The sequence below is a fragment of the Periophthalmus magnuspinnatus genome, chromosome 18, assembly GCF_009829125.3.
Source record: "Periophthalmus magnuspinnatus isolate fPerMag1 chromosome 18, fPerMag1.2.pri, whole genome shotgun sequence".
In the NCBI taxonomy this organism is placed as follows: domain Eukaryota; kingdom Metazoa; phylum Chordata; class Actinopteri; order Gobiiformes; family Gobiidae; genus Periophthalmus; species Periophthalmus magnuspinnatus.
Genome location: NC_047143.1, coordinates 12,781,694 through 12,853,782, shown reverse-complemented (window position 1 = coordinate 12,853,782; position 72,089 = coordinate 12,781,694). Strand labels below are relative to the sequence as shown.

The following is a 72,089-nucleotide window of genomic DNA, read 5'->3' as shown; positions in this document are numbered from 1 at the left end:
CGGCTTGGATGAGCAGCGAAACATCTGTACTCTTACAACGATTTGTCCAGTTGACAGATTTTTTAACCTCATCTTTTGCTATGGATTAGACCTAGACAACTGAGGGTTTACACAGATACTGACACAGAAAGTCTACAATATCTTCTGGTGGACCAAGAAGCTAAGAATTTACCACACGGCTTAAACAATAGATGTAGCTTGACAATTCCAGAGCTACAAATTATCAAAATGATTCTAATGAAAGGGTATAGAGTTTAAAACCCAGAGCACTTCCAGTATTACCACATGACATCACAAGATGATTCTGTTTGAGAGAAGAACTTAACCTAAACATGCAGGGTTTGTGCGTTAAACATGTGTGAATGAAACAAAAGACAACTCCGGATATGTTTTTTCGATGAGGAAACAACATTATGACATATATCAAAAAATAGCACAGTATGGGGCCTTTAAGTTGCAAAGGTGAAATACCATGGTTAAGGCATCCACACAGAATGCTCCATGGATGCTGTCTCACACACAGAAAGTCCACAGGAAGTCAAGAGTCAGGTGATGGGAAATGGTCCTGGTGCCGCCTCACTCCACACTGAGAAAGAGTGCTGGGTCTGGAAGATGGAAACTCGACCCAGGGTACACACCACTGCAGATAAAGGATTACACAAGCTACAACTACTACATTCAATCTACTACACCTACTGCTGCTATTGTATATAACCTACACATGCTACTGCTACTACATATAACCTACTACAAATTATACTACTACTCAGTATAACTTACTACACCTTTTACAACTACTGCATACAACCTACTACTGCTTCTATCCAACTACATCTATTACTACTATTACATCTAACCACCCCTCCCCAAACCTCCACCTTAACGTGGTGGAGGGGTTTGAGCACCCGAATGATCCTGGGAGCTATGTTGTCAGGGGCCTTCGAGTCGGGGACAGATCTCTCACTGTTGTGTCGGCCTATGGGCTGAACAGCAGTGTAGAGTACCCAGCCATCTTAGAGTTGGTGGTCGGTGCACACCAGGGACTCCGTTGTTCTCCTGGGGGATGTGAACAATATACAAATTGCTTAAAAATATTCTGTTTCCCATATAACAGTGTCACCAAAACCCTGTTTTATTTAAAAGTAAAATTGTACTTTGTTTGTACATTTCATTGTACATTTCATCATATGCTGTGATACAGTAGGACACACAAGGACAACATCAAGTCCTGGAGGCACAACAAATTCCACATGGATCTGCTCAAGTAGCTGTACTGACAGCTTTGCTGAGAGCCCTACAACTATCTGAAAATCACTCAGTTAACATCTACATGGATTTGGCCTATGCATTTAAAACAGTAACTATTTCTATTCGATTTCTGGCTGGATTAGAAATGGTTTTAAATTGGTCAATGGAACTCCAATCAAATATAAGACTCTGATAAAACAAATCATTGAGACAATGCGACTACCAAGAAAAGTGGCAATAATGAAATGTAAAGCTCATATTAAAGGAAGTGATCTAATTTCTCAAGGAAATCATGCTGCAGACTACAATGGAAGAACAATGGCTGCCTGAAGATCCTCAACAACAAATGGAGAAACTGACAGATACACCATACAAACTACCGTACACAAAAGATAATAAAAACATGGAAATCAAAATAAATGACCGACTTACAATTGGCCCCCAACTATTATAGCCGAAGCCTTTAATTCTTACTTTATTGAATCTGTAGTCAACATAACTAAATGTTTTATGACTGCAAATCCAAAGACACACACAGTGGACTCCAACGCACCAGTTCTCTGTTTAAAACCCATCACAGAAAAACTGGTCTATCAATACACTCAGACCATCCAGATGTAAAGCTGTTTTTGGCATGAATGCAGTTATGCTCAAGGACATATCCTCATCCATCACACGACCTGTCACCAAACTGATCAATCTATCCATCTCCCAGTGTAGCTTTCCTAGTTTGTGGAAATCCTCAGTTGTAATTCCCATATTCAAAAGTGGAGATCGCAGTCCATAGCCAACTACAGGCCCATCAGTATTCTGCCAACAGTTTCAAAAATTGCGGAAAAACTAGTAGCAAATCAAATCACCACACATCTGAACACCACACAATATACTCTCCATCCCATGCAGTTTGGTTTCAGAACCAATCACTCGACCACAACAGCATCTTGCTATTTTACTGAAAACATCAGAGCACTGCTAGATTGGGGTGGGGTAGTGGGGGCTGTATTTTTAGATCTTAAAAAGGCCTTTGACACTGTAAACCACGAGATATTGATGTCTAAACTCTGTACATTTAACTTCTCTCCAGATACACTGAAATGGATCTAATCTTACCTGGCCAACCGCTCTCAACATTCAGTCTCAACTTCAGCATTGACTTTGTCCACCAATCTTCCCCAACGGTCCACATTAGTGCCACTGTTATTTTCACTATACATTAATGATCTTCCCTCCGTTTGCAACGATGTCCACATACTAATGTACACTGATGCACAAATGGCAATAACATCTCCCAGGTCGCGGACAAACTCACTCACTCCATGGCTCAAATCTCATCTTGGCTAAATCATTCCTGTCTTAAATTGAATACATCCAAAACAGTAGCAATGATTTTCAGTAAATCCAACAACACCAATAACACTTCCCATACAGTTCCAGACATCCTTGTCTCTGGAGAACGCCTGCAGATTGTCCCGCAATACAAATATCTCGGAATTCTAATAGACTCAAAATTATCATTCAAATCCCACATTAATAAAATAAGTAATCATATAAAATTCAGTATTCACAACTTCAAACACATTCGGCATCAAATGTCCACCCAAGCAGCTAAAATGTTCATGCACTCAATGATTCTCTCGCACATTACATACTGTTCACCCGTCTGGTCCCTGGCAAATACCACAACACCTCTGCAATCACTGTACAAGCGAACTGTTAAAATTCTGGATAAAAAAACCAAACCATTTACACCACTGTCCAATACTCCAAAAACACCATTTACTCAGCCTGGATAACATGATCAAATGCTCTAATCTCTGCTTAATCTATAAAATCATTCACGGCCTATCATCTCCACCATTCAGTCAGTTTATCTCCATCAGAACCACCAGCTACAGTAGAACTAGAGGAGCAGTATGAGGAGACTGCATCATCCCCCTCAGGAAAAGTTCCTTTGGGCAAACAGCTTTTTCTGTTCGTGCTGCCTCAGACTGGAACCTCACACCCACAACCATCAGATCTGCTAACACTTACCACACCTTTTAAAATACAGTTAAAACAATGGCTAACTGCAAACCAGATGTGTGAGCATTGACTTTATCCACTGTCGCTGTCTCCTGCTGGCCTCTAGCCCCGTGTCTGTGCGTGATTGTCATGTGTGCATGTATGTGCTTTCTTTATGAGTGATGGTGTGTAGTTGAATGATTGTTGTGAGTCTGCCATCTTATGTTAGAGTGTATATATTTCTCGACTGTTTTCTATGTATTTATTGTATTGTAATTTTTCCTCTTGTTTTTTGGTGGACAGTATCTGCTGTCAAGGGACGACGGATGAAAAATAGCCTTTGGCTAATTCTGGCATATTTACAGAAATGTTGATTAATATGCAGTGTCCCTGAAATAAATAAAATAAATAAAAACATGCCTGAAACCGCATCACCACCACAAGGAATCATCAAAAAAACATATGTAAGAGAAATCCAACAAGCGGCTGGAGCATATGAACATTCTGTCTGGACACAGAGAGGAGCTAAAAAAGATGAAGATGGACTATGGGGAAACCATGAAGGAATGGTTGTTGCAACTGTCGTGGAATAAGAATGATAAACACAAAAATTAAAATAATGCAAAGATATTAACGCAAAAGATAAAAATGAGCTAAAATGTATATACAATTAACGCAATTTTCTGATAAAACAACTTATCAAAGACATTATTTCCGAATGGATTTAAAATGCATCATCATTGTTGTTTCACAGTGTTGCAAGGTCAATCCATAATATAACACACGTGACTAGTTCAATACAAATAATTCATCATCTGAATCAGAGTCCGTTTGATAGGTTTTTTGATTTTCGGTTTCATCTGGGACTTGGGAAGACGTTTCCCATGCAACATTGTGTTCAGTGTCCTCTTGCAGGAAAGTTGGAGGTTGTCATGTTCTTGACCACGCCATTAACCATGCACTTCAGTATACATGGCGTTAGAGTGCATACAAGGAAAAATATCATTAGAATGGGCATGATCGTTGTTAAAATCCAAGACAGCCAGTCTTGGCTCCAGGACTGAAGCCACGAGAGACATGAGTTGTCTGTCAGTCTGGGGGGCTGAATGGAGTCTTGCATGTGTTTAATAATGTCTGTGATATTGTTGAATTCATCTGGGATGTGGAAGCAGCAGGAAGCATTTATCAGTTTACACAAACCACCTTTTTCAGCCAGCAGAATATCCAGTGCGAGCCTGTGCTGTATGACCGCTGTTCTAATGGCAGCCATTTCTGCATTTACTAGTGTGAGCCCTGATTAAGTTTCAATGGCCAGTTGCAATACCGACCAGGCTAGTCCATTGATTTTGTTCAGGGCTGCAGCGGTGCCTCCTCTTAGGAACACAGACCATCCTATGTTTGCTCCTGGAGTCGTCCATGGGTCTGACAGGACGAAACCTTTGTACGAGTGGGGCACTCCCGAAAGATCACGTTCAATTCGAACATGTTTGTCTTATAGTACTGTAATAGTACTGTTATCCCTGTGGTAACAACAGATGGGTGGCAGCATCCAGACCATTGGAGTTCAGGTGGCAAACTGTAATAAGCTTCTGTGCCACATGACCACATAATTCCAGGTTTAGAAGACAGCATTTGGAACGGACAAGGGAAATGCATTGTAGTGCCGTTAGTCCAGTTAAAAGAACAACTTTGGGTTGAGTCTTTGTTCATGTATATTTTGGTTTGGCATTGAGAGTGTCCTAGGTATGGGCCTTGTGTCGATGTTGAGCATAGACAAGTTTCTGCATTCTGAAGAGGAACATTAATCACTATGTTGCTTGTCGCAGGATGATTCTCTAAACAAGTGATCTTAGGATGTGGGACTACTGGCATGTTGTTTCGAATTTGGTTGCCAGAAATCAGTAACAGCATCATTCCATGAGGAATAGGGCAAGATGACTGGGACTGCTGTATTGTTTGAGTCTGTAGCACTGACTTTGCTGTCAATGGTTCTGCTTGCCATCTGTTTGACAGTGCATGACAAATCCAACAGTTACCATCACTCTGTAAGTCCTGTTTGTTCAATAGTGCCAGAGCGCAAGCAGTGTTGTGATTGCATTTAGTAAGAGCTTGTTTGGCATGATAGTTTCCCAGAAAACTCTCATCCATTTCTGTTGCACTCTCACGGTTGGCAGGTGTTTGTAGGCTTGACAGTGTCCGTGTATCCAAGGGCAAAGGTAAAATGACCAATATGATCCACACTGTGTTGGACAGCTGTGTGCCGGTTGAGACGTGAAGATGGGTAGAAAGATCTGCCATTGTAGTAGATGTAGTTGTTAGATGGCTGTGCCTTGGGGAGCTGGTTCTGCGGCTGGTGCTTGGAGGTTCTCTGTAGATGTTGGGTCGTCTCTGGGATGTGGGACCTTCCTGCAGTGGCTGTTGTGTATCCACGTTGCTCTTTCAGCAGTCTTGACGGCTGTGTGTGTTGTCAGGAGAACCTGGAAAGGACCTTGCCAGCGTCTGGAACACCAATGCTTCTTCCGCAGGTCCTTTACCATCACCTAGTCGCCAGGCTGGAAGTTGTGGAGGTGTTTGGATGCAGGTGTTGGAAGGGCTGTTTTCACCTGTTGAGAGATTAGAGAGAGAGTGGAAGATAAGTTTTTGCAATATTGTAACATATCATCTTCGCATAATCCAGTGGAGGGGAGTGGCCTAACGTTAGGACCTAGTCCTAGAGATGGTGGTCTGCCAAATAGGATTTCAAAAGGGCTCATGTTTACTCTAGACCTTTTTCGCATTCTTATGTGAGTTAAAACAATAGGTAAGGCTTGTATCCATGTCAGTCCTGTTTCCTCACAACATTTGGCTAATTTCCCTTTTAGAGTGTCATTTTCTCTTTCGATAGCCCCTCCACTGGCTGGATGATAGGCACAATGTGTTCTTAAATCAATGCCAAGGAATTTGCTTATTTGTGTAATTGCTGTGTTAACAAAATGTTTTCCATTATCACTACTGATTTTGGTTGGTATTCCCCATCGTGGAACAACTTCAGTTAGTAACGCTTTTGCTACTGTTTGACTGCTTGGATGTTTAGCTGGGAATGCTTCAATCCACTTTGACCACATGTCTACCATTACTAAACAATATTTCTTACCTTGTGCCGGTGTCAATTCAATAAAGTCCATCATTAGATGTTCAAATGGATGTTCTGGTGGAGGGTGAGCGGCTTGCATCATTGGAATTGTTTTACCTACATTATGCGCAGCACAGATAATGCACCTTTGGCAGTATTTCTGCGCATATGTTGAGAAACCTTTAGTGAACCAATGTTCCACCGCTATTACATCTAACATCCCTCCTTTTGACACATTTATATATATGTATATATATACATGTGTCAGTTTTGGCATAGTTATCTTCTGCTGCAAGAGAACACTTAAATTGCTGTTCTGAAAGGAACATTTTGTGAAGCCAAAAACTGTTATTGGTTAGTTGTTAGTGTTGTTAGTGTGTGATTATGTCATATGAACACAAAAAAGACACAAAAAAAAAGAAATTATGCAGCATCCACATCTCCTGTAACAAATAAAACACATTACATCGTTTCACTGTGATGATAGGCATGTGTAAAAGCACAGTGTTGTAACGTAGCCATCGAGCGGTTGAGAGATGAGATGTTTTCTGTACAAATAAAATCATTGATACAGCGTGAGGAAGAAGAAGAGTTAAATCAGAATAACCAACAATGTCCCTAGATGCCATTATGGCTTTTTCAGCAGAAGCTACTGCTCTAAGGCATCTTGGCATGCCAGCAGCAGCAGGATCCAGTTTGGCTGAAAAGTAAGCAACAGGTCGCATTTTTCCCCCGTGATCCTGTAACAAAGCAGATGTCATGCAAGCATTACGTTCATCAACCATTTGTGTGAATGGTCGGTTTGGGTCTGGTAACCCAAGAGTGGTTTGGAGAGCTATTTTCAATGTGGTAAATTAATGATCAGCATCAGGTGTCCATGTGAGTCATGCGATTGCAAATTTTTACCGTGAATTAGGGAGCTGAGCGGGGCTTCTAAGATTGCATAATTTGGAATGAATTGTCTACAATAAGAGCACATTCCCAGGAAAGACATCATTTGTTTTTTTGTAATTGGTTTTGGAAGATTTTGAATGGCTTCAACACGTTTTGGAGACAGACTTTTACCTTTTGATGTAATGATGTGACCCAGGAATGTGACTTTTCTTGAACAAATTGTAATTTTGAAAGACTAGCTTTATGGCCCTCTGCAGCAAGGTGTTGCAGGAGTTTGACTGTGTCTCTTTCACATTGGTGTTTAGTTGGACTGCAAATCATTATGTCATCTACATACTGAAGTAGGGCTGTCCCAGGAGAAAGGATTAGGAGTTCAAGACTTTTTCTGAGTGCATCAATGGTCGGACTTTCACAATACCCTTGACACAAGCGAGTAAATGTGTAAGCTCGACCATTGAAGTTAAATGCAAACCAATATTGACTGTCAGGGTGGACTGGTACACTAAAGAAGGCATTTGACAGGTCTACAACTGAAAAGTAATTTGAATCAGGACAAACTTGGGACAGAATAGTGTACGGGTTAGGAACGTTTGGAGCTCGAGGCTGAATTGCAGCGTTTACTGCTTGTAAATCTTGAATAAAACGCCATTCGGTAGGCTGTTCTTTTTCTCTAATCTTTTTAATTGAGAATAGAGGTGTTCGCACAAGGGAGTCATCGCACGGAACAATTACTCCTAATGCTTTTAGAGATTCAAAAATAGGTGTTATTTCCTCAATTGCTTCGCGCTTGAGGGGATATTGTGACTTACATGGTCTGAAGTCAGATTTTGGGGTGATCACAACAGGTTCACAATTTTTGATGAGGCCAACATCATATTTGCTGACAGCCCACAGAGTTTTAGGAACTTCTTGTAGGGCTGGAACAACTGCAGCTTGTTCTTCCATTAGGAAACAGCTTGATTCATAAGCGCTTTCAGGTGCCAGCTGGACTGTTCTCAATGCATGCAAAATACCTTGTAATTTTGTACAAAAACATTGCAGCGATGGAGAAAAAAAAAAAAAAAAAAAAATCATGGATCAGACGTTTGTGTCCAATCAGTTGCTTGCTGACAACTTTTAACAATAAGGCCCAAATCATACCAATTATCAGAGGTGCGTTTAGACATAGGAATATGTGGTACAGGGCTAGTAATAGAAAAGAAAGTGAGTTGGGTTGGTGTGAGAGATACAGACACAGCACATTTGTTTTGGTTCCAGTAGACATGATCAAGTGAAAGTGGTGTCAGTTGTTTCTCTCCACCAACCTTTCTCATATGGCTCATTAGATACATGGGAGATACATTGCAGGTTCTCCGGTGTTTGAAATTCTGTTACCACTGGGCAAATTATGTTTTGAATATCCTTAAGAAGTATGGAAAAAAACTGTAAATTTTGCATTTGCCAATAGTAAATATAGTTGAAGTTTTCAGTGGCACATTGTACAAAAGTGTTGGAGAATTTAGAAGCCAAATCAGACATTTTACATACTTTAATGCCTTCATGTGTAGAGATAAAGCACAGATTTAATTTACACATGAGGTCTCTTCCCATGAGGTTGATGGGACATAGTTGTGAGAGTAAGAATGAGTGAATGATGAATGATTTTGAATTTGGCCCATCCTCACATTGTAGCGGAATGGTGATGTTTTCTTTGATTGTTTGACCTGATCACCCAATTGAATACACATGTTTTCCACTTAATGGAGGTTTAAGTGGAATTGAATTGAATACACATGTTTGCCACTTAATGGAGGTTTAGGATTAAATTATATGGCTTTTAGGACAGAATGTGTTGCTCCTGAATCTACTAAAAACGATACAATTTGATCTGTGATTGTTAAACAGTATTGTGGGAATTTTTTAAAGTTTGGAGATGTATATTGAACATACATTTGACCATATGTTGTAAGGGTACTATTTTGTACTGTGGGGGTATGTGGTGCAGTACCTTTCTCTGAAGTTGTAGGTTGATCAGGCTCATCAGCTGGGATCCGTCTCTTTCCGGCCCCATCCGACTCTAGTCAATCTTTTGTGTAGGTTATAGCCAGTAGTCTCATATTTGAAGGAGCTTCTGAAGAAAGTGGGCAGTTCCGCCCCCAATGTCCCATTTGTCCACAATGGTAGCATATATCATTAGGAAGGGCTGATCTTCTCTTGGGTTCTCACCTTGTGTGTCGCCCCCGACAAAAATGTGCGTTGCGATGGGGGTTTGCATAGTCATGTCTTGTGTTTGCCTTGTAAGCAATTTCTGGCTTTAGTCCATTTAAAAAAATAGGTATGTGATCCAAGGGCGAAAAACCAGTGTTGGGCCTTCTGGTCCTGAGACCTCAACCATGGGCATGTTAAATGTTGTTTCTTCCTGTCGTTGGCGTAATCTGTGAGCAATGGGAGGTGAGTCCTGTAGCGCTACCGCTAGGGGAGCATTGGGTGAGATTGTCCGTTATGAGTTTGTCTCACTCTGCTGTGGAAGATCACTTCTGTTCGGCTGGGGTTGTAATTGTCCATTTGGCTGTGGTGTTGTGTATGGTGGAGGATCGGTGTGACAAGTCGGATGGGTTCCGTCCAGATCAGGATCCAGCTTCAGTGCCGTCAACTGTGGAGACAAAGAAATCTTTTGCGAGTGGGGTGCAGTCACATCACACATTTGATTGTTGTCTTTTGAGAAAGGTAGTTGATTTTGCATAGTTTTTCTGTTTCTATTCTCAGCTTCAGTTTTCCACATTTCTAAACATTCTTTGTAACTTTCAATTTTTTCAAATTCTTTTCACAGACATTTTTCTCTTTTTTCTCATTTCAGACTCAGTGTCACGTATTTTGCTTTCAAATGCTTGCAGATTCTTTAACTTCAAAGTACCCCCTATGGGAAAACAATATTCTGCAGCCCATACATGCAAATATTTAACACTTTTATCCCCATACTTTGCTTTCATGATATCTACAATTGGACTTTCTGGAGGTGCACTCTCCTTTGACTTTGTGCTTCCCATTTTATAGATGTATTTCACAGGACGTCTGTGGCTGCCTTAATTCATTCAGCTCCTGTTTTCTTGGCTCAGGACTTTCACCTGGATACTGCTAGCCCTTTTTTTTTTTTTTTTAATGCTAGACAGTAGTATTGCTGGTCGCCGGCTTATATGGGACTCAAACCCACAACGTTCCTTTCTTTATTTTTTGTCTTTTTTACTCTATTATGAGAAACAAAAAGCCATGCAAGCCCAAATGCTAGATATTTACAATTTAAATTTTTTTTCAATTTTTTTTTCAATTTTTTTCAATTTTATCAATTTTTTCAATTTTTCAATTTTCTTTTTTTTTTTTTTTTTTTTTACCCCAAAAGATAATTATGTCAATGTTTCAAACTCACCAGACCTTTGTCCAATTACAATTTGAGTTCGTTATTCCAGCAACGATGATCTGGGACTTTGGGTGCAGTCCTCCCGTCTCGAAATGTGAGGTTAGAGGATAGGAAAACAGGAAAAAATCATCCTAGGATGGCCAGTCCCTGTACCACTTTGTCCCAGACGATCGATTGAGGAAAGACCCTTCTGACACCAAGAAATTGTCGTGGAAATAAGACTCCTTTTGCAGGCTCTGGTGAATGTTGAAGCAAAGACAGTCAGACAAGAGTTTATTTCTTGCAAGAAATAGGTCCGACAGCATCTCCCCCTTATGTCAGACCCCGAATGCTGGAAAGCACCCAGTTTATATAGTTTGAGATGACCAGAGGACATACATTTCAAAGTAAGCATGTGACACTCCCATTGAGGGGTGGTCAGTCCAGCTCCTGGAGACATTCAGGAGCTGGGTCTCCTCAGGAGGTAACATTTGGAGTAGAGACAATACAAGGTGTGAACACTTCAGGAGAGGGAGTGTGGTAGTTCTGCTGAGGTGTGGTCAGACCAGCTCCTGAAGACATTCATGAGCTGGGTTCCCTCAGGGGGTCAATAGGGAGGGATTGAAAGCCGAATGTATGGTCTGGTTGCATCTACTTTCACTTGCATTACAACACATCTTAACAAGTCTAGCCACCAAAAGGGAACAAAAGGGTTGACATGAGAAAGGTTTTTCTAACACTGTCTTTGACCAAACCAAATGAGTTTTAGTTACGAGACCATGTGATTTCTAAAAGGTAAAATAATGACACAATATTTTAATTTCCATTACACAACAGTACCACTCTTATAGATGCTATTTGATGAATATCATAGACCAACACATAGAAGCTATGAAGCACTCCAGAAACACATTGACCTTAGTGATCCAAGATGGCGCCACGTACGGTCGCCCTGGTGATTTGGTGCGCTGTGTGTTTTTTGTTTTTGTGCGTTTGTCCTGTGTTCGCGTGCTCTTACACCCGTGAAGAGCTCTTATCCATCAGAACTACCACTCTGCAGCGCATTGTGCGCTCTGCTGAGAAGGTGATTGGCTGCAGCCTTCCATCTATACAGGACCTGTACGTCTCCAGGACTCGGGGGCGAGCAGGCCGTATAGCAGCTGACACCTCTCACCCTGGACATGGACTATTTGAGCCACTTCCCTCTGGCAGGAGGCTACGGTCCATTGGGACCAGAACCTCTCGCCATAAGAACAGTTTCTTCCCCTCTGCTGTTTGTCTCATGAACACTCTATAATACCTGCACTAAACTGGACACTTTATAACACCGGTCACTTTAATAAGCCACTTTGCACTGTTGTTCTGATGCTGCTATTGTACATATTTTTTCCCTTTAAGTATTTCATTTGATTTTTTTAAGCATATCTTTTTAACTTTGTGCATGCTCTTATTTGTATTTGTATTTGTATTTATTCAGTGTGTTTATGTTGCACTTTTTCACCGTATCAAGTTCCTAGTTTGTGAACTGTGTTCACAGACTATGGCAATAAAAGTCTTCTGATTCTGATTCTTTGGTGGCACCCACACATGAAATCAGCTTTGTGATATTGGATTGATACTTGCCACACCTGCCAAACCATGAACCCCAAGAAGACCTGTAAACCTCCACCTGGCACTTTTACGCTTCCAAATAAACCTTTTGGGAAGCCTGTGATGGATTTTACGGATATGAGCCCTGACATATGTATTTGCAGTTTTTCCTTATCTTTTAGTGATTGTGTGCGAGTACACTAAATGGGCAGAAGCATTTCTGTGCAAAACAGAGTCAGCTAACGAAATTGTTAAGGCAAGGCAAGGCAAGTTTATTTGTATAGCACAATTCGTACACAAGGTAATTCAAAGTGCTTTACAGAATAAGAAAGACATTAAAATCACACAAATCAAAACATAAATAATCACAAATAATCAACATAAAATTAGCATTAAAAGAGAAGAGTGCAGAATAAAAACCTTTCAGTCATATGCACAGCTAAACAGAACCGTTTTGAGCCTGGATTTAAACATTTAGTGCAGGAGGTAATCCCTAGATTTTGTGCCCCTTATCAGATCAGGTCAGATAATGGAACTCATTTCACAGCTAAGGCAATCCGCGACACATTAAAGGCCTTAAACATTTCTCAGTGTTTCAGTTGTGTCTACCATCCTTCAAGCTAGGGGCAAGTTGAAAGTATGAATGCTACGATTAAGAGAAAACTAGCTAAGGTTTGGCATACTTGCAAAATAGATTGGGTCATAGCTCTTCCTGTTGTCTTGATGGACATCAGGAACAGTGTAAACAGAACCACATGTTTTACACCTCACATGCTTTTGACTGGATGAGAAATGCACAAAACATTTGGACCTTTTAATGAGGACTCTCCTTTCCTTGACTGGGACAAACAACATCATGACTATGTTCAAATGCTGCAGACAATAGTCTCTGAAATGCACAAATGCAGATAAAGGACTCACACTGTCCAAACTGGACCCTACAAAATCACTCAATCAACTGGGAGATCTGTGCATGTCCAGCGCGGCAATTCTCGTACCATCTATCCCATTGCATCAAGTGTAGAATGGACCCCGCTCAACACACCGTTGCTGAGGTTCATGCTGACATCAACACAGCATCTCCAGCACCTGATGGGGAGGGACGAATGGGGAAGAAGAAGAGAGAGAAAAAAGGTGGAGTACAGACCATACCCTTGTTTTCCATGTACCTTACCTGAACCGCTTTATTTTTTCTTAATCATTTCTATTTTTCTTGTTTTAGTTAGGAAAGAGGACCTCGGACAGCCAACAAGATCAACCGCAAACTCGACAAATATAACAAGTGACATGCACCCTCCGGCTGGAGGGGATCGCAACAATATAGGTATGAAATGGAGGGTATTGAAAAGGGCACCAAGAGAAACAGGTTTAAAATCTACAGGAAAAATAAAATCACTATTAACTGTTTAGGACTGTATAGCACAATTTGATGTATGTGCCTTTCTGACCTTCACAATTGACCCTTGTGAACTCTCAAATAGAAAAATCTCTATTGTATCAGACATGAAATCCTACATTACCTAAACGTCTCAGTATAATAAGAAGCCCCAAGCCATATCCACACTGTAATGTAGTCATTTTAACACTGAAATCACCTGCTCCATCTGATAATAGTGCATTTATGCTATGCCTATTTAAGTCAGTCAGAGAACTTACAACAAATTTTTCATTATATGGTTAAAATGGGTTCAATATATTAATAAAAATATAACTAACGAGAATTGCTTTGCATGTGCCTTGGCTAAACCACAATTGACTACTGCACCTGCCCCTTATAACAATGATACAGACATGATATGTATGCTCAAATTGTTTATAGACAAAACGTTCGATAACACTGATAACTGTTATCATTTAGACAAAGTATTTCCAGTTGTCACCTCCTCAAGATGTGACACTGAACTTTTGGATAGACAAAATACACCTGTTTTGCGAGCAGGACACATACAAACCTTGACAAACAGTTTGGCAACTTTACTGACTTGCATTGTAACCAAATATTAATATCTGAATCTTTTACGGACTTATTCCATCGTTCCCTGGCAAGAGCAGATATCTGGTGGCTCTGTGCAGACCTACGCTTACATGCTATGCTAACTAAGACCTGAACTGGACAATGCACCCTGGTAATGCTTATTATTTATCCCTTTTACTTTTATACCTGCTGATGCATTTCCCACTATTGATGACTTTAAACTACCTGATAATCCATATGCTATTAAACTACACCAAATCCAGAAAAGATCTCTGTTATTCCCATCCAAAGACAAACCCTTAGGCTCATTCAATAAAGACATTTATCTTAATGCTGTAAACACACCCTGTTGTGTCCCAGATGAATATAAGGCCCAGGATGAGGTTTTGGCAGGTTTAGCCTCTATTTTGTTTTCATGGATCACATCTAATAAAAATGTAGCCTGGATAAATTACTTATATTATAATCAACAAAGATTTTTGGCCCTCGCCACTCACGAAGTGATGGCGAGGGGCATTGTTCTTCCTGGGTTTCTTCTTCTTCTTCTTATTTTTTTTCCGCCAAAAGGATCGCAGTTTTCACCCCCTGAACGTCGACGAAAAGTCTCACATATAGGTATAGGATTGACTGGCTCGGCAAAAAATTTCATAAAATTGGCATCGCGACAATGTCCGAAGCACGCCGGCTCGACAGCGCCACCTAGAAAATTCAAAATTTTGAAATGAATTGGGAGCCGACATGCATTTTTTGCCCTAGCTTGATGAAATTCACACCAGTGATAGAGCTCATGGAGACAAGCAAAAAAGCCAATCATAGTGCAGCCCTAGGACGGACAGGAAGTCGGCTATATTGAATCGAAAATTCGCCAAATTTTTTGTTGCGTATTTTCAAAACGCTACTAGTCTCAGGTTTTTAGTCCAAATGAGCTCAGATTTCACATGCCACATCCAAACACATGGGTTTTCAGAAGTTATCCACGTTTTCTCCAAATTCCACACGGTTCGCCCGTACGCCGGCGCCGAAAAACGCCTTTGTTTCCTGTTTTTTCGATGTCCTCTCACGACCACAGGCATTGCCCTACAGAGCTCACATTCACATCACATATGCGTGATTGGGGCATGAATGGAATGAAATATTAATTTTAATCAAAATGAACACTATAGCGCCCCCTACCATAGGGGTGAAATGCAAACATTATCAGATTCCTACAAAATTCGGGGAATAAATTGGGGGCATGATGTGGACCAAAAAATAATATTACGGGCATAGGTAATTTTTCACACTTGGCCACCAGGGGCGCAAAGACTCCAAATAAAATCATTGAAAAATGTCTGACACGCACATGCATTGGTCTACACAGCTCAAATTCACATCACACGTGTGATGTGAGGGCATTAATAAAATGGATTATTAATTGTAATAAAAATGAACACTATAGCGCCCCCTACCATAGGGGTGAAACGCCAACATTATCGGATTCCTTCGAAATTCGGGTAATAAATCAGTGGCATCAGACGAAACAAAAAATTACATTATGGCTATGAGTAATTTTCCACGGTTGGCCACCAGGGGCGCAAATACTAAAAAAAAAAATCATAAAAAAATTTCTGACACGCACATGCATTGGTCTACACAGCTCAAATTCACATCACACGTGTGATGTGAGGGTATTAATAGAATGCACTATTAATTGTTATCTAAATGAACACTATAGCGCCCCCTACAGTATTGGTAAAATACACAACTTTGTCCGATTGGCATGAAACCTGGGGAGATAATTGGGGGCATTAAAAGGGTCAAAAAAGTCCATTACACCATACCTGTATTATGTACGTGGTTGCCGGTGCAAAGCCACAGACCCCTCTCATATAGAGTCAGGGCCACACAGCCCAGGGCCACACAGCCCAGGGCCACACAGCCCAGGGCCACACAGCCCAGGGCCACACAGCCCAGGGCCACACAGCCCAGGGCCACACAGCCCAGGGCCACACTGCATATTAACATTGTTCTTCGTTTTTCCGCCAAAACAATCGCATTTTTCACCCCCTGAACATTCACGAAAAGTCTCACATGGGGGTATAGGATCGACGGGCTTGGAGAAAAATATCATAAAATTGGTGTCGGGACAATGTCCGAAGCACACCGGCTCGACAGCGCCACCTAGAATTTTGAATTGGGAGCCGACACGCATTTTTTGCCCTAGCTTGACGAAATTCACACCAGTGATAGAGCTCATGGAGACAAGCAAAAAAGCCAATCATAGTGTGGCCCTAGGACGGACAGGAAGTCGGCTATATTGAATCGAAAATTCGCCAAATTTTTCGTTGCGTATTTTCAAAACGCTACTAGTCTCAGGTTTTTGGTCCAAATGAGCTCAGATTTCACATGCCACATCCAGACACATGGGTTTTCAGAAGTTATCCACGTTTTCTCCAAATTTTACACGGTTTGCCCGTACGCCGGCGCCGAAATACGCCTTCGTTTCCTGTTTTTTCGATGTCCTCTCACGACCACAGGCATTGCCCTACAGAGCTCACATTCACATCACATATGCGTGATTGGGGCATAAATGGAATGCAATATTAATTTTAATCAAAATGAACACTATAGCGCCCCCTACCATAGGGTTGAATCGCCAACATTATTGGATTCCTTCGAAATTCGGGGAATAAATCAGTGGCATCAGAAGAAACAAAAAATTACATTATGGCCATGAGTCATTTTCCACGGTTGGCCACCAGGGGCGCAAATACTAAAACAAAAATCATTAAAAAATTTCTTACACGCACATACATGGTTCTAGACAGCTGAAATTCTCATCACACATGTGATATTAGTGTATTAATAGAATGCACTATTAATTGTTATCTAAATGAACACTATAGCGTCCCCTACAGTATTGGTAAAATACTCAACTTTGTCCGATTGGCATGAAACTTGGGGAGATAATTTTGGGCATTAAAAGGGGCAAAAAAAGTCCATTACACCATACCTGTATTGTGCACGAGAATGCCGGTTCAACGCCGTGGACCTCCATTATAATGTGTGGGTCACACCTATTTATATAGAAACTGTGTGAAGGGGGGCGGATTGCGGCCGTGGGGTGGCCATGCGGGGAAAATGGTGCGTGGGGGCGGTGGCCGGCCCCGGGCGGTCGCGTGGGGGGGCGGTCGCGTGGGGGGCGAGGGCCATCATCGCCGCTCGCGGCTTTAATTGAACTTTACTATTGAAGTTCTAGAAGGAATAATTGAACAACTGGGTCTCACATCTCTGATGGCTTGGCAGAACCGTATAGCTTTAGATATGTTATTAGCCAAAGAAGGTGGCATATGCTCTGTGTTTGGTACTGCTTGTTGCACTTACATTCCCAATAACAATGCTCCAGATGGAAGTGTTACTAAAGCCTTGCTTAAACTCAAATCATTCGCGTATGAATTATCTGAAAATTCAGGGATTCCCATCAATTCCTGGTCAACCTGGTTCGACAGAGTTTTTGGTCCCTGGACAGGAACCATTGTCTCTGTTTTCACCACTATTATGATCATCATTGCAGTACTTATTATAAATGGATGTTGTGTTGTCCCCTGCCTTCGTAATCTTATTGAATGACTTATCACTACTGCTATAGCTAAACAACAACCACACACTCAGTTTTTGCATTTGTCTCCCTCTGAATCCCTCTTGACGAATGACTCACCAGATGACTCTAACTTTAAAACGTATTCACTTTTTTCTTTCAGTAGCTGCTCTTTGTTTCATCTATGCTGTCCGAGTGTCACATACTGTAAACAGTATTTTATGGTTTGAAGCTCTGCTAATATTTTATGAAATGTTCCACTTGATATTGATCATTTTTATATATATTTATGTTTTAGCTAAGACTTATTTTTGTTGAAAGTTAGCGACTGCCGCCTTTCTTTTAGTGATCACATGTGTATGTGATCAAAAGGGGGAATTGTGAACAATATACAAATTGCTTAAAAGGGAGAAAGGGGCAGAGAGGGAGAGGTAAGAAAGGAAAAAGAGTAGAGTATGGAGCAAAGTTGGGCCTGAGAGGTGGGCAAAGAGAGGGAGAGAGAGGGTCAGTGGGGTAAAAGAGAGGGGAGAAAGTGGCAGAGAGAGAGAAACAAGGAGCAAGAGAGGGAAAGCGAGAGGGAGGGAGGAAGAGTGGAGCAAAGGAGGGAGAGAGAGGCAGGGCTGAATGAGAGATGGCGCAGTGGAGAGAGAGAGGGAGGGTGAGAGGAGCAAAGGGGAAAGAGAAGGAGACAAAGCGAGAGAGGGGAGGGATAGAGGTGTAGAGTAGGGAGAGAGGGAGGCTTGAAAAAGAGGAGGGGGCAAATGGGGGTGCAGAGGGGAGAGAAAGGGAAGGAGAGAAATGGGAGGAAGAGAGGGTAGGAAGAGAAGCAGAGGGAAGAGAGAGGGAGGGAGACAGGAGCGGGAGAGGGTAGGAAGACAGGAGCAGAGGAGGGTGTGAGAGAGAATTGACTGACTTTAAATATCAAACCATTCCTGAAAAGCAAGACATCTCCATGGAGACAAGCAGACCCTCCACCAGAAAAGTGACACTGTAGCTTGAAATACAAATGACATCACAAACATTGTCTCTGGGGTGTGTGGCAGACCATGCAGACAGAAGGGCTCATTTTACTGCCCCCTGCTGATAGAAAACAGACTGCTCTCTCCCACACCCCTTCCCTCTTCACCCACTCTCTCTCCTCCCTCCTCCACCTCTCCCTTTCTCCCACACCCCTCCTCCATTCTCACCCCTCTCTCTTTTCTCCCTCTCCCCTGTCTCTCTCCCTTGTCTCTCTCCTCTCCCTTCATCTGTCGTAAAGCTGGCTAATCGGACCAAGAGGCGCAAGACTCAGGGAAAGTTTACAGTGTTTATTTAGAGGTTGTGAATTAACAAACAATAAAGTGGGTTGATCTGGCATTGGGTTGACAGGGGGCAAGGTGCAGGCCAGGATCCAGGGACAGAGCGGACGGCGTGGCAGAGCGGACGGCATGGCAGAGCCGATGGTGCGGGCGGCACCGGAGTGGGGAGCAGGATGTGAGCTGGAGTCCGGGAACGTGGGGCACATGGACAGAGACCGGACGACCAGAGCCAGGGTGTCTGGTCCTGGCTCCTCTTATCCACGGCAGGTGGAGATGATTGCACTGATCCCAGCTCTGGCTCTGGCAGGTGGGGGAGGGAAGAAACCGGGCAGGAGACAACACATGGAGTTAAATAGTGCGGATCGTGACATCACCCTCCTCTCACCCCTCCTCTCCTGGCATTTCCTGAACAGTTTGAGTTTAATCTACTACTACTGGAATTTTGCATCTCCTGCATAGTCTTAGTAAGGATTCCTCCAGTTCATTGCTGACATTTTTTGTGATTAGCTATGGTGCCATCCAACTGTTAGAGAATTTGTCCTTCTTTAACATTATCAGTTTCCTTGGTCAGCTTGTCTCACCGAAGTGTTCTGCTTTGCACTTCTGATTTTATATCGGTCAGCTTGTCTCCAAGATTTCCTTCTTAGTTCCTATTTAAACCTTCTTATGTAGAAGCATAGTGAGGCTTTAATAGCAAATACTAACAAACTGTTTGAGTATTCGGACTGATAAACTTCTCCTGCCTCAGCATTTTGACAGCACTTATTTTCCCTAACACTACTGCTGCTACTACTGCAACTGCATATAACGTACTCAACAAGACACTTCACCCACATTGCCTAATTTGAATGTCGTGTGTGTGTGAGTGTTGGTGATCAGAGGGGCAAATTGCGTACTTCTGTCTGTCTGGCTACAAAAGAATCTTACCACCAGCAAGTGAAGGAATAATGCAATATAAAGTACTTTGGGTGGCTTTGAAGGGTTGTCAAAAGTATCAAAAATCAGATACAAATGGATACTAAAACTAGCATCAAAACTAGATACTGATTTAAAGATCCTGTACATCCTCTGTCATCTGACAGACGTGGCTACTAAGTGCACACCAGGCTTCCATCTACAATCTACCTCCAGTAGAAGAGCAGCTCCACAGCAACTCCTTGCCAGTTTGTGTGATCAACACACGCTAAACCAGTGGTGTGGGGGCATTACATTCAACAGCCTTGCTCCAGATTGGAATTCCAAATATGGAACTCAAATCCAAATTCACCCCTATAACGACTAGCCTTGGGGAGCTTCATTTGACTGGAGCCGAATGCTATGGATGACATCACACTCACTGAATCCACTTCTTTATACAGTCTATGGTCTCTACACATCTATACATACAAACAGATTACAGCATTGCATTGCTTGCCCGACAATTCCAGACTGATATTTTCCTGTATTTTAATACCAGAGATGGGTAGTACACAGTTACAAAATAATATTTTAAGGAAATTGTACTTTTCACAGTAATTTTTCTAGCAACATACTTTTACCACTCCTTGAGTAATATTTGAGGCAGGGCACTTGAGGCAGGGGAGAAGCTGAGTCAAGAGGCAAAGATCTCGATTTACTGGTCAATCTACGTTCCTACCCTCACCTATAGTCATGAGCTCTGGGTAATGACCGAAAGGACAAGATCGCGGATATAAGTGGCCGAAATGGTTTTCCTCTGTAGGGTGGCCGGCTGCACCCTTAGGGTTAGGGTGAGGAGCTCAGTGACACGGGAGGAGCTCGGAGTAGAGCTGCTGCTCCTACACGTCAAGAGGAGCCAGCTGAGGGGGCTCGGGCATCTGTTCAGGATGCCTCCTGGATGCCTCCCTAGGGAGGTGTTCCGAGCATGTCCCACTGGGAGGAGGCCCAGAGGAAGACCCAGGACACGCTAGAGGGACTATGTCTCTCGGCTGGCCTGGGAATGCCTTGGGGTCCCACCAGAGGAGCTGGAGGACATGTCCGGGGTGAGGGAAGTCTGGGAGTCCCTGCTTAGACCGCTGCCTCCGACCCGGCCCCGGATAAGTGGAAGAAAATGGATGGAATGAATGGATGAGTAATATTTTTCTTGAAGTTACAGTACTCTTACTTGAGTAAAAATTGTGGTTCCTCTTCCCACTGTGAATAAGTCTACAAGTGAAAAAAGCTTTATGTTAACAATATGAAATGATTTATTTCTTGCACCAGTGACCAATCAGTGATTAACAGACTTGAGTGCTTTGCTCATTCATTCTACAGATATCTGTGATCATTTTGTCCTTTCTTTTTTCCTCATAAACAGCCATATTTGTTTTGATACAGACAGATCATGTATGTATCTGATTGACTAATCCACCAGTCAATCATGCCAGAGTGTAGGCTTATGCTGATTATGGTTAAAAATAATCGAATTCAGGTTCATTTATCAAGTGTTGAGTAAAATACTGATGCAAAGTACTTTTACTTTTTGTAGGGCTTCTTGAGTAAAGTTTTAGACAGGCAACTAACTTTGCTTTACTAAAGTGCACACACAGTCTTTCTACTTTTGAGTAAACTCATACACAGAGAATGGTAGTATTTCGTTGAGTAACGTTTTCAAGAAATTGTACTTTTCTGAGTAATTTTTTTGGGGCACTGTACTTTTACTTCCACTTGTGTAATATGTTTATTAAAGTAACAATACTCTTACGTGAGTAAAATTGTGATTATTCTTCCCACTGTGAGTAAGTACAAGTGACAAAAGCTTTATGGTGACAATATGAAATGATTTGAACATTTGTGTTTTTAGCACCACTCCTTCAGATATGATTTTGTTTTGTCTTATTTTGGTCTATCCTTTGAAAATGATAGACTTTGTGCATGATTTAATGTTTTGTCCTTCAATGTACATTAACTTTTACTATAAATCAGATAGGTACTTTTTTAATTACTCTCACTTGAGTAGTAGGGTAATTTTCTCACATCCTTCTTTGTCTTTCTTGAGTAATTTCACGGGCCACTACTTTGTACTTGAGTATTTTGGAGTAACATTACCCTTACTTGTACTGTAAATGGAACATAAAAGGGACACTAGAGCGCTCAACCTAAATCTTCATCGTCTCATGTGGATATGAAGGGGCTCACGCAAAAAGGGCTCGTTCTGTTTACTTCAGTGAATGGAGAGTATGGGGCGGGCTTTATAGTAGCCTTGTCCAATAAAAATCCACAACGCTCTTGACTGACGTGTAGGCCCACCAATAACAGCTGTGTACAACTGGACAAACGCGACCACCACAAACGTGACCCTTTTGCAGGTTTTGTCACCGAACTGTCGCTTTTCTTCACGTTTTCGACGCGAGCGCACACGCCCCTGTCTTGGGCGTCGGTGCACTTTGTAAGCCGAAGCCGAACCTCGCTACAGGATTCTATGGTGTTTGAATACGGAAAAGACCACTTCCCGGACAGCTGCTTCGTCCCCATTTGCACTTTAAGTTCAGTGGTGAGTCCGCATTGTTGGAGCAAAAGAAACTCGCTTTGCCCCAAACGCTGGGAAATCTAACCTATATAAAATGTTGATAACTTACTTACAGAGACAACAGGTTACTCTCTCATTTTACGTTGAGTTAATGACTTGGGCATGTGCCTAGACAAACAGGTTAGTAAACAACATTAAGACACGTGATTATAAGGCTTATGGCATGTCAAAAAGACAACACTAAAGTCGCATCGTACTGTTGGCGGTCCACACTACGCGTTGTTGTACAGTGTGATTTTGTCCTAACGGATGATTAAGCGTGCTGAAACATGCGGATCTAGTGTCGGAAGAGCGTGGCCACGCAGGCGACTCCTCTCTCGGTCCTGGGTCAGTGCACCATTCCCCGTGCAGCACGAGAGTCTGCGTGTGTGCAGGGGGCAGGGGCTTCGAATGTTTGCTCAAGAGATGCATTTAAGAGCATCAGTCCTGCTCCGTTTTTAGATCACTGGAATGATGTAACGTCAATGTAACCTACTACCGTATGGCTACATGTCGGTAAAGACTTACAAGAGGCTCAATTTCCTTGTTTCTGTATCTTGTCGTACCAGAATAAATAAGTGTAGGCCATTTTACATAAATTATTCCGAAATGCAGTGCTGCTGAAGAAACCGGTGTATTGTGTGTACATTCCCAGTCTCAGAGCGGGCGTGAACGCGGCCCAGCCCACGTGACTCTCTAACGTTAGCACTCGGTGGCTAACGAGGCGAGCTAAAGAGAGCTACGTTGCATCGGCCACAGACGAGCATTTTCTGGGAACGAAGAGTGTGTATGTTCGAAGAGTACTTCCACACATCGTGAGCGCCGAGACGGTATCAAAGAGCACGTAGACACCATGCCAGGTACGTGCGTGTGTACGGCCGTGTGTCCGCGGCCTCAGAACGCGTTAGAGCGCCGCTAATCCCCGGGAGGGAGCTTGTTTTGCCAAACTGCTCTGGGGATGCTGCCATGCTGTAGCGGTAGCAGCGGCTAACTCTGTGTACACTTTGTTTGTCCGGAGCAGCTGTCATAAGTGCAGTTCGTTCACGGCCTGACGCCGTGCACTCTTTTCGAGAGCGCGACATAACACTAGAGTGTAATGTTTAAACATATTCCAAACGTACGTGTGCGCGGTTTAGACTGGCGCCATCAAATCCTGCTTTACGTCCTTGGTCTCACTGCCTTTGTTATTGTTGCTATGATCGCTCTACTTTAGGCCTGTCCAATAACGGACTATTTGCAAACGCCGTAAGCAAACTAGCCACTTAGCATTTCCTCGGCCAAAGCCGTTCAATCAGTTAGCATTGATGAGCAGGTGGGCCTACAGGCGCACCTGGCTTAGCCCGCTAGCTGCAGAGCAGTGCGGCTGGGAGCTACGGCGGAGCCCCGCTACATTACGTGCTGTCCTCTGGCATTACATAATGTGTTCCGATTACGAATGCGTTCATTTGCGCGTAGAGCCACGGTATCTGGTATTACACTTTGTAGGCGTAAAGGCCGATGCTTTGTCTTGAAACGCAAACTGTTTCTCGAATGAGCCAGTGCACTGACTCTTAACACAGGTGTGAACAACAGAACACAGGTGTGCACTATGTCCCGCAGTGTAAAGGAGCAGGCCATCCAACCTTCATCTGGCTTGACTAAAACAAACTTGTTGAAGCCGACAGGTGAGCCGACAGGTGATCAGTAATGCCATGTGTTTATCCCATTTCCTGAGCTGATCAGTGCCTCTACTGCTGTGTGAGAGCAGAGTCAGTGTTCCCCCCCACACATGCACCAGCACCTATCTCATGGAACTCTATGGCCTGTCTAGGCTTCTCTTAAAAGTTGCTACTCCATAGTGGAAAACGGACTATTACGATTATTTTAATTTACATAAATAATGGTTTGTAGTTTTGACAGCATATTTTTTATCAAAAGTGAAAATACAATTGGATTATTGTTATCCATTTGTGCAGTCCCAACTTTGCGCAGAAATCTGTGCTTTCATGCATTGATTTTCTGCACACAATTTAAAACTGCAAAATGTGAAGGGTCCATATAAAGATGTCATGAGTTAGAACTAAAAGCTTGAATAATTGACTAGGAGTGAGTGATATGCAAAAAAAAAAATCTCTTAAAAGCCAGGTTACTATTTAGATCACAGTGCATGTAGACTTGGTAGTCTCTTGAAACTAGTTCACTCTTCACTGTGATTGGTTAATTCTACATGTCACTCAGAGCCTGACAGAGAATGACTAACACGAGGAGTGTGTTTTGGAGCCATGAACAGCCTTAAACAGAGAACTGGTGAATAGCTGATATCACCAGAACAACACATAAAAAAATGCGCTCACTGGTCAGTGTTTATGGCTGCATGTTCCAGCTTTATATTGACATTTATTTGTGTTTGTTTGTTTGAGAGAAGTGTTTGTATGTTTGTTTGTTTGAGACAAGTGTGTACATTAGAAGGAACTTCACAAAATGGCCATTGTTTACTATGTTAACTTCAACACATGACATGCTACTCCTTTTTCTAAAGCCTGCCTTACACTACAGAGCGTCAGAGGCAGATGGAGTGACACACAGAGGAGCGAGCTACAAACTCAGGAAATGGCTAAAATAATTAGGTGACTTTATTATTCATCTCTTGTTAAACTGCAGCATTCTCATCCATATTAGCCATTAGAATTTGCCCTCTGCAATGACATACACTCTACAAAACAGCACTATTCAGTTTGAAGTGTTCCTTAAAAAGGTCAAAGTCAGTTGGATTGCATCAAAAGTAGTAATTTAGAGTCTCAAAGCGAGTTGTTTTACTGCAGACAGGATATAGCTGATGTGAGTCGCACTCAAAACCTTTAGCTTTTGATGCGTGGTCTCTCTACTGCCATATCCTGCTACAGTCTTGGCACTTGGACAACTGTATGAGTTCTAAATCTCATCCGATTTTCCTCATGTCTGTGGTCAGCAGTTTTTGTCTCACATTTAAAATTCGTTTAAGACTGAAAATTCCTGTGTGGCGGGCTTAAGCCAATGTTAACTTTATATTTGGCTAAATATTTCCCAGTTTGGTGTTTTTAAGGTGTATAATTTGACTTCCTGATTGGAAATCATGACATCACACTTGGGAATTCCATCACACTTGGGAATTCCATCACACTTGGGAATTCCATCACACTTGGAAATTCTCTGTTCCACTGTTACCTAGCAACCATGCTGTATATTGGGCCAAAGCACCTCTAAAGTACACAGAAATTATTTGAGAAATGGAGAAAAAATAAATAAAATATATATGTGTAGATAGATAAATGTACCTATTGTTTGGATGGAATTCTGAGTCTCTTGGGTGATGCATGAGCCTTACTATACTTCCTCTTATTTTCAGCTTTTCTTCAAAAAACTTAAACATTTGTGTAAAACACATATTTACAGTACATCAGGTATAATCTCACAAAATAGTTAAAAGTCAAAATGATAAAATCATAAAGGTACCATCAAGGCCTGTGATTAGATAGCTGCAAATGCGCCTCTCTGCTCCATGCAAATATGGAAATAATCCAGCACATTTTGTATTTTTGGTTTCTGTCAAACATACATACAAACCTACTGAACAAAATGATTAAAACAAGGGAAAAATATTAATACATAGATACTAATTGCACTAAAGTTAGTAAAAAAAATTGATACTCATTTGTGGCCAAACCTCCTTGTCAAAGCCTGCATCTGATCTCAGAAACTAAACAGGGTTAGGCCAGTGATGCAGATTGGCAGCCTCGCTTCTGTCAGTCTGCCTCACGGCAGCTGTGGCTTCCATGGTATGTTACCACCACCAAGAGCGGAGTGAACGACTAATACACGACATTGTAAAGCGACTTGGAGTCTTTGGAAAAGGGCTGATATAAGACTAATGCATTAATATTATTGGAAGTGTTGCTACAAAAGAAATAATATAAGGCAGTGGTCCCCAACCACCGAGCCAGGGACCGGTACCTGTCCGTTACGCATTTGCTACCGGGCTGCACAAAAACAGTAAATAGTTTATCAGCAACTGCATCTTCTCTGACGTAACTTTCGCCCGCCCCTCATGACGCACTAATAAGCTTGTCCGTAGATGTATAATGAAAATCCTGATAGGAAATTGCCACAGAAATCTATTTGATGTAGTGGCAAGTATATTATCTGCTCTTGTCCTCCATGATGACGTGTCACGTTTAACACATCAGACACGTCGCCCAGAAGTAGAGCCACAAGCTAGTGAAAATGAGCCAAAACAAAAGTCTTTGGAGAGCTTTTTAACGTAGGGGAAAAGGCCAATTTAGGAGACTACGACCTCCAAGAAAAATAAAGCTAAATTTAACAGACAATACCAGGAGTCCTACTTAAAATATGGGTTTTTCAGTACAGGTGACTCTCGCGTGCAGAGTCCGCTCTGCGTAATATGCGGGAAAAGCAAATGAGGCAATGAAACCTTCAAAACTACTTTGGCACATGGAGACTAAGCAGCTGGGATTAAAAGATAAGATTTACAGTTTTTTGAAAGAAACAAATGTGAGCAAGAAGGAAAGAAGAAACAAGTGCAGGGCTCCCACTGATTCAGCGGTATAGTGAGTTGTATTTTTTTATGCACTTAACTTATTTTTGCCATATTTATCTGCCACGTGTAGAAGGCCGGTCCGTGAAAATAAAACCTACATTATTCCGGTCCGTGGTGCAAAAAAAGGTTGGGGACCACTGACATAAGGGACAAAATGGTACCTTTCCTGAATAGTTTTTGAATGGAGTTTATGTCTATCAGAAAGTTTAAGAACACTTATCAAGAGTAAAGAGACAAATATTATTTTATGTACATTCTGTTAATATTATGCTATCAAACCATACAGTCTCAAGCCTTTTCCTCAGTATCCAAAATCAATATTTTAAAATTGGATGTCAGTATCGTTGTGACACTTCAGTTCTGTTCAGCACAAGAGTTTGCCAGCATACTTTTAAATGTAGTTTTATTGAAAGGCACCAGTTGCTCTTTTAAAACTGAGAAACATTTGAATATGCCCACCATTTTTTAAGCCTACAGGTCTATATTCTTTTTTTTATCTGATTATAAATTGCTCCAGTATTTAGCTTGTTTCTACTGTAATTTTTATATTTTAATTCAATGTAAAGTTATATAGCTTTTGTCTTTCAGTATATCCTCTGTAGTCCTAACTATGATCTCAGTCCTGCTCCACAGTGAGACTGGACTAAATTCTTTTCATATGAAAAAGTAAAAGCTTGCTCACGTAGAGTGACAGCATTGCCATGGATAATTCAACCTAGGGGAGAGAAGGAGCGTGGCTGTTGTGACTTAAGCAGAGAAAGTTCTGTACTCACAGGGGGCATGCTGACCTGGCTTCTGGTTGGCAGACCAATCACAGAGCAGCCTTGAGGTTTGGGCCTCTTTGAGCAGAAATACAATTTCACTCAAAAAAGTGAAAATGTGCATTTGTGGACAGGGAAATTGTCTTTGTTGTTCTCTCAACTGGATGTAACAAAGATCAGATTTTTCTGCTTCTTATGCTGTTGTGATGCTTCAAAAATATCAAATTTTTTTCATAATGTTGCATGTTTTCCTGACCTTTCAGCAACACTCGTTCCAGATTAAATGTGTAGAACTCAATCCAGAGTGCTTCACATATCAATCTGGCAAGAGCCAGGTTCCACTTTTCCAGCTGTCAGATAAAAGCTGAAAGCGGCTCCGGTGACCATATTGGCCCCTTGCTCTTTCTCTGCACAGAGGAAGAGCAAAGAAACAAATCTGTGAGTTTGACAGATTAAGCACACAACTCATGGGCCCACATGTGGGCACACATGGGGCGGTGGCCTCTGCTCTTCCACCAGGGGAAAAATGCAACATGTCCAGGGTACAGGTCTCTAGCCAATCCAGTGTCAGTAAAGCATGTGGAGTATAGGGTTCAGGAAAATTGTGGAGCACAGAGACTAATGCTTGTCTTTAAATTACACTGAAAGTCAGCTCTGTTTTATGGTATTGGTATTGAAAGCCATTTAGGTTATTTTTAGTAAGAAGAAAAATCACAATTGACCAAATTGTGAGGATTTTTTGCCATATCCCCCAGACCTAAGGGCAAGTATCGCACAAAGTCAATTTAAAAAAGTTTAAAAATCATTTTGTGTAAATGTTGCTGTCCCCTTAACATTTTAGTTTGTGCTTATTAGTTAAAGAACTTGGCCTGTGATACTGGGCTCATCAAATTACCTGTGTTGTGTTGTGATGCAGAACCAGCTGAGATGAGCGGTCCAGAGGTGGCCAAGACACCAGGAGGCGGTGCCCCGGGGAAGGAGGGTAAAGAGCCGGTGGCCAATGGGCATGCAGGAGATGGCAACGACGCCAATCCCTTTGCTGAGTACATGTGGATGGAGAACGAGGAGGAGTACAACAGACAGGTCTGTTACTGTGATGTCATCAGTGATGTCATCAAGCCTCTGCACCAGAGGCTAGCCAACAAAAATTGGTCTGAGCACTTGGCCACTGGGCCACAGTTTGTACATCCCTGACTTAAGTGGCAGTGTGAAAGCTTCTTAAGTCCTCGACGGCACTGTTGGTGTAATTTTAGACTAATGCTGCTGCCTGTGTGGAGATGCTAAACATCAGTCATTTGAGAGGTCTTACTCTCAATGTCTAATGCCACGCCTCCACTTGTTGTCTATTGTATACATGAGACGTATCTATGTACATGGGTCACGCATGACAAATTAAAGGCTACAATGAATAATAACAAATACCTTTGCTCACTGTTGCAGCTTATTTATCCAGCAGTTGTCTCCACAAAGCATCTGAAACCGTGTGTGTGTGAGCGTGTGCGTGCTTGGTCCTCAGGTGGAAGAGGAGCTGTTGGAGCAGGAGTTCTTGGAGCGTTGTTTCCAGGAGATGTTGGAGGAGGAAGACCAGGACTGGTTCATTCCCTCACGTGACCTCAACAACGCAGGTGTGGGCCAGCTGCAGCAGCAGCTCAATGGGCTGTCAGTAAGCGAGCAGCACAGCAGCCCGGAGGAGGTGGCAGTAAGTGCTTCCTAGTATTGGCTTTAACATTAGCGCCAAGCCTAAGAATGAAACCATGTCTGACACAGTCTCTCTGTCTCTGCAGAGGAAGAGTGTGTTGAATCCTGAAGCCAAGGAGTTTGTCCCGGGGAAGAAGTACTAGAAGTCCCCCTCACCCCCGTGGAGCCGCACACGCGCATTCACGCGCATACACGCACATACACGTACATACACGTGCACTCTCAGTGTCATATTCTCAGAGACTCTGTCGGCTATGCCGCACTCACTGACCACACAGGGGCGTGTGAGCCCAGGCGGGGGGTGGGGGGACTGCTCTTTCTGTTTTTTTTCCCTCTTTTTATTTTCTGTTATTTTCTTGTAAATTGAAGGGTGTTGGGGTCAGGGGTGGCGGGAGTATTACCAGCACCGCCCTGGTGAGGGCTCTAGCTCATCCTTTAGCAGACAGGGCACACAGAACTCGATGTCCCCTTTAAACTAAGGCAGCTACCAGTGGCATGATGGCAGGAAGTCCTCAGACACAAGCCCACGTCAGACTATGGTCTCCAGCACAGACGGTCAGAGAGTATTTTAGAGGAGCCTTTGGGTTCTGTGTATGCCCTGTTCTGCTCACAGCCGGCACACAGGCAGAGCTCCAAACCCAACCCAAGCACCCGGCTACAGCTCGAATCATGGAATACAGCTGCAGATGCATTATGGCCTCAGGTAGATGTCTGGCAGGTCGCGTGGCCAGTGGGTCTAGGGTTTGGCGGGTCGTGGGGCCATGGACTTAAGGACTTAACAGGGGTAGTGTTTGGGTTTGGTGCTCTGTAGTGTGCTTTGCAGAGACCACTTGGTGTTTCCAGTATCCAACCAAGAATCCATATCCGATCAGGTTTTCAGACTCTCCTGGCTTAGTTTCCTCATGTTTTGGAGGACGAGGTGTGCGTGTATCTGTTCGTACAGTAACCCGGAGTCCTTCAGCACTTTCCAGGACACACTCTGCTGAGCTTTTGAGCTTTGTTTGGGCTGGGACAGTTAGACCTGCCTCCTGTAAATCAGACACAGCTTGTCTGTAAGGTCATCTGTAGGTTGTAAAGTCATTTTTTTAGGGTAAAGTTAGTCTGTATTTTTAGTTCATGGTGCTGAGTAGTTAATTTTGCTCAAAGATGCACTCAGTGTTTGCAGTGGGGGTTGGAGTGAGTATATGGAGCAGAACCTCCTGAAGCTGCTGAGCGACCCCTGGTGAAGTCAGTAGGAATGTCCGCCAGGTGAATATGTACAACTTGGAATCATTTTGTGATTTACTTTTGTTAGTGACCCAAGAGTCTGAGGTCCAGAGACACAGAGTATGAATTTCATTACAATAAAACCATGAAAAAAAGATCAATAAAGTTGTTAAAGACAAAACAGTGTGAGAGATATTTGCTGTTCTGATCTATGTGACTATGTGTCTCTTTTGCTTTGGATCTATAAAACCAAAACATATTTCAAGTGCAGGTTTTTCTAATTGCTTAGTTTGGCTGGATAGCAGTCATTTTACTAGTCATGTGGCATTTCTGAAAAACCTTATTTAACATCCATATTCAAAATTACATCTAAAATCCCACCACAATGCAACAACACACTTATGTTTACAGTGTAGTTCTAATGGAATCACCGCTGCATGTCACATATGCTGTGGATGCCCAACCAGGAAATAAAATGATCAAATATTTGCTTGTTTGCAATATGAGTGTAATGTACATTTTATTTAATATTTTATTTAATGTTTAGGTATTGTCACAGCATGTTAATTTATTCATGCACAACAAACATTTTAGACAGTGGCCTTGTTCACATGCACACCAAAATGGGAGTAAATCTGATTTCTGGACCTTAGAAAAATTAAAGAAAACGAAATGTGAGTAATAAGAGGGACCTTGATCAGAAAAAAATCAGGTGATTTAGCTTAGTAGTACTACTAGTAATAATAATCCAAAATTGATAAATAACCAGTTTGGGAGCGCACATGTAACCTCAGCAGAGTTATAATGAATGCTGTGATTATCGCCCTTTGTTGGTTTGAAGATAATCTGCAACAGGTTCTGTTCCGAAGGCTCGCCAATCACAGAGCAGTCTGTGATCCACACTCGAGAGGGATTGGCCCAGACCCATGTGGATCCCGCCCCTCTTCCGCACCCCAAGCATAGGTCATGAACAGTGTTGGGCATCTTACTCAAGCATAGGTCATGAACAGTGTTGGGCATCTTACTTCAAAATGTAATTAGTTATAGTTACAAGTTACTGAGAATATATATATATATATATATATATATATATATATATATATAAATAAAAAAAATTAAGAAACTTGTATATATAGTCTATGATATGTAGCGATTGAAGGGGATATGTGCTCAGCAGGCAAGCAGATCTCGGCATAACCACGGGGCGGTGCAGGAGCGACCCAGGAGACACGTGGGGACGCAAGGAGACGCACGGAGACCGACACACACCCACACACAGCTCACAAACGCTTGAGCTCACGTGAGCGGGGGACCAAAACAGGAAGTGTAAGATGGCAGAGGTATTCGGAGGAGTAGAAGGGTAAGACTTTTCAATTATTCCAACATAAAAGCCGAGGTTTTGGCTAGTGTTGTCTACGCCTGGACCATGGCACGGATCGACCGTTGACTGGACTTTCAGCGCGGTTTATGGAAAAGTCAGAGTCCGCTCACTTCCCGGTCCGTGACCAGTCTCGGTAGTAAACTGTCCCTGCACACATCCTGCTGTTCGGAATCGTTACAGTTCTTTTAAGTATCGGTATCTACTCTGATAGTCTGTGCTACTGTATAAAATGATGCCTAGGAGAGACTGAACTAATTTTAGCCACTGTGCAAGTTGAGCCACCCATGAAATCTCGAAGCTACACTATTTTATTAGCTTATGACATAAATTGTAAGCAGTTGACAGATTTTACTTTTGGCTTTTAATATGACCTAATAACTAACTACCAGCACGATTCCATAGGCCTGTCCCGATAATTACTATAATAACTTGTATATGACAGCTGGAACAATATCTTTTTCGGGTTGATATTTAATATATTCATCATGTGTACAGTTTCATTTGTATGATAAGATTTAAGCCATCAAAGGTTGAATTAATAACTTCTGTGACTCATAACAAATGTAAACTAAGCACTAAAGTGTTTCATTCTGCAGTTTATTTATTGCAGCTCATGATTTTTAACAATATTTTATTGCACATTGAGCGTTGGAGCTGGGGATGGGACGATAAACTATCGGGATAAAAAGGGTGGACAATAATCATTTATGGCACTTTTTATATAATCGTGATGATTGCCAACAAAGATAATAGCCTTCCTGTCACCAGAATGTGCAGAAAAAAACTATGGTACTTCTCCCTGATTATCTCCTAAAGATCACCGTTGTTTTCACGTATAACAAAGTACAATACTTTAACAGTTACTTAAATTTGGAACCTATTCATAATATTAAAATTGTAATTATTCATATCCAGAACATTTTTAAACTGCCAGCAACAATAATTATCATGATATAATCATTAATCACAATTATTTTAGCTGCGATAATCATGACACCAAATTTCAGTATTGCCACATGCCTAGTGGGAGCATGGGTAATGCATGCTTATGGACTGAGCAGTGGACAGAATCTTACAGATAACCATAAGGAGGGTTCAAATAGGGCACAGGAAAGATCTCAAATACTCAAACATGCATGGATGACCTTTAAAACCTCTCCAGGCATGTTTGTGATGAGGGAACAATATTATTACATGGTAGAACCATCCAAATCAATTTTGTATAATAAACCCTCTTAAATATAATGGTGTTTATTATGTTTTCATGAAATTAGTAGTCTACTCATGCACTCTCACTGTTGTGCTTGTGTGCAGGGGAGGTAGTCACTCGGTGGCTCTGCTCATTTCTGGAGATGGTCGGATCCTTTCTCAGACCCTGGGACCCTGCAGTAACCACTGGGTGCGTTCACATACAGAGATTTTCTATAGACACTATGAAAATCATGGTAACATAATGTACACATTAGCAAACACTGCCAAAAAAGTTTAAACATAGTCTGAAAACTGTAGAAAAAATGCACAATGCAACAACACTTTCAGGAGCCCGTGATCAAGTCAAGCATGGTTTTGTTTAGGTGTTTGATTTTCAACTAAAAAAGTAAGGTTAGCTAGTTTGTGACTATAATATTTTTTGAGAGGGACTTGTTGAACAGTAAGAAATCATCGCACCTCTTGGTGTAGTTCCAGCTAAGTCAGTTGTTTCTGGTCAGATTGTATTAAAATAGAGATCATATTAAAGTCTAACAAAGCCTCAGACAGAGCATGCCTACCGGTGGCATCACACCTTCAGGAAATGTTGATGGCATCAGTTGCAAGGTATCAATAACATATCTGGAGAAGCCGCTACATACCGGGATACCCACTTCATGTAACAGCATTCCATTTTACATTGTAGTGCAGGCAAGGAGAGGCATTCAACTTGATGATGTAAGAAACAGCCAGAGAAATATTAGTCATGCGTTTGGACTCTTACTCTCAAAGACCAGCAGGGATGATAAACTACAGTTCCTCCACCCCGAACTGTTCTGTTTTGGTCTCCTCTACTTTGTTAAAGTGAAAATGAGTTTCAATGTGTTTGTGCTGTGGAGAGCTAATAATAATAATAACAACAATAATAATAATAATAATAATTATTATTATTATTATTATTGCTTACACTTGTAATGCGCTTTACAGACTTGTCAAAGCCTATCAAAGCGCTACACTATAATCATTATTCATTCATTTCCATACTTGGTGATGGTATGCTACTATTGTAGCCACAGCTGCCCTGGGGCAGACTGACGGAAGCAAGACTGCCAATCTGCGCCATCGGACCCTCCGACCACCACCAATCATTCGCGCACATGTCACTTTCATACTAGGCAATGTGGGTGAAGTGTCTTGCCTAAGGACACAACAACAGAACTTGGTCCAAGCAGCATTTGATCCTCCGACCTTCGGGTTGAGGCACCAACACTCTGAGCCACATAATGGTTTTATGTATGACAGATACATCCATCCATTTTCTTCCGCTTATCTAGAGCTGGGTTGTGGGGGCACCAGTCTAAGCGGGGACTCCCACACTTCCCTCAACCCAGACACCCCACACCAAATGTAAGGGATCCCGAGTACCGGTGGGCCAAGCGTGCAGAGGCTCGTGCTGTCGCGGTGGCAAAAACTCGGGCTTGGGAGGAGTTTGGGGAGGCCATGGAGGAGGACTATCGGACAGCTCTTCTGGTGGGATTCCAGGTGTTCCCAGGCCAGCCTAGAGACATAGTCCCTCCAGCGTGTCCTCCCGTTGGGACATGCCCGGAACATCTCCCTAGGAAGGCGTCCAGGAGGCATCCTGGGCAGATGCCCGAGCCACCTCAGCTGGCTCCTCTGAACGTATAAGAGCAGCAGCTCTACTTCGAGCTCCTTCCATGTGACTGAGCTCCTCACCCTATCTCTAAGGGAGTGCCCAGCCACCCTGTGGAGGAAATCCATTTTGGCATCACTGCGGACGCTGCCAGTCTCACACTCCATCTGACCCTCACTCGTGAACATGACCCCAAGATACTTGAACTCCTCCACTTGCAGCAGAGACTCCCCACCCACCCAAAGAGGGCAAGCCACCTTTTTCTGGTCAAGAACCATGGCCTAGGATTTGGAGGAGCTGATTCTCACCCCAGCCACTTCACACTCATCTGCAAACCGACCCAGCGCCAGCTGCAGGTCCTGGCTTGATGAAGCCATCAGGACAACATCATCAGCAAACAGCAGCGATGAGATCCTGTGGTTCCCGAACCAGACCCCCTCCAGCCCTTGACTGTACCTAGATATTCTGTCCATAAATACAATTAACAGAACCGGTGACAAAGGGCAGCCCTGGCGGAGTCCAATATGCACCGGAAACAGGTCTGACTTACTGCTGACAATGCGAAAACCGCTCCTGCTCCCCATACTCCCAGAGCACCCCCCCAAAGGACGCCACGAGAGACACAGTCTCAAATGCCTTCTCCAGATCCACAAAGCACACGTGGACTGGTTGGGCAATCTCCCATGAGCTCCAAGCACCCGATGGAGGGTGTAGAGCTGGTCCAGTGTTCCGCGACCAGGACGAAAACCGCACTGCTCCTCCTGAATCCGAGGTTCAACTGTCGGATGGATTCTCCTCTCCAGTACCCTGGAATAGACCTTACCGGGAAGGCTGAGGAGTGTGATTCCCCTGTAATTGGAACACACCCTCTGGTCCCCTTTCTTATATAGAGGGACCACCACCCCAGTCTGCCAGTCCAGATGTACCGTCCCCGACCGCAACGCAATGTTGCAGAGATGTGTCAGAGATGTGTCAGCCAAGTCAGCCCCACAACCTCCAGAGGATTAAGGTACTCGGGATGGATCTTGTCCACCCCCAGGGCCAACCAGGTGGGTGGTTGGTAAGCTCCTCGGTGGCAAGGGTGATGGCTGAGTCCGCCTCCGCGTCCCCAGTCTCTGCTTCCTCATTGGAAGACGTGACGGTGGGATTGAGGAGATCCTCAAAGTATTCCTCCCCCCTCTCGACAACATCCCCCAGTTGAGGTCAGCAAGTCTCGGCCCGTAGTGTTGACAGTGTTGGTGAAGCACTGCTTCCCCCTTCTGAGGCATTGGCCCCTTCTGAGGCATTGGACGGTTTGCCTGAATCTCTTTGAGGCCGTCCGATAGTCCTCCTCCATGGCCTCCCTGAACTCCTCCCAGCTCCGAGTTTTTGCCACCGTGACAACATGAGCCTCTGCACTCTTGGCCCGCCGGAACTTGAGATCCCTTACATCCGGTGTCCATCACCAGGTTCAGGCATTGCCACTGCTAGAAGAACTGCAGACCTCAGCTATAAGTGGCCATGCCGGCAATAGAGACGGAGAGCATGGCCCACTCGGAATCCATCCATGGACATCTTGACAGTTAATACATCTCACTTATTATATGATAAAAAAAAAAAAAAGAAGAAGATGCCTATCATACTTGGAGACAAGATCAATGTTACAAAAATAGAGTCAGTCATGCCCCTCCTCCCTCTGTCTGTGCAGTTGGTGGGTGCAGAGAAGTGCATCCAGGTGATTCACGAGATGGTGCAGAAGGCCAAGACTGAAGCCGGATTGGACCCCAACATGCCCCTGCGCTCCCTGGTAACAGTTACTTCAACTAATGCTAATGCTAATTTAATCTTAGTTACAAAACCATTGGACATGATGGCCAGGTTGTGTAGATTATGACACATTTTGGTTCTCAAAATGATTATCCAGTCAGAAAGTAGAATGAGTCTCACACGAGTCTCTCATTTGGGTTGCCAATTTTGGAGTTGAAATCAAGTTGATTTAAACCTAAAAGGACTCTCTCTGTTTTGAATTGTCACTATCTAAACCCCAACACCTGCAACCAATCATTATTCAGTGGTAGTGCAGCCTCTATAATTCAGTGAATTCTGGAGGTGCTGAATTCTACATGATGTATAGCCTGTCCTTACACTGATAATGAGGAAAAACTTGTACGTGTCCTCTATCTGAATGATATAATCATTGTTATTGTCTTATTTAGTGTTGGTGTGATGAAATGAGGTACTGTCCTTAGCTGTGGTGTGTGTGCATGCAGGGCATGTCTCTGAGTGGAGGCGATCAGAAGGAGGCCATAGATAAACTCATCCAGTACATGAAGGAGCGCTTCCCCAGCCTCAGCCAGCACTACCTGATCACCACAGACGCCGTGGGAGCCATTGCTACGGCAAGCGACAAGGGTCAGACTTTCCTCCTCTGTCCTCTGGAGAACTTTAGGGGTGTTGTCCTAACTGCTCATATGGGAGGGGGTATATTTTGGCAAATATTGGCTTCTTAGTTTCCCCACAAATTTTGGTGGTTTAGAGTATTACTTCCTGGTTGGACATGGACATGCGGACAACCATACTGTAAATAAGAGCCACTATTGTGAATTTTCCTTGTTTCTGCTATACTGTTATAATATATGACATCTGTGGATCATTATGTTAGAATTTGAATTTTAAATCACATTAAAGCCACAAACAGTGACGATGGCCCTCGATCCCCGTGCGACCACCTCCCCACGCAACCACCTGGGGCCAGCCACTGCCCACGCACAGCATTCCTCCCGCCTGGCCACCGCCCGGCCGCTATACGTCCCCCTTCACACCGTTTCAATAGTGCAATGTCGCCATCGCTCTTTAGGCTCATCCATGTGGCCGTGAGCGGGAATCAAAGAAACATGAAATGAAGTCATATTTTGAAGACGCGCTGCACATAAACCGTAAAGAATATCCCTTAAAACTTGGATAAATATTGACAATCATCATCAGTAGATTTGGCATGTGGAGTTTGAGCTCATTCGGATGAAAATCCTAGGACTAGATAGGTTTCATATGTACTTACAAAGTGGCATGGGTATTTCAATCCAATATGGCCGACTTCCAGTCCATAAGAGAGCAATGTTTCAATTCATTTTTATGCTTGTCTCACCATGCTCTATCACTGCTCTGATTTTTGTACGTGTATTCCAAAATGTACTAGGCTCCTCTCCCATAGTGGTCACCTTCTAGGTGGCTCCGTCGAGTGTGTGTGTGGGAAGGGGTGTGTGTGTGTGGGGGGGGGGGGGGGGGGGGGCATGGGGGCATGGGGCAAATGTATTAAATTTTTTGGCGAGCCAGTCGATCCTATACACCCATGTGAGACTTTTCATCGACATTGAGGGGATGAAAAATGCGATTGTTTGGGCAGAAAAACAAACAATTAAAGCCGCAAGCGGCAATGATGGCCCTCGCCTCCCACGTGACCACCCCCCCATGCCACCGCAGGGGGGTCAGCCACCGCCTCCACCGTTTCTATAGCACAGATTGGACATTGCATTATAGTGGCGGTCCATGGCGTTGAACCGGCAACCAAGTGCATAATACAGTTATGGTGTAATTGACTTTTTGCTATGTTTTGAGGCCTTCAATTATCTCCCCAAGTTTCATGCCAATCGAACAAAGTTAGATTAGAGATAGATTAGATAATACTTTATTGTCAGATCAGAGATCTGAAAGTTGTGTCTTTTACGTGTACAGTAAGGGGTGCTATAGAGGTCACATGCTCATTATGGTTCTCTATTCACAGTTTTATTCTGTATCAGTGATGAGATTTTTAATCCAATATGGCTGACTTCCCGTCCGTCATAGAGCTGTGCTTCAATTCATTTTTATGCTTGTCTCACTGTGTTCTGTCACTGCTCTGATTTTTGTGCTTGTATTCCAAAATTAACGAGCCTCCTCTCCCATAGGGGTCAAATTGTAGGTGGTGCCGTTGCGCCGGTGGGCATGGGACATTCTCGTGATGCCATAGTGCGCTATAGTGTTCATTTTGATTCAAAGTAATATTGCGTTCCATTCATGACAGAATTCCACATATGTGATGTGAATGTGAGCTCTGTAGGGCAATGACCGTGTTCGTGAGAGGACATAAAAAAACAGGAAACAAAGGCGTTTTTCGGCGGCGTGCTACGGGCAAACGGCGTGGAATTTGGAGGAAATGTGGATGTTTTATAAAAACCCAGATGTCTAGATGTGGCATGTGAAATCTGAGCTCATTTGGACCAAAAACCTGGGACTAGATATGTTTTGAAAACATGTGGCGTAAAATGTGGCGAATATTTGATTCAATATGGTCGACTTCCCATCCATCATAGGGCAGTGCTTTAATTCATTTGAATGCTTGTTAATACAGGTATGGTGTAATTGATTTTTTTGCACCTTTTGTGGCCTAAAACAATTTCTCAAAGTTTTATGGCTGTCAGACAATGTTATGTCTTTCACATGTATTATAGGGGGCGCTATTGTTTTGAGTGGCCATGTGCTTTTTTCTTAGTTCTGTTCATGTTTTGATTCTGCATCCATGGATACATTTAGAGCTGTGTAGGCTAATGCCTGCGAGTGTCAGACATTTTTCAATTATTTTTTTGGAGTCATTGTGTCCAATTTATTGCCCAAATTTCATAGGAATCCAATCATGTTGACGTTTCATGTCTACGGTAGCGGGCGCTATAGGGGGGGCATGTATAGTTCAAGCACACATTATAATGCATTACATTTAGGGCTAAATGACACATGTGTGATGTGAATTGGAGCTGACATTTTTCAATGATTTTTTTTGGAGGCTTTGCGTCCCTAGTGCCCAACCGCAATAATGAATTTGATAATGTTTATAATTCACGTCTATGGTAGGAGGAGCTATAGTGTTCATTTTGATTAGACTTTATAGTGCATTACATTCAGGCTCACATATAGTGAGGCAAGTAAGTATTTTGACACCCTGTGATTTTGCAAGTTCTCCCACTTAGAAATCATGGAAGGGTCTGAAATTTTCATTTTAGGTGCATGTCCACTGTGAAAGACATAATCTAAAAAAAATAATCTGGAAATCACATTGTATGATTTTTAAAAATTATTTATTTGTATGTTACTGCTGCAAATAAGTTTGAACACCTGTCTATCAGCTACAATTCTGACCCTCAAAGACCTGTTAGTCCACCTTTAAAAAGTCCATCTCCATTCCACTTATTCTCCAAAATTAGAAGCACCTGTTTTTTTTGTTTTGTTTTTTTTATTTATTTGAAGGACAGTGTGCAGATACATTAAAAAGATGGCTGCACCAGATTTAGCAAAATGCTAATTTCCATCTGTTTGAGGTCGTTAGCTGCATAAAGACACCTGTCCACCCCATACAATCAGTAAGACTCCAACTACTAACATGGCCAAGACCGAAGAACTGTCAAAATGCACAACAGACAAAATTGTAGACCTCCACAAGGCTGGAAAGGGCTACGGGGAAATTGCCAAGCAGCTTGGTGAATAAAGATCCACTGTTGGAGCAATTATTAGAAAATGGAAGAAGCTAAACATGACTGTCAATCTCCCTCGGACTAGGGCTCCATGCAAGGTCTCACCTTGTGGGGTCTCATTGATCCTAAGAAAGATGAGGAATCAACCCAGAACTACACGGGAGGAGCTGGTCAATGATCTGAAAAGAGCTGGGACCACCGTTTCCAAGGTTACTGTTAGTAATACACTAAGACGGCACAGAAGGTTCCCCTACTTAAACCAGCACATGTCCACACCTGTCTTAAGGTTACCAATGACCATTTGGATGATCCAGAGGAGTCATGGGAGAAAGTCATGTGGTCAGATAAGACCAAAATAGAACTTTTTGGTCTTAATTCCACTCGCAATGTTTGGAGGAAGAAGAATGACGAGTACCATCCAAAGAACACTATCCCTAATGTGAAGCATGGGGGTGGTAGCATCATACTTTGGGGGTGTTTTTCTGCACATGGGACAGGATGACTGCACTGTATTAAGGAGAGGATGACTGGGGCCATGTATTGCAAGATTTTGAGGAACAACCTCCTTCCCTCAGTTAGAGCATTGAAGATGGGTTGTGGCTGGGTCTTCCAACATGACAATGACCCGAAGCACACAGCCATGATAACCAAGGAGTGGCCCCGTAAGAAGCATGTCAAGGTTCTGGAGTGGCCGAGCCAGTCTCCAGGCCTAAACCCAATAGAAAATCTTTGGAGGGAGCTCAAACTTCGTGTTTTTCAGCGACAGCCCAGAAACCTGACTGATCTGGAGAAGATCTGTGTGGAGGAGTGGGCCAAAATCCCTCCTGCAGTGTGTGCAAACCTGGTGAAAAACTACAGGAAACGTTTAACCTCTGCAATTGAAACAAAGGCTACTGTACCAAATTTTAACATTGATTTTCTCAGGTGTTCAAATACTTATTTGCAGCAGTAACATACAAATAAATAATACAAAAAAAAAAAAATAAATCAAAAAAAAATCATACAATGTGATTTCTGGATTTTTTTTTTTTTTAGATTATGTCTCTCACAGTGGACATGCACCTAAAATGAAAATTTCAGACCCCTCCATGATTTCTAAGTGGGAGAACTTGCAAAATCAAGGGTGTTCAAATACTTATTTGCCTCACTGTAATGGATGAGTGATGTAAATTTAAGCTATTTAGGTCAATGCCTGTGCGTATAAGAAATTTTTCATTGCTTGTTTTTGGAGTCTTTGAGCCCCTGGTGGCCAAGCATGAAAACTGACCCATGCCTGTAATATATTTATTTGGTACTTGTCATGTACCTAATTTATTCTCCAAGTTTTGTAGGATTCCGATAATGTTGACATTTCACATTTATGGTAGGGGGTGCTATAGTGTTCATTTTGATTAGACTTAGACTAGTCCATTCATACATGCCCCCATCACGCATATGTGATGTGAATGTGGGTTCTGCAGGCCAATGCCCGTGGTCGTGAGAGGACATTGAAAAAAAAAACAGGAAATGAAGGCATTTTTCGGTGGCGTGCTACGGGCGAATGGCGTGGAATGTGGTGAAAATGTGGATATCGTATGGATCCCCATGGGTCTAGATGTGGCATGTGAAATCTGAGCTCATCTGGACCTAAAACCTGGGAGTAGATACATTTTGAAAACACTTGGTGAAAAATTTGGGGAATTTCAATCTAATATGGCCTACATTCTGTCCGTTGATTTATTTTAATTAAATTTTAGGCTTGTGTCAGCGTGCCCTATCACTGTTCCAATTTTTGTGCATGTATTCCAAAATATAGCCGGTGGGAGTGGTACATTTTTGCAATGCCAAATTCATGAAATTTTTTGCCAAGCTGGTCGATCTTATAGCCCTATGTGGGAATTTTCGTGCATGTGTAGGAGATGAAAACTGCAATTGTTTGTGCTGGAAAATTATAATTAAAAAAAGAAACCGAGGAAGTATTGATCTACAACGCCCTCATAAAAGTCAAGTCAGTTAACTTCTGTGTGGCTGTTGGCATGTTCACCTTTATTTTGTTAAATTAATTTTTTAAAGTGTGATAAATTGTCTGTGTTTTTACATGGAATTTTATGTATTGATCTAGGAGAAAACTAGGAGAAACTACATTCAATAGTTTATTTCACACGGTATGTTACTTACAAGGGATATTTTCCCCTCAAGTTTGTCAAACAATGCAGGATGGTTGTGTCGCAAATATGCATGCAAGTTGCTCGAGTTTGCCCTTGGAGACGCAAATTTTTCTCGGCAGGCTCTGCAGATTGGTAGCTCATCGCCTTGTTGGTCTTGGTTTTCAAAGCCATAATAATTCTACACATCAGACTTCACCTTCTTGAGTGGAGGATAGAAATGTGTGGCATCATCTGGGTCCAGATCCTGCCTAGTAGGTATGACGGTGACTGAGGTGAAGAACCATCCCCAATTCAGAATAGCCACAGAAGCAAACAAGTTTGATTGCTATGATAGAGGGCCCCCTGGTGGGCACCACCACGAGAAGTAACATCTAAACTTTGTATTGAAACCGGAAGCATGAGGCAGTCTGGTTCCGTAAAGGCGATTATAATTGTGAGTGATGATCACGATAATTAAAAAATGCCACAAACAATTAATTGTGGACCTTCTGAAAGAGACAGACAATGGATTAGTATCAAAAGGCTAACCAGGCTTGTTGCATGAGAATTTCAGGATCTATAAGTTTCTGTGCTACAAAAGTACTCTCCAACCTGTGCTATTGAGTCTCTTGACTTGGCAACTGCATTCATGATCTCCTTCTAAGACCTGTTATGTTCTGGGGCTGCTTTGCTGCATCTGGCACAGGGTTTCTTGAATCTGTGCAGGGCACAATGAAATCTCAAGACCATCAAGGGATTCTAGAGAGAAATGTGCTGGCCAGTGTCAGAAAGCTTGGTCTCAGTCGCAGGTCATGGGTTTTGCAACAGGACAATGACCCAAAACACACAGCTAAAAACACCCAAGAATGGGTAAGAGGAAAACATTGGACTATTCTAAAGTGACCTTCTATGAGCCCTGACCTAAGTCCTACTAAGGCATCTTTGGAAGGAGCTGAAACATGCCATCTGGAAAAGGCACCTTTTGAACCTGAGACAACTGGAGCAGTTTGCTCATGAGGAGTGGGCCAAAATATCTGCTGAGAGGTGCAGAAGTCTCATTAACACTTACAGGAATCATTTGATTGCAGTGATTGCCTCAAAAGGTTGTGCAACAAAGTATTAAGTTAAGGGTACCATCATTTTTGTCCAGTTTCATGAGTTTTTTTTTTTTTTTTTTTTTTTTTTTTTAATAATTCTGTTGAAGCATGGTTGAAACGTAATGTCTGACTTTCATTGGTTAAATTTCACAGAATTTGTATTTATTATTACTTTTGTCAGACTCAAGTTATTTCCGTTACCATTGTGAGTTTTTCTTTCATTAACCGAAGGGTACCAACAATTTTGTCCATGTCTGTATTAGCTTGTTATGTTGAGGGTTTCATTTGGGGTGGTACACAAATATTTTCAATGACTGCTATACCTCACATCAGAACAAAGTTTACTGTTGGTTGTGAATCTCTGAATTTGTTACTTTGGGAAAAAAGATACAAATACACCAGGAGACATGCATTAAACATTTAGAGAAAGATAAGCTCATATCTAAGATGGGGCCCAATGTCATCTTTGATGCAAGTCACTTGGCATTGAATCTCAAACAGGCTATAGTACAGACTCTTATGAAGCAGAGTCATTTGTAAACTTAAGGTCAAGTCATTTGAGCTGAATTTTAATGGTAACTCAGAGATTTTTACTTTTACTGATGCATCTTTTGCCAATCTGTCAGATGGGGGAGTTCACCTTATTGTTTTGATTGGACACTTCTCTCCCATTTCATGGTAGTCAAAGAGAATCAAGAGAGTTGTCAGAAGCACACTTGCACTTTCAGTATTGTTTTCTGAGGTTAATGCTGGTTGTATGGATCACCCTGTACCAAAAATCTGTGTCACTGATAACTTTTTGTCTTGTTGATACGATAAAGTTTACCAACTTTGTTAGCTGAACTGATTGAAACTAAAAAGGTTCAACAGGTGTTGTGGTCAGAAATCAAAGAGCAGCTTACAGACTGCCTAACCAAAAAGGGAGCCTTGTCAGCCTGCTACTAAAGGCTCTCTATGAATCACATAGGGCTGTTAAAGGGCAAAAAACATTCTGCTATTCTGCTATTCTAACAAAAAACATGTTCCTGTTCTGTTCCTTTGAGATTCATGAGCTGATCATTTTGCTGCTGGGGGTCTAAAATTTACTTTTTATTTGAAGAGACTGAAATTGTTAGATCTTGTTTTTATGTTTACTTACACAGCTAGTGAGTTCTATAGCCTCATTTCCACTGGTGCGGAACAGTTGGGGAGGTGGCACCATAAGGCCGGGTAGGGTTCCGATTACAAACAGCCCAGGCCACTTTTGGGACTAGCAAGGCCTGCACCACCACACAGTGCAGGACAGCTATAAAAACACAGGAGCTGCAGGAGCATCAACACAGATCAACAGCAGCACACACCATCCCTGCAGTCATTGGAGAACCAGCAGGATGCCAGTAGTGGTCCGCATTACATTTCTTGGATGAAATGATCATCATTAAGATGGCAAAAACTATTGTTCTGTGTATAAACACAAAACAATAGTTTCTCCCCATACACTGACTTGATCCTGTGATATACAGCCATATTTGCAGTGATGGGAACTTCTATGTTGAGCTGATATGCTTTGCAAAACTGACCAAGCCAGCTTTATCCTGTTTATCGATGCATGCCACTCCCTTCAAGATAATTACATTTGCAGCGTGTAATGCAACTAGCACTAGCAAACTCCAATGCATTAAATAAAGATAGGTTAAAACTTGGTGTAGAGGTGGAAATAATTGAAATAGATGCCAAAAACTGACGATAAACCGAAATTCTAGCTTTAGCCTCGTCTTGCAGAGCCACAAACCTGGAATACTAAGTGTCTCACTGAGATCAGCTATATGAGAGTATATTTCAGGTACAATTTAGATTTTATTAAGTTAATTATGTTAAGGTCAGTTGTTCATGTAGCAGAGCCCTGTCCCTGGATCTGGAGCATGGAAACGCAAATTGGCTGGAGTTGCTGCTGGTCCTCAAATGACTGTGCAGGGGCATGACTAGCACTGCCCCTCATGAGCCAATCCCAGGTCCCAAGCATTCCTGACCCCTTTGGTAGGTAGTACCTCCAGCGGTCTGCTTTGGACACCTAAAAGTTGACGGTACTGATAATGGAAACAAGGTTTATTGCCCCTTTTGCACATGTTATGCGCTACGGTGTTATCAGGGCTTGTAGCTTACTGAATAAATCTGCCTGAACTAAAGATGAAGCTATTATTTAGACCAGTGGTTCTTAACCTTGTTGGAGGTACTGAACCCCACTAGTTTCATATGCACATTCACCAAACCCTTCTTTATTGAAAAATAAAATATGATTTTTTTCAAATACAAGACACATGTATTTTTTACTGGTGCACAAAATGAACCGTGCATTAACATCACTGTGTTCAAAGAATAAATACAATGCATGAACTCACAACAAATTACATACATACCTTTTTCACAAAGACATGACCTTTTTTAATACTACCACACTGAAATGATTTTAATTTTTTATCTTATGTATTCCAGTAATGAACTTATTGTATTTATGCTATTTATTATTTTTAACATTTTAACCCACACCGTAACTCCACAACCAATTGTGCTCTCATGTAAATTCATGTCAAAGCAGAGGCACGAGGCTCTTTAAATACATTACTGTCATTAGGGTAATGTGCTTCCGTGGTCCCTCGAAGATGTCCAATCAGAGGGCAATTGTCGCCGGGATCCTCCCAGCCAATGCTGGGGCATCACTCTGGCCGTGTCTCATGCTGTGTCTCAATTCACCAAAGAACGGCATATTTAAGTCGGGCGGGTACTTCGATAGGCACACCGAAGGGTGCATTTGTCAAATTGGGACACGGCTGGCTTCTGGAGACGCTCACAGTCCGCAAATCATGAGTCAGGTGCATGTCTTGACCTCCGCCGAACCCCTGAGACTGACTCACAAACCCAGGTTAAGAACCACTGATTTAGACTAACATGTCATGTCATATGAACTGAACTCATCTATAGGTTTTATAACGTTGAAAATTAGCTCTGTTACCATAGCTATTAACAATTCAAAGCCAAACAGTCCAGCTTTTCCCTGGTGAAAAATTCCTAAAAATGACACCTATAAACAGGAAGCTGAAACCAAAGAATGCAGCCACAGGGACTGACTCTACTGTTTCCATAGTTCTCTTATGACTAAATAACCATATAGGCCCATTCACAGCCTGACCCAGGAATTTACCTGCATTTTGTCAGAACAGGGTCATGTGAGAATGACCCCAGGGTTGATTTCCCTGCATTTTTTTATTTGGCAAATTACTAGGAATATGCACGGAAGGATTATTTGTGAATAAAGCCAGAAAATTTCCAGTGCTACCCTTGGTAAGGAGCTTGGTTTCCTTGGTTACAATCTTGGTTTCATGGTTACAAGCTTGGTTTCTTGGCTATGCTATGTGGTTACATTCCATTCTCATTTAGTTAAACATGCACATGGTTTTCATGTTTTCTAAATCTAACTTGGTTTGATTGGATTGTACCTATGGTAAATATTATACCACAGGTACAATAATATAGTTTTACATCAGTTAAGCGGCAATTTTTGGAAAAAAGTTGAGAAGAAAAGTACAAAAATGCAGGAGGTAGTGCAGCGTTCTAAAACGAAATCTCACTACCTATGTCATCTACACGGAAAAATACATTCAAAATGTAGGGACAATTCACGCACAAAGAAGCCATTTCAAAATGTATTTAAAGAAGCTGTATTGTGCTTTTGTCTGTTATATAGTTATATATATATCTACAGTGGTGAAACAGAGAAAGTAGCAAAGTACTGTACTCAAGTACAATAGGTATCTGTACTTTACTTAAGTAAATTTTTAAAGTGGATACTTTTACTCACTACATTTAAGAGCAGATATTTGTACTTTTTACTCCACAACATTTTTAAACAGGACTGTTACAATTTTAGATTAAAAATAATCCTTTTGTGAAACTTGGTGAGTTTTGAAATACAGAAAAAGTTCCCGAAATACAGAAAAAGTTCCCGAAATACAGAAAAAGTTCCCGAAATACAGAAAAAGTTCTTGTCTCAGTCCCCCCAGTCTCAGTCCCGGGCTAAGTCCCGGGCTAAGTCCCGGGTTAAGTCCCGGGTTAAGTCCCGGGTTAAGTCCCGGGTTAAGTCCCGGGTTAAGTCCCGGGCTAAGTCCCGGGCTAAGTCCCGGGCTAAGTCCCGGGCTAAGTCCCGGGCTAAGTCCCGGGCTAAGTCCCGGGCTAAGTCCCGGGCTAAGTCCCGGGCTAAGTCCCGGGCTAAGTCCCGGGCTAAGTCCCGGGCTAAGTCCCGGGCTAAGTCCCGGGCTAAGTCCCGGGCTAAGTCCCGGGCTAAGTCCCGGGCTAAGTCCCGGGCTAAGTCCCGGGCTAAGTCCCGGGCTAAGTCCCGGGCTAAGTCCCGGGCTACATACATTTCAAAGCAGAGTGACTTTTGTTTCACACCCATAAGATAGTGAACTTTTACACTTAGACAGGTAGAACAACAACTTTTCTGTGGGATGGAGACAGAGCCTTCACACATGTTAGTGTCTGGTCTAGGTCGGACAGACTGACACAGAACAAATGCTTTTAAAGTCACAGCATGAATATACTGAAATTTCCATCACAGGACTGAAAAGTATTTTTTATGATTGTTTGAGACATGTCAGTTGATTTATTTATTTTTTTTAATCAAGTTTATAAGTTGGGCAAACAATAACAATTTAAATGGCTAGAAAAAAAACAACAACTATTTAGTTGTGTCAGCTGAACAAACTTCAGCACAACTCTTTATCAAAATCACTATATTTAAAGTTTTATTAGATCTCAAAATCTACACAAAATACTTTAACTTTTTATTCTTTAAGCACATTTTAAAATGTACTTAAAGAATGTACTTTTGCTCCAGTAACTGTATTTGTACTTGAGTACTGTACCTCAGGAACATTATGTTATAATTTGGACATTTTAAATCACAATAGTCACCTACGATGACTTCATAAAACAAAGAAAAAGTCAGCTGACTTGTTTTAAAAGACGGCATTGCCCAATGAGAGCTGACGTTGCCATAAATGTCAGGAATAGATGCAGATCACATTTTTTCCCATTTATACCAAAAATAACTATGCAATGCTGCTGTTCCTACACACAAGAACATTTTATTGGAGAATGAACGTTTGAGCAATCTTCAGTCAAAAATAAGCAATTAAAGAAAGTAAAATTATAGTGAAAAAGTAAAATCTTAAAATATAATGATGTTAACTATATTTTAGGGAAATGAGTAGTCTAACCTGTCATGCACAACAATACCCAGTAATGTTCTGCGATTGGGACATGTGTGAATGAGGGTCACTGCTCGGTGTTCTGGGAATTTACTGGGAATAGGGCTTTTGGATTTGAATAGGGCTGATGGCATTTTATGAACACTAACGGTTTGAAATGTAGTAAGGGACATGAGATCTAGTTATATCAGATCATGTGTCATCTCAAAGGGCAAAGATTTGTGTGTGTGCTCGGCTATTTATGAATTCACACTTGACTTTATGGGGGACAAAAATCCCGCCCTGATGAGGTAAACCCTTCTACAACCTGGTTTAAAGTCCAGGTATGCCTTAAAACATAAGTTAATATTTAGATTAAGCTTTGGCCAGTCATGGCTGGTTAGATTGCAACAAAGCTATTATGACTTGGTTTGGTGGGCTGGTGCGTGTGGTAAATATTAAAGTATAAGTACTAAAATAGAGGAAGTAGTGAATAGTTTTAAAACAAAATACCTCTACCTATGTCATCAGCATCAAAAATCCATCAAAATTTCAGGGAAGTTTAGAAATGGGAACATTTTACAAAATAAAAGTCAATCACAACTATTGTACAATTTTGGCCTTTGTGGTTGTTTGGTAACAGTTTTGGAATTACCTCTATGTTACTGCTATGTATATCATATCTGCTGCCTGTGTCCAACCATGAAATAAAATGCTAAACTTCATTAAAAAAAAAAAAAAACTGGGATGATTTTTTCTTGAAGGTGCTGTACCTGTATTCTTGTGCTGTACTCTTAAAAAAGTGAGGAACAGAACTACATAATTTTAAACGTTTGCTGTGGTCCATAGTATTCCTCACGAGCATTCCAATTATTGACCGTACTGGGTGTGTACACGTTTTGACAACTCTCAGAGACCAGAGCCAAGATGTATGCGTGTGTGTAATTTTATATATATATATATATATATATATATATATATATATATATATATATATATATATATATATATATATATATATATATACAGTCCCTGACAAAAGTCTTGTCGCTTATCCATTTTGTAGAAACAAAAGCTTATAACCTGACTTTAAATTAATCAATTGGTTTTAGAAATGTCTCATATGAAAGCTAAAACCCTCCCAAATTATGCTCAATATACTCAAATACATTTGCTTCACTGAAGAAAGATTGATAAATTAATGAACACAGAAAGGTCAGATTTTGGCAAGGCAAAAGTCTTGTCACCTTGTCATATGATGCACCCAATCCTAGATTACAGCCTCACCTGTGATCAGTTACTGATCAATCAATTAGTGGGTGTGTATAAAAAGAACCCCAGCACACCAGACCTTCACATCAACTGCAACTTGACCTCTGACAACATGCCTAAGATCCACCCTGATACCAAAGCGTTAATTATCAAGAGGCTGAAGACTAGATCCACTGCTGAGGTGGCTGACACCTTCAATGTGTCTCAGCGTCAAGAAAAAGATCTGAAAAGACTGGAGATGTTTTTCCGGCAGACCCCGCAAGACAACTGCTCAGGAGGACCGTTTGTTGATTCGAAAATCTAAGGCCAGCCCCTTTTCCACTGCAGTACAGCTCCACCAGGCCTGGTCACCTCAAGTCTCTGTGTCAACCAGAACAGTTTGTAGAATTCTGTCTCGAAATGGCCTCCATGGTCGAATCAGTGCACAGAAACCAGCATTAAACAAAAGGCAATAAAAAAAACGTGTGGCATTTGCCAAGGCCCACAGCCTGCTAAAAGAATGGACAGTGGAAAAGTGGCAGAAGGTGGATTTCTCAGATGAATCCTCAGTTGAATTACATCAGAGCCTCCGCAAATATTGCAGGAGACCTACTGGAGCCTGCATGGATCCAAGATTCACCCAGAAAACAGTTAAGTTTGGTGGCGGAAAAAACATGGTCTGGGGTTACATCCAGTATGGGGGTGTGTGAGACATTTGCAGGGTGGAAGGCAATATCAATAGCCTAAAATATCAAGAAGTATTAGCTACCTCTTACATTCCTAACCATAAAAGGGGTCAAATTTTGCAGCAGGATGGTGCTCCATCGCATACTTCTATCTCTACATCAAAGTTTCTCAAGGCGAAGAAGATCAAGATGCTCCAGGACTGGCCAGCCCAGTCACCAAACATGAACATCATTGAGCATGTCTGGGGTAGAATGAAAGAGGCAAAACCAAAGAATCTTGATGAACTCTGGGAGGCATGTAAGACTGCTTTCTTTGCTATTCCTGATGACTTCATCAACAAATTGTATGAATCATTGTGGAACCGCATGGATGCAGTCCTTCAAGCGCATGGAAGTCATACAAGATATTAAATATGGATCTCACAGCACCACTACTTAATTCACTGACGTTATGCAACATATTTTTGTATTTGAAGTAAATTATTTGTTCAATTTTCTGAAGGCGTCAAAACTTTTGTCTTGCCAAAATCTGACCTTTCTGTGTTCATTAAATGATCAATCTTTCTTCAGTGAAAAAAATTTATTTTAGTATATTGAGCATAATTTGGGAGGGTTTTAGCTTTCATATGAGACATTTCTAAAACCAATCGATAAATTTAAAGTCGGGTTATAAGCTTTTGTTTCTACAAAATGGATAAGCGACAAGACTTTTGACAGGTATGTATATATATATATATATATATATAAACACACACATACACATTAGTGTGTAAGGAAACCTGACGTGTGTGTGTTTGCAGGGGGCGTGGTGCTCATCTCCGGCACTGGCTCTAACTGTAAGCTGGTGAACCCAGGCAGCTCTACGGTGGGCTGTGGAGGCTGGGGTCACATGATGGGCGATGAGGGCTCAGGTACTCTCTCTCTTATGCATACTCCTATTGTAAAGGATTTATCTATACTCCTTCTCTTATCAATAGTGCTTATCAAGCCCTATTTTAGACATATAAATAATTAATTTCTCTACATTTTCATCAAATTTCAAATTAAAATAAGCCTTAAACTAAGTAGTACTAACTACCCTATTTCCGGACTATAAGTCGGACATTTTTTCATAGTTTGGCTGGGGGTGCACCTTGTACTCAGATGCAAGTTATATGTGAAATTCTTAAAATATATAATTTTGCATCATTGTTATTATCACACTGACAACCGTGCAAGAGCACTCTAGGCTGGTGTACTAGTATGACAGCCACGTTATCTATGCTTCTGGTAGCTTAATAACGGTACATTAGTGTGCTGTACTGCTATTCAGCCTGTTGTTTTCTATTTTGTTGTTACTATTATAACTTGCCTTTAAAAATAAAATGTCTGTTTTTGGTATCGGATTTTGTAAAATAAATTTCTCCAAAAACTGCAACTTATAGTCCAGTGCGACTTGTATATGCTTTTTTTTCTTCATTATTATGCGTTTTTTTGGCTGGTGCAACTTATATAGTCCAGAAAACTTATATAGTCCAGAAAATACGGTAAAGTGGTCCCTCGTTTATTTGCTCTAAAAATAACCCTTCTGTGACATATTGTTGTACCCTTATCAAAAATATACCAGGACACACAAACGCTGCATATTTAGTTTTTCTTTCAAATTGTTACACCTTGTGACCTCATCAAGTGATAATACAGGAGGTGCTCCACTTCTATCGTAAACTCCATATGCCTTCACTAGAATGATTAGTTGAAACTAAGAAGTGAAATATGCTTCTCAGTGCACTAAAGGATATTGGAGACTTTCTATTGACGGTCTCAACTGGATAAAAGCTAAAAGAAAAACATTTTTGAAAATTTCAACAACTGCACCATGTGTGAATGAAACAAAACACAGTGTAGACCAGGGGTGCGCAGACTTTTTCAGTATGTGAGCTACTTTTAAAATGATCGTGTCTGAAAGATCTACCACCTAATACAAAAATGTTAAACATATATTTATTTGTAAATGTATTATGAATTCTTACATGTACAGTGCATTTTGATGTACCTTGCACAACGTCATGAGATAATACTGCACAACACAATTGAACTTCTTACATGTTCATAATTACTTGAATGATGGTTACTGCCCTGATGACACTGAATGGAATCAGTGAGGGATGCATAGTTCGGGCAGTAGCTTCTGACAGCCAGCCAGGAGTAAAATTGCATTTTTCATTTGAAAGCGATAACAGAGCTAATCATGTGGATTACGGTTTTGTCTTTTTTTATAGCCATAAAAATCATGTTAAACGAAGTATGAGAATTTACAGCTTTTTTTCGCACAACTACTTCTATTTTACACATCCATCCATATTTTTTTTCTTTTACGCATCGAATAAATGACTGGGAAAACCCCTGCAGCGCCTGCGCTCTCATTCATCACCTTCGAGGAACAACAGAGGCAGATTACCGTAATGATGGTAAAATATTTAGATAGCCCCGTGTCTCCCCTTTGAGACGGCATTTGAATTTACATGAGAGGACGACTAGTTGCGGAGTTACGCTGCTGGAAAGTCTGCAACTGCGCTCTATCAGCGACTATAGGATCCGAAGCTATAGGGTTAAACTAACTTGCGCTTGTTTATGCGTGTGCAGCGCCCATGATGTGACCTAGGGTCAGGTGTAATCTGACTGGTTGTCCTGTATATTAGTCATGTGACTGGATGGATGACGGAACGTGATCTACCCAAAATGCCTTCGCAATCGACTGGTAGATCGCGATCGACGTAATGAACACCCCTGGTGTAGACCCTCAGTCGTTCAGGTCTGATCCATAGGAAACGACAAAGTTCAAATCTGTCAACTGGACAAATCGTTGTTGGAGTGAAGACGTTTTGCTGCTCATCCAAGCCGCTTCTTCAGTTCTGGTCAGAATGCTGGTGGCCACTGCCTTTATATCTATCTGAGGGGAGGGGCTAACCACACTGAAACTGTAAACAGCTGTTTCCAGTTTCAGCTGAGACTACCCTATTCAGCCCCTATACGACCCTGCTATTGTTCTCACTGTTCTGGGTCTGAGAATGGAGTTGTAGATGGGGGAGAGATTATGTCTCAGGTCCCCATTCCTTGTCTTAATACCACGTATTTCCAGTTTATAGGAAACGTCTACAGGCAAATCCATGGCTGTGCCGTGGGTTCACCTGTCCATAGGATATTCTCCCAGGAGCTTTGTGGCTTGTCAACAGGTAGTTTGGCGCATTCCAATCTGGCTTTTTTATTATGTTTTCAACAGTGGTGTCCTCCTTGGTCGTCTCCCACTAAGTCCACTTTGACTCAAACAACAACGGCTGGTGTGATCTGACACTGATGTTCCTTGAGCTTGAAGTTCACCTTTAATGTCTTTAGAAGATTTTCTGGGCTCTTTTCTTACCATTTGTACTATCTGTCTCTTTGATTTGTCATCAATTTTCCTCCTGTGGCCACGTCCAGGGAGGTTAGCTACAGTGAATAATATGTGCAACTGTAGTCACAGGAACATCAAGCTGCTTGGAGATGGTTTTATAGCCTTTACCTTTAACATGCTTGTCTATAATTTCTTGAGACAACTCTTTCCTTTGCTTCCTCTGGTCCATGTTGTGTGTGGTACACAATGTCACGAAACAGCACAGTGACTGATTACAAGATTGTAGACACCTGTGATGCTAATTAGTGGACCCTTTTCTAGGGGTACCATCATTTTTGTCCAGGCCTGTTTCATGAGTTTATTAGTAATTCTATTGAAGCATGGTTGAAAAGCAATATCTGACTTTAATTGGTTAAATTTCATAGAATTTTTATTTATTATTACTTTTGTCAGATTCAAATTATTGCTGTCACCATTGTTAGTTTTTCTTTCATTAACCGAAGGGTACCAACAATTTTGTCCACGTGTGTATGTAGCCCATCCACCTTGCGGAGGAAACTCATTTCGGCCACTTGTATCTTGTCCTATTGGTCATTTCCCAGAGCATGTGACCATAGGTGAGGGTAGAAATGCAGATTAATTGATAAATCAAGAGCTTTGCCTTTCAGCTCAGCTCCTTCTTCACCACAACGGACCAATACAGCGACCGCATCACTGCAGATGTTGCACCGCCTGTCATTATTACGCTCCATCCTTCCCTCACTTGTGAACAAGATGAAGCCATCAGGACATCATTCACAAACAGCAGAGATGAGATCCTGTGATTCCTGAACCGGACCCCCTCCAGCCCCTAGCTGCGCCTAGAAATTCTGTCCATAAATACAATGAACAGAACTGGTGACAAAGGGCAGCCCTAACGGAGTCCAACATGCATAGGGAACGTTCGGTCATAGAGGGACCAGACAACCGGTAGCAAAGATCACCGTACCCCATACCCCCAAACACACCCTGGACTTGAAGTACCCAGGACGGATCTCATCCACCCCCTGAACCTTGCCACCGAGGAGCTTGCCAACCACCCCAGTGACTTCAGCTAGGATGATGGACCAGTCCGCCCTCAGCTCACCACTAGGTGGTGATCGATTGACAGCTCTGCCCCTCTCTTCACCTGAGTGTCCAAGACACAAGAAAGTTGATCATCGACCTCTAACCTAGACTGTCTTGGTGCCACATGCACTGATGGACACCCTTGTGCTTGAACATGTGTTCGTTATGGACAAACTGTGACTAGCACATAAGTCCAATAACAGAACACCGCCTAGGTTCAGATCAGGGAGGCTGTTCTTCCTAATCATGCCCCTCCAGGTGCCATTGTCGTTACCCACATGGACATTGAAGTCTCCCAGGAGAACAACGGAATGCCCGGTCAGTGCACTGTCTAGTACCCTTCCCAGGACTCCAAGAAGGCCGGGTATTCTGCACCGCTGTTCGTCCCGTAGGCAGACACAACAGTGAGAGACCTGTCCCCAACCTGAAGGCGCAGGGACACGACCCTCTCGTTCACCCGGGTGAACTCCAACACGAGTTGGCTGAGCTATGGGGCAATAAGCAAGCCTACACCAGCGCGCCGTCTCTCCCTGTGGGAAACGCCAGAGAAATAGAGTCCAGCCCCTCTCAAGGAGTTAGGTTCCAGAGCCCAAGCTTTGTGTGGAGGTGCGGCCGAATGTATCTAGTTGGTAACGCACCTTGTCGAGGCCCCTGCCTTCAACTGCCGCCCATATCTCTCTGCACCAGCCCCTCACGGGTCCTAGACAGCCTCACATCGCTCCTTTGGGCTGAGCCCGATCGGGCCCCATAGGGAAAGGCCCTATCACTAGGTGCTCGCTGCCAAGCACCCACCCCAGGCCTGGCTCCAGGGTGGGGCCCCGGTATCGCCAGTCCGGTTGACGTAACTAGCCTTGATTGTTCATGCGACATATAGGGCTTCTGAACCGCTCTTAGTCTGACCTGTCCCCCTGGACCTGTTTGCCATTGGTGACCCTACCAGGGGCATGAAGCCCCCGACAACATAGCTCCCAGGATCATTCGGGTGCTCCAGCCCCTCCACCACATTAAGGTGGCGGTTCAGGGAGGGGTATTGTTCATTGCAACTTCACTTCGGGTGGGTGGTGAGTCTCTGCCCCAAGTGGAGGAGTTCAAGTATCTCGGGGTCTTGTTCACGAGTGAGGGAAGGATGGAGCGTGAGATTGACAGGCGGATCGGTGCAGCGTCTGCAGTGATGCGGTCGCTGTATCGGTCCATTGTGGTAAAGAAGGAGCTGAGCCGGAAGGCAAAGCTCTCGATTTACCGGTCAATCTACATTCCTACCCTCACCTATGGTCATGAGCTCTGGGTAATGACCGAAAGGACAAGGTCGCAGATACAAGCGGCCGAAATGGGTTTCCTCCGCAGGGTGGCCGGGCGCACCGTTAGGGATAGGGTGAGGAGCTCGGTCACACAGGAGGATCTCGGAGTATAGCCGCTGCTCCTACACGTTGAGAGGAACCAGTTGAGGTGGCTCGGGCATCTGCTCAGGATGCCTCCTGGATGCCTCCCTAGGGAGGTGTTCTGGGCATGTCCCACCAGGAGGAGGCCCCCGAGGAAGACCCAGGACACGCTGGAGGGACTATGTCTCTCGGCTGGCCTGGGAACGCCTTGGGGTCCCACCGGAGGAGCTGGAGGACGTGTCCGGGGTGAGGGAAGTTTGGGAGTCCCTGCTTAGACTGCTGCCCCCGCGACCCGGCCCCGAATAAGCGGAAGAAAATGGATGGATGGATGGATGGATGGAACTTCACTCCAGTCACAGTAATGCGGCAAGTAGGGGATCTGGCTTATATTCATGTGACTGGTTCACTGTGAGCACCCCTGTGAACAGGGTTAGGGAGCATAGAACAGTATTAAGTTTAACAATTCACCTTAGCTTTAGTTTTAAACCCAGATAATTTTTTTAGTCAAGTAAAAAAAAAAACATCCCAACTTACGCTCCTTAAATGTTAACCCTTATCGCTGATTAGATATTGCCTCCGCAAACTGATCATATGGATTTTATTGCTTAAAATCTTTTCAACTGGCAACAGTTACAGAGATATGAACCATAAACCAGGTCAAGAAATCTGCAATTTGACAGTTAAATAGGAAATTCCACCACAGATTTGTGTTTATGCACAAAAGTCGTCGTCAGCTACAGTGAGGCAAATAAGTATTTGAACACCCTGTGATTTTGCAAGTTCTCTCACTTAGAAATCATGGGGCATGTCCACTTTGAGAGACATAACCTAAAACAATCTGGAAATGACATTGTATGATTTTTTAAATAATGTATTTGTATGTTACTGCTGCAAATAAGTATTTGAACACCTGTCTATCAGCTACAATTCTGACCCTCAAAGACCTGTTAGTCCACCTTTAAAAAGTCCACCTCCACTCCACTTATTCTCCTAAATTAGAAGCAACTGTTTGAGGTCGTTAGCTGCATAAAGAATGTCATCAACATATTGCAATAGACATGTGCCTTGGGTCAACTCAAGTGGAGCTAATGAATCACGCAGCGCTGCATTATACCACGTAGGGGCACATCCTAGTAAATTTGTAGAGATTCCCATCATATTCAAAAGAGAACCAACATTGAGAGTCGTTGTGCACTGGGACTGAGAAGAAAGCATTTGCCAAATCAACAACGGAAAAAAACTTTGGCTCAACTGCTAACTTAATGGCTTTCAAACCTACTGTGAAGCGCCATTTTTGAGGTTCACTAGGCTCACATTGCTTTTTGACTGGAAAAATTGGGCTTCAAACACCCCCAGATTCACTTGGGACAATAACACCTGCTATGCACAAATCATTGAACGCAGGAGCTATACCTGCCCTAGCCTCAGGACTAAGGGGGTATTGTGGCCTAAAGGGACGCACGTTAGCCAGTGGTAATCACGCCTAGACCTGACAACTGCGTATGAGGCCTACATCTGTGGGACCTTTCGCCCAGAGATCAACTGGAATGCCCCTCAGTTCTTGTATAGCTTCTGCTTCAGCCTGGGACAAAAAGCAGCCTGTCTCAGCACTGTTATCAGAGAACACACAAACACACCGGGATGCCTGGAGGGAGGAGGGATAGCACAGTGAGAGAATGAAACGGTGACGTCACTGATGTGTGTCCAATCACTGGCAGCTAAGCATTGCTCAACAAACAACCCCACCCCAGCCCACTCAACTTCTTTTGGTTTAGATAATGCTATGTAGGGTTAGCATCTAAAAATAGAACAGAAGCCTGCAGAGAAATAGCAGAGTACTGATTTGACCAGTACAAGCATTCAGTAACTAACACATCCCCACTACTCTCAACCCAAAGTTTTTCAAAATCCTGAAATGGAGTCACAGGCACATCAACAGAACACTGTACCTCTCCCATGTCCCTCAACTCTGTGCTCTCTGTTGGGCATACTCTATCAATTGCCAAATCAAGTAAGTCATTTGAGGGAATTGGGGACAATTTCCAGTGAAAATCATAACTGGGAGTTTGACTTTCCGTGTGAACCCCTGTGAAATTTGGTTGAGTGAAAGCCAAATCTTTTGTGGTTACAACTTGCAGACCGTTTGGTGTGGAAATTAGACAAGGGCTCAATTTGCACATCAAATCGTGTCCAAGTAAATTCACAGGACATAGTGGAGAATAGAGAAAGGAGTGCCTAAATGAATTGCCCTCAGAGTCAGAACAATGCAAAGGAGAAGTGAAACGTTCTCTTGTTGTTTTACCAGAGGCTGCTTGAGAAAACGTAAACCGACCACTCATTCGAGGGACACGGGAGAGAGCTGAAGTTCATACTATGGAATGCATAGCCTCAGAGTCCACTAGAAATTTAATTTGATCACCATTAACAATTTAAGTGTACTTGGGAAATTTATCATGATTTCGTGATAGTTGTGCATAAATGCCAATTGTCTCCTGTGCTCCAAATAATAATAATAATAATGGCTTACACTTGTAATGCGCTTTACAGGCTTGTCAAAGCCTCTCAAAGCTTAGTCTAAATCCTCTAGTTATCTTTAAAATGTAAAATAAGACACAATATATTACATACACATTTACACTCCACAATGTGCACAGATTTTCAGATAATGTAATAATTCAGATTTCTTTGTCTGCCTTAAGCATACTGGATTTCTCATCTGGCTGTGAAGACTGTGTTTGACGCCAAAGACAACCTGGCCCCGCCCCCTCATGATATCACACATGTCTGGATGGCCATGAAGGAGTACTTTGGGGTGAGCTCCTCAAAAGCACTGTTATTTATAGTTGGTTCTGAATGAAAGTGTCATGCGTGTTCTGTGTCCAGGTAAGCGAACTGATGGGCATGTTACCACACCTCTACACACACTTCCAGAAGTCCTTTTTCGCTGGTTTCTGCAAGAAGCTGTCCGAAGGTGGGTGTCAACACATGCGCATTGCACATGCGCATTGCACATGCACATAACCAGCTTACATGGACACTTGAGGCAAGGTCTTGTCCAGTGGTACAACAACAGTGGGCAGCTGGAGCTGGAATTGAAATGATCTTCATCAGCTCCTCCTCCCAGCTTGTACAGTGCAAATGTTCTGAACTTCATGGACAGACACAGCACAAATGGGGCCTTGATGTAACTTTCTTTACAACTTCAACCAAAGACTGCAACCAGTTTAAATCCAGCATTTATGTAAGAATTTATAGCTATTGATAATTATTGTAAAACATAATTTAATGTTAAGCTTGGGGCTGCGTTGGTGCGGGTCAGTTTGTTGCCTTAGCATTAGTCAGTGTTGCTCCTTGGTGTGGGTGAGCTTAGGGCCTTGGCATGGGTGAGTTTGGCACATTGGTGCCAGTGAGTTTGGTGTCTTGGCACGGGTGCGTTTGGTCTGACTGCCTTGGTGTGGATGAGTTTGGTGTGGGTAAGTTTGGTGCCTTGGTGAGGCCCAGTTAGGTGGGGATGCCTTGGCATGTGTCAGTTTGGTCGAGTTGTGTCTCTATGCTCCAGGTCCAGGGCATGAAGTATAATAAGATTTGAAGACAAATCAAAGATGGCATCATATTGTTTTCCATGGCATGCACTCATTAGTGCATGATGCTGATGGAAATGGTTGTTGCTAACATGTTTTGCAAAGCATGTCAGCTCAACATGTAAATCACATCACTGGAAATATGATGATTTATCACAAGACCAAGTCAACATTTGGTGAGAAATTATTATTTTCTGTTTTTATCTGCTTTTGCCATCTTGTTTTGACCCAAGTCAATGTTCTCTTTTGTCCAATCATCTCACTGTGCTGCTAAAGCTAGAGTGCTCTGAACCCGAAAGGGCCAGACCACTACCCCTGAGAGTCCGCTTCAGACCCTCAAACAGGCCGATATGGTTCATCTACAACAGTGGATGCATTTTCAGATTGTACACATTTTTTCTAAAGCAAACCTATCAAAACAAGGCTTATGGTTTAGGCTAGGGTGACTCTCTTGGAAATGGAAGCACAGATGCCAAGGTGAGATCCCCAAGAAGTATGGAAACCCAACGTGTGTTTGTGTGTGTGCGCAGGTGCTCTTGCGGGGGATGAACTGTGTAAACACTTGTTCCTAGAGGCGGGGAAGGTCCTGGCCAAACACGTGGTGGCTGTCCTGCCTGCAGTGGCTGAGGTGAGATGGGCCTGGCTATGGGAAGAGGAGACTCCCTAAAAGTTTGGGATTTCATCCATTGCAACCATGGCAATCCAATTTTAAACTGTGTTTTCCTATTGACCTGTGCTGCGAAGTTTAAGAAACATACTTTTTGGCAAGACAAAGTAAATTTAGGCCAAACATTTTACCCAAAACACTTTCAGCTTTTCTTTTACTTTCAGTTGATGCATCTGGGAGGCACCATTTTTCCCCTAAACAACTGCCATTTTGTAGCATATTAGTGGTTAAGCTTGCAAATGTCTCTATATATATTTGTCTACATCGTAGGGATGCACCGATACCGGTATCAGCTATCAATCCGATACCAGGTGCCAGAACTCGTCAATGGGCTGCCGATATGACTGTAACTGCGTCTTATTTAACACTTGCAACACGCCTCTGAGCTAAGCAGTGCTCTCTGAGCAGTGTGCACTGAGCAGAGGTGACCATAAAGAAGAACATTAACTGTTCTGCACATTAACCTTATCTTTAATCATTGTGAACTATACAAATATTTAAAAACACGCAAATGTTGCTAAGTGGCACTGGCGATTAATTTCTTGTGCATGCATTGTAAATTATTGTAATTGACAAACTAATTTAGTGACTGAATAGAGAGCTTTTAAAAGGGGTATAGCATGTTCATATTAGGGAAAATGAAAATAACTCACTGTTATGCTAAAAGTGACTTCTTATCAGTTAGCACACAGTGCAATCGACAAGGACCAAGTGGTAAATAATTAAAGCCAGGTGCTCCTCTATAGGTTACCACAGTATCAATCTCTCTAGTTCCTTATTTATATCTCATTGTTCAAAACATATGGTCTGTCTGCAACACCAGAATTGTCCAACAGATAACAAGAAAATCCTTTTTTATGCACAAAAGAATTATGTATTTTACAGTATTATGAATAACACAATAATGCTACAGGCTGTGTTCTGCATATTTCTCCTGCTACTCGGTTCCATTTATTTGAGTAACTTTTTAAAAAAATGGTATGTTTCAGAGTACTTTTCAAGCAGCATAATTAACCTATTTAAGTAATATTTGTATTTAAGTAACAACACTCTAACTGGAGTAAAAGTTGTGATTACTCTTCCCACTGTTAGTAAGTCTACAAGTGACAAAAGTTTTATGCCCACAATATGAAATTATTCGAACATTTGTGTTTCTTGCACCGCTCCTTCAAATATGATTTAGTCTAATTTTTTTGTCTGTCCTTTTTTACCTTTACTTGAATTACTGCTTGGTACTTCTGCTTGAGTAATATTATTTTGAAATAACATTACTCTTATTTGAGTAATCCCTGCACTGTTCTGACAGAGCCTGCTGACTGGTCCTCTAGGGCTGCCCATCCTGTGTGAGGGGTCAGTGTGGAGGAGTTGGGAGCTGCTTAGACCAGGTACTGCTGATACTATTCCTGCTTCTGCTGCTACTACTACTACTACTACTGCTGCTGCTGCTTCTACTACTGGTACTACTGCTACTGCTGCAACTACTACTGATACTACAACTTCTAATGCTGCGTTCAGACCGTGGCGTCAAAAACATGTTGGACTCTTCTAGTTAGACGACTTTGCATTTTAGGACAAACCCCTCCAATGTGTCCTTTGTGGTCTCCAAATGCCTTTGGATGTTTTTTTTTCCTTGTGAATGATACAGACCAGGTTGAGAGAGTGGCTTTAGTGTATTTATTACATAAAACCCATCAACAGAGGCGAGCAGCTCGGTGGTGGTGTGTCTGGGTTCATGAATAGCCTTTAAGCTAGCCGGTGCACCTGGCATAACAAAGTTGCTGCTAGTTTGTAGCTGATGTCTTTCTACTTTTTGCGGATAATGCCATTGCTAAATCACAGGAACGTAGTCTCTGATTGATTCTGTACGTCAAATGCCAAAAGTTCAGCTAAAGTTTTTAGACTTTAGCGTCTGGCTGTTTGGACGTGCGAGTAGAGCGTCCAACACTTAAACGCTCAAGACGTGCCACATCACCACCAGATTTGTGCCGCACTGACACCTCAAACGCACCACAAAAGCACAAAGTGGCCAAGACACATGTCCACTATAGACTTGACACTTATAGGCATGTAAACACGACACCCCTAATGCCTCGTCGTAAATGCACTGTAATGCTGCTGCTGCTGCTGCTGCTGCTGCTGCTGCTGCTGCTGCTGCTGCTGCTACTACTACTACTACTGCTACTACTACTACTACTATTACTATTACTACTGCTGCTCCTACTGATACTACTGATACTACTACTCCTTCTACTGCTGCTACTATTGTTGCTGCTACTGTTACAACTACTGCTACTACCAATAGTATTGTTGCTGCTACTACTGCTGCTACTGCTGCTGCTTTGATAGTTAATGGGCAAATTCCTGACCTGTACTGCAGCTTTAAACAGTTCCATATTCCCCCACATTTAAGCTAAGCTCATTTTTTAATATACAAAAAATAAGAAATGATTTTTAATTTGCAGGGTACAGATGTCAGGTATAGCACAAAGAATGGGGGAAAATGCTTATTTCTAGGTACAAAATTGTATTTGAGCTTCACAAAATGTATAATTTTTGTCAGAGTGTAATATATTTGTAGATAAAATGAAACTTATTGTGGGCTGTATTTCTTCTGTCTTTTGTGCACTAAAACTTTAACATCTGTATTGTGCCTTCATCAAAAATAGCCAAGTGCCTATCATCATCTCGTATTAAAGAAGGGGTATTGTGCAAAAATATATTTTTTCAAGATTTCTACCATGTTATTATGTTCCCTAAATCAAAAACATGCCTGAAGAGGTTTTAGATGTCATCCGTTCATGTTTGAGTAATTTACCAATCTCTCCTGAGCTCTATTTGAACCCTCCTTACCATTAGCTGTGCAATTCTGTGTAATGCTAAGCCCACATGCCTATGTCATCCATGCTCTCACATGACAATTCTCAAATAAACAAAAACTTTATACAAAGCAGGACACAGCAACTTGGCAAACATGATGCAATGTGCAGTAATTTCATTAGTGGGATGCACAGAGCGGGGACTCAGAGCGTCAAAATCTAAACTTATTAAAGACGCTAATATGTTGTTTTGGGCAAATATAGAATTTTCAAAACAATAAAATGTAACATCCATCCATCCATCCATTTTCTTCCGCTTATCCGGGACCGGGTCGCGGGGGCAGCAGTCTAAGCAGGGACTCCCAGACTTCCCTCACCCTGGACACGTCCTCCAGCTCCTCCGGTGGGACCCCAAGGCGTTCCCAGGCCAGCCGAGAGACATAGTCCCTCCAGCGTGTCCTGGGTCTTCCCCGGGGCCTCCTCCCGGTGGGACATGCCCAGAACACCTCCCTAGGGAGGCGTCCAGGAGGCATCCTGAGCAGATGCCCGAGCCACCTCAGCTGGTTCCTCTCAACGTGTAGGAGCAGCGGCTCTACTCCGAGCTCCTCCCGTGTGACCGAGCTCCTCACCCTATCCCTAAGGGTGCGCCCGGCCACTCTGCGGAGGAAGCCCATTTCAGCCGCTTGTATCCGCGATCTTGTCCTTTCGGTCATTACCCAAAGCTCATGACCATAGGTGAGGGTAGGAACGTAGATTGACCGGTAAATCGAGAGCTTCGCCTTCCGGCTCAGCTCCTTCTTTACCACAACGGACCGATACAGCGACCGCATCACTGCAGACGCTGCACCGATCCGCCTGTCAATCTCACGCTCCATCCTTCCCTCACTCGTGAACAAGACCCCGAGATACTTGAACTCCTCCACTTGGGGCAGAGACTCACCACCCACCCGTGATGATGGTGATTCAAATATGTATTAGCAGTTAATACCCCATTGCAGTAAGATACCCCCCACAATAAACCTAGTTCTTTCACTACCTTTGCCTCGATGTTAGAATTTAAATCTACAGTGAATAATATCAGAACAGTATTGCTAGACAGACTGCTTGAACTATTCTCCTCCTCTGTCCAGGTTTCACTGAGGTGCTGTGTGAGGCAGCGGCATGTGAGCAGTTCAGAGGTCGTTTCCATGGTTACAGCCTCCTGACCTTGCAGCACTCCTCAGCTCTGGGCGGGGCCAGTCTGGGCGCTCAGGCACTGGGGGTCTCAATCAGAATGGACTACTTGGCCAATGCTAAAGTCTTCTACACACACATCTTCAATAGCAGCTAATGAGAGGAGCATGCTGAATCATGTGACCAGGGGACAGGACAGATTGGAATCCTAGTGGACCATACTGTGGCTGTGTTAGCGGGTCACTCAGTTATAGATATTGACAATGGTAAATTAGCAGTAATGAATGGCATCAAATCGCTTTTGGAGTTTTTTTGTTCACATTAAATGAAATTTTAAACAATGATTTATCTTAATCAGATATATACATTAGTGATCTTTGGTATGGGTGTGATTTTAAAGAGGATAGATCATGTAGATTTCACAAAATCTGGCCATCTGGTGTACTTTTCACCTATATCATCAAAAAGTGTCTGTAGATGTTTGTGAAAAATAGACTTTATTATAAAGCCCTGTACCTGTAACGTTTACTGATACTGGCAGTTTAAATAATGTGAAATTGATGAAATGGTGAAAACATGATGTCCTTTAACTAATATGCAGAGGTTATAGCCTATTAGCAAGCTAAATCACCCATGTCAGTATAATAAGCACAGAAAAACATTGATTTAACTTTAGTTCCTACAATTTACATTTCTAAACAGTCAATTAACATTAAGCTAATGAACAGTGTTAAGCAAAAAGTATTTGGGATCACCTTGGTTTGTAAGCTTTGGGTGACAGGTAAAGAGGGGCCCCTGGGCACAGGACAGGTTGCCTTGAGGCACTAGTTCAAAGGTGGGTTACATTCAGACATTACATCTCCCGATACTGTCTGTATAGCACTCCAGTACAAATGACATTGACATTTTTGTCACATGACTAAAATGCTGGCCTTGTGTTTATTGACATTTTTGTTAAAGAATACATATTATGCAAAATTTGTTGAGCTTTTAACCATGTTATAACATTAATAGAAATAATCCATGCGTCTGTAGAAACATGGTGTCTTGTCTGAAGATAGTCATCATTTGAAGTTCTAAAATATGAAACGCCAAAGCAAAGGTGCTCAAGAGCATGTTTAACGGCCAATAACGATACAAATAATTCAGAATATGTGTCCTTCAAATATATAATTTTAGCAGGTAGACAGTTAATGTTAAAGAACCATGGGGGTCATGCATACAGTTTCAGTGACGAGAACTTTATTTTATTTAAATTAATGTTTGAATGGTCAATAAGATGCATTCTTAACATGTAAATTATGCTTCCTTTTGGGTAGAATTCTGTTTCTCTTCAGAATTCATCATTAAACATACTTTCAGTAGGCACAGTTTGAGAGTAAAGGTTGGTGCCTGTGATTACAGTAAGTCACCATGAGTTATAAAGAGTAAATTCTGTGTTAGCAAAATGTTGCAGATCTTTTATTGAGCTGTATTTAATGATTCGTCTGAAGGAAATTCATGTTTTTGACAATATTTGCATTTTCATAATGTTTACATAAAAAGAGCCAATAAGTGTGTCAAAAATCATTTGTTACCAAATTTTTAAGTTTGTGCTAGAACCAAACAACACAAGGGAGTATTTATATAGATGGTAATGTAATACGATCAATTTTATATTCTAAAATATGTAAACCAAACTCACCCAAGGTAACACTGCAAAACGCTGCACACGGGCTCAGAGCTCAAAAACACATCAAATCAAGTGCTGAATAAAGAAGAAAACTGCTCTGGATGTTTTGCATTGTCTGACTGAGGGGAATGTGGGGTAGGGACTTCTGCCTTTGGATAAGAGTTTTTTTGTTGGATATGCAAGGAAGAACATCCTTTGGAGGCCCAGAAAAGTGCAATGAAAAAACAAGTACCCAAGTGCAATGAAAAAACAAGTACCCAAGAGGTACAGCCACATGCCCATACTTGAAGCACTGGAAACTGCTAAACAAAAGCTCCAAGCCTTGGCCAGCTGCCTAAAGAGGTAAGATAATGAAGCCAGATGAATAAACCGTCTGTTGACAACACAGCCGGTGAAAGTGTATGCTCAATGGCAGGGTAATGACACCAGAGTCAGAGCCACCAAGAGTGGAAATCAAACAGTACTGGTAAGGCATATGGAAGAAGGAGGCATCACATAACAGCAATGCACAGTGGCTGGTAGCTCTGAGAGAAGACCACAGCAACCTCCCTGAACAGAATCCAGTCTCACAGCGGCAGACATCCAAGAAAGAGTCTCGGGTATGAAAAACTGGACTGCACCAGGCCCTGACTCATGATCCCAGTCTGTCCTGCCCTGTTGCACCGTTTTTCCCTTCCCCCTTCTGTACCTGAGCCTGGAGCTGGGTGGAGATTTCAGCTCCTCCCGTGCACACCTGCACTTCATCTTCAATCAGCTGCACCTGGGGAGGATAAAGGGAGCCAGGACCTGACACTCGGTGCCAGATCACTTGCGTATCCCTTGTGGTACACTTCGCTTGGCTGAGTTCTTGTTTTTGCTCTTTGTGACTTTCTCTAAATTGGATATTTTGCTCCTCTCCAGATCCCACTCCCTGGACCCACTCAGCTCCTCTACCCTCGACCCTGATCTTCACTATTGGTACTATTCACCTCGTCTCAGACTCTGTTGCTCACGCTCAATCCCTGGACCACGGCAAACACCCCACTCTCAACCCACTGATTGATCTACCTTCATTTGCACTTTGAAACCTGTAAATAAACATTGTTAAGCTTTTTCCCCGAGATTTGTCTCTTTGGTCCCCCCTGTCATTACGACAGCTCTCCATGAGTGCCTGACAGCACAAATGAACCAGCTGCTAAGGGATATGTCTCACCCTGAATGGCTAACCATACAATCTTGATCAAAAATGATCCATCAAGGGGTACAGTCACATAGAACTATCGGCCAATAACCTGTCTCTCCAAAACATGGAATCTCATGTCAGGCATCATTGCAGTTAAGGTAAGTGGGCACATGGATCAATACATAAGCACAGCAGTGAAGGGCATCAGCAAAGATACCAGAGGAGCCAAACACCAGCTCCTGGCAGATTGAGCAACCTCCTGGGACCACAGAATCCGTCAGACAAACCTATGCACTGCCTGAATTGACTACAAGAAAGCCTATGACTCAATGCCACACACATGGATCACTGAATGCCTGGAGAGCCTTCATTGTAAACTTGATGATGTTGTGGAAAACCACCCTTGAGGCCAATGGCAAGCCACTTGCAGAAGAGGAGATGCACTGTTCCCACTGTTGTTTTGCATATGTCTGAACCCCCTCAGCCAAATTATCAACAACACTGGCTATGGATACCGACTCAGGAATGGAGCCACCATCAGTCACCACCTCTACATGGATACATCAAGCTGTACACTAAGAATGAGCGAGACATCGACTCATTGACCCACACCACCAGGATCTACAGCACAGACATTGAAATGTCATTCACGCTTGAGAAGTGTCACCATGTGGCTACACTTCTCAACCGTGAATGACATTACAATGTCTTGTGCTGTAGACATTGGACAGTTTGCTGTCCTTGGCTTCTTCCCTTGTAAACTTGATGTTTCGATCCACAGCATTAATATGTGCAGTAAAGGGTTCCAATTCATGAATTTTGCTTCCTGTTCAAATTTTTCCATATATAAGTTAACCGTAACAGGAGAGACTGGTGATCCCATGGTACAGCCATGGATTTGCCTGAAGAATTTTCCTCTGTGGGAAATTTGTTTGAATACCATCTATTTCCAGTTTAGTTTGGAAATTTGTTCAGGTGACAGTTTAGTTCTCTCTTTTAGCTTAGTATCCCACAGTAGCCTCCTCTTTGCTGCCTCCTGCACATCTGAAGACCATCCTGGCTCCTCTGGTGGGCAACACAGACCACCATATAGAGAACACAGCAGAATTTGTGAGCAAAGTCAAGCATCTGCAGTTTGATTCAGATGAGACCATGGTTTCATTTGATGTGACCTCTCTTTTCATTTGTATCCCCACATCAGTAGCAGTGGAGGCAGCAAAGTGGAGACTTTACTGCATATATTAATGCTATGGATACAAAGTTCACATGGAAAGAAGCCAAACTGGCCTTTGTAGGTTGTGCAGTAACTATAGGACTGGTGACTCCAGGTAGAAGTCTTCAGGAAACCCACACGCACTGACCAATACCTAATGTTTTATTCATACCATCCACTGCAGAACAAACTGGTCTATTTCAAACCTACAAACACTTTTAAGACAGAAACTGGTTCACCCAAAGGACAAAACCCCAAGCCATAAACAAAGTAATGTAGTCTACTCCATTCAGTGTTGTGAAGACTGCAGTGAGCGTTACCTTGGAGAAAAACAAAACAGCCCCTCCATAAGAGAATGTACCAACGCCGTTGCGAGAGGTCCTCTGGACCCCAGTCCACCATACATCTCCATCTCAAAGCCACTAACCACTCCTTTGAAGATAGTGAGGTACCGATCTTAGTCAGCAAAAATAAATGGTTTGAGAGGGGAGTTAAAGAGGCAATTTTTGTTCCTTGAACAGGAATGGGGCCTTAGACATCATCTTTCCCCCTCTATAACGCCATCCTCAGTCCCAAAGCAAACAAAGGAAAGAAAGAGAAAAATAGAGCTAGCCAGGATGCCAATAGGAGTGAAATCACCCATTAAGAGTTGAATGAATATGCTAAGTATTGCTCAGGGACAGTGCACACTTAGTGTAGCTCAATAAACCTAGCCTACATACAGAAACTGTAAAGAATAGCTGTTTCCAGTTTCAGTGTAGTTAGTTCGCTCTTCTCTCTCCCTCCCTGCTGCAGAGAAGCTCGTCCATGCCTTTGTCTCCTCCAGGCTTGACTACTGTAACGCACTCCTCATCGGGATCTCTGGCAGGAGCATTCAAAAGCTCCAGTATGTCCAAAACAGCACCGCCAGGGTCCTGATGAGGGTGCGTAAACACGAGCACATCACCCCCATTCTTCACTCTTTGCACTGGCTCCCCATTCACTTCCGCATTCAATACAAAATCCTCTTGCACACCCATCACTGTCTCCACGGTGCGGCCCCCACTTACCTCACTGAACTGCTCACACCACACACCTCCACTAAGACTCGGTCAGGCCAACAGCACCGTCTGGTCATGCACAGGACACGGCTCAAGACCATGGGTGACAGAGCCTTTTCAGTGGCTGCTCCCTGTCTGTGGAACGCCCTCCCTGACCATCTCAGGGCTCCACAGACGGTGGATGCTTTTAAAAGAGGACTTAAAACTTACCTTTTTACCTTGACCTACAGCTAAACACTGGCTATTGTTTTATTGCTTTTACACCAATTGTCTTCTCTTTTTAATGTTAATTGTCTTCTGTTTTTAATGTCTTTTTTACTGTAGCACTTTGAGATTTGTTGTTCAAATGTAAAGTGCGTTATAAATAAAATGTATTATTATTATTATTATTATTATTATTAGTTCCTCCCTTCAGATTGATATAATGGGCCCGACACACGGGGAGCGACATCGCTCGCTCTCCATTTATTTTCAATGTTACCTGTGCGACACTGCGAAAATCGCTCGTCTCTCTCACCTCCGCAACAAGCAAAAGTCGTGCACGTGAAAACCTCGTGCTCGTGCATGTCGACGTGCACACGTGGGCCTGCGACGTGCTAATGAAAGTTGAAAAATGTTCTACTTTTATCACTGTCGCCTGCACAACAGCCAATCAGCGAGAGTTTGATTGACGAGCCAATGCATTGTCCACTTCAGAAACATCATGGAGGAGAAAATTATACTCACGGTGTCGGATTTCCCAATTCTTTTTGACACCTCAAAGAGACTACTGAGATATATCAAAAAAAGCAGCTGCCTGGGAACTCATTGGTGCCAGGGTGAATATGAGTGGTAAGTTAACATGCGCAAATTTGTTAATTCAGATACATTTATGGAGGCTAATAACCAAATGTATTAAAGACTGATTCAACATTAAAAAAATATATTTATTTAAGGTTTTTACATTAAACAGAATTAGCTGCTGAATAGGGTGGACCCAGGATCGCTGTTTTTTAGTTTTGTAGAGTGCAACCAATTGTAATATTTTAGTCAAATGAAGCAAAACTTTACGAGATTTCATTTTAGCGTCTTTTTCCCATCTACCGCTATTAACCTCAAAATTCCTTCCAAATAAACAGCCAATCAGACGTGTTGGAGGCTCGCGATCTGCTCTGGAACAGAGCGTGACGTGACAAGCTGCCGCTAGTCGCTGCAGTTTGTCGCTGCCCGTGTGTTTGATTTTAAAGCCTATGCGATGAGTGTCGCTGCACGCTGTCGCACGGCAGTGTCCACCAGCAGAAGAGACTTGGAGGAGCAGCGAAATGTCTTCACTTCCACAACTTTTTGCCCAGTTGACAGATTTTAATTTTATCTTTTACTATAAATGTATGAATGAAACAAAACACAACTCAGAGTATGTTTTTGAGGAGGAAACAGAAATATAACGTGGCTTAAAGCTCACAAAATCATATATTTTCAATAAAGGACTTTTAAATTCCGTCTTGCTTGCATCTTTCCTCAGTTGTCCAGCCCGGTCTGCCTGACCACGTACCAGAGTGACTATGTGCACTTCAGCCCCACCTATTTCAGTCCCCTGGTCTGTCTTCTCTCAAAACTTCAGCGGGAGCTCCAACAGCACCTATAGCTCCTTCCAAGTCAGCAATGCACAACCCTCCACTCACATGCTGAGAGCTGTGACAAAACCACAGAGGACAGAAGAGAGCAAACGCGCAGGACCCCCGCTGGGTGTGGGAGACTGGGACCAGCTCAAATATGTATTCGCAGCACAAGGTACTGCAATGTAACAATATGGAAGTTGTTTTTTTTTTAATGGTCTAAGGAGCTGAGTAGATTCTCTTGTGTTGAAGTAGATGGTTCAGAGCAGATGCCGAGAGAGGCCGAAGCAGTGAGCTCCACGCAGGGCTGAGTGGAGGAGGGTATGTCTGCTCTACTATATGACTTATTTATGTTTTTCATGATTTTCTAATTAATTAATTAACCATTGGATTTATATCGTGCCTTTCAAGATACCCAAAG

At 42.5% G+C, this 72,089-nt stretch overlaps 2 protein-coding genes across 4 annotated transcripts; both read left to right on the top strand.

Moving 5' to 3' along the window:
• Window positions 1-22,326: 22,326 nt before the first annotated feature.
• paip2b (poly(A) binding protein interacting protein 2B) lies at window positions 22,327-30,992 on the top strand. Of its 2 annotated transcripts, none has more exons than XM_033983525.2 (4): window positions 22,327-22,558; window positions 28,824-28,990; window positions 29,424-29,606; window positions 29,692-30,992. In XM_033983525.2, exons 2-4 carry the CDS (start codon window positions 28,835-28,837, stop codon window positions 29,746-29,748), a joined length of 396 nt encoding a protein of 131 aa, XP_033839416.1. In that variant the 5' UTR covers window positions 22,327-22,558; window positions 28,824-28,834; the 3' UTR covers window positions 29,749-30,992. The 2 variants fall into 2 exon arrangements, with proteins under 2 accessions (XP_033839416.1, XP_033839415.1); XM_033983524.2 differs by lacking the exon at window positions 22,327-22,558 and adding an exon at window positions 23,233-23,433.
• Window positions 30,993-31,985: 993 nt separating this feature from the next.
• Window positions 31,986-66,758, top strand: nagk (N-acetylglucosamine kinase). Of its 2 annotated transcripts, none has more exons than XM_033983523.2 (10): window positions 31,986-32,171; window positions 33,507-33,591; window positions 36,719-36,817; window positions 37,281-37,422; window positions 51,694-51,804; window positions 59,449-59,561; window positions 59,633-59,720; window positions 60,861-60,958; window positions 62,304-62,382; window positions 64,944-66,758. In XM_033983523.2, exons 1-10 carry the CDS (start codon window positions 32,143-32,145, stop codon window positions 65,141-65,143), a joined length of 1,044 nt encoding a protein of 347 aa, XP_033839414.1. In that variant the 5' UTR covers window positions 31,986-32,142; the 3' UTR covers window positions 65,144-66,758. The 2 variants fall into 2 exon arrangements, with proteins under 2 accessions (XP_033839414.1, XP_055084932.1); XM_055228957.1 differs by having other exon boundaries at window positions 32,093-32,171; window positions 51,694-51,809; window positions 59,454-59,561; window positions 64,944-66,717.
• Window positions 66,759-72,089: the final 5,331 nt, after the last annotated feature.

What these genes read in the sequence shown, in the direction of transcription:
- nagk (XM_033983523.2), top strand. Translation starts at nt 32,143, where the DNA reads ATGGCAGAGGTATTCGGAGGAGTAGAAGG. An exon ending in GTATTCGGAGGAGTAGAAGG is followed by an intron (nt 32,172 to 33,506) that starts GTAAGACTTTTC and finishes GCTTGTGTGCAG; the next exon opens with GGGAGGTAGTCACTCGGTGG. An exon ending in CTGCAAGAAGCTGTCCGAAG is followed by an intron (nt 59,721 to 60,860) that starts GTGGGTGTCAAC and finishes GTGTGTGCGCAG; the next exon opens with GTGCTCTTGCGGGGGATGAA.
- paip2b (XM_033983524.2), top strand. An exon ending in AGGAGGAGTACAACAGACAG is followed by an intron (nt 28,991 to 29,423) that starts GTCTGTTACTGT and finishes CTTGGTCCTCAG; the next exon opens with GTGGAAGAGGAGCTGTTGGA. An exon ending in GCAGCCCGGAGGAGGTGGCA is followed by an intron (nt 29,607 to 29,691) that starts GTAAGTGCTTCC and finishes CTGTCTCTGCAG; the next exon opens with AGGAAGAGTGTGTTGAATCC.